The sequence below is a fragment of the Heteronotia binoei genome, chromosome 1, assembly GCF_032191835.1.
Source record: "Heteronotia binoei isolate CCM8104 ecotype False Entrance Well chromosome 1, APGP_CSIRO_Hbin_v1, whole genome shotgun sequence".
NCBI classification, from domain to species: domain Eukaryota; kingdom Metazoa; phylum Chordata; class Lepidosauria; order Squamata; family Gekkonidae; genus Heteronotia; species Heteronotia binoei.
In genome coordinates this window covers 124565278-124637366 of record NC_083223.1, presented here as the reverse complement: position 1 = coordinate 124637366, position 72089 = coordinate 124565278, and positions in this window count along the sequence as shown.

Genomic DNA, 72089 nt, shown 5'->3' with positions numbered 1-72089 from the left:
CGCAACCCCACTCCAGCCCCAGGTGGAGGTACCCCCATACCCATCAAAGGTGCGAACCTCCACTCCATCTTCTGAGCAACCAGGCCCTCTGGAAAAGGCCAACAAGGCCATCTATTCTTTCTACCTCTGGAAAAGGAGACAAGGCTAGAGAACAGAGATCATGCCCGGGGAGGGGGGGCATGCAGGAAGCAAACCACCTGTGCTGCCCTCTGCCTGACCCAAATCTGCACCTGGAGAGAAGGTTAGAGAGGATGAGCAAGCGGGGGGGGGGGTTGCAGGGAGTGGCATTCCATTCATAAAGGGTGAAAAAAAAACAGGCCTGGTAGAAGGACAAGACTGCAGATTTCATGCAGCAACATAAATGTAGTTTTATGGCATCTGGATGTGCAAATTGGGGGTGAAGCAGATGTGAATCTGTTAGCTGAAAAAGAACATAACATAAGAGAAGCCATGTTAGATCAGGCCAATGGCCCATCCAGTCCAACATTCTGTGTCACACAGCGGCCAAATATATATATATATATATATATATATATATATATATATACACACACACACACACACACACACACTGTGGCTAATAGCCACTGATGGACCTCTGCTCCATATTTTTATCTAACCCCTTCTTGAAGGTGGCTATGCTTGTGGACGCCACCACCTCCTGTGGCAGTGAATTCCACATGTTAATCACCCTTTGGTTGAAGAAGTACTTCCTTTTATCCGTTTTAACCTGTCTGCTCAGCAATTTCATCAAATGCTCACGAGTTCTTGTATTGTGAGAAAGGGAGAAAAGTACTTCTTTCTCTACTTTCTCCATCCCATGCATTATCTTGTAAACTTCTATCATGTCACCCCTCAGTCGACGTTTCTCCAAGCTAAAGAGCCCTAAGCGTTTCAACCTTTCTTCATAGGGAAGGTGTTCCAGCCCTTTAATCATTTTAGTCGCCCTTTTCTGAACTTTCTCCAATGCTATAATATCCTTTTTGAGGTGCGGCGACCAGAACTGCACACAGTACTCCAAATGAGACCGCACCATCGATTTATACAGATAAACCATGCATGTGAGAATCAGATTGGTGCTATGCAGGAAGGGAAAAGGCAGCCTACCTAGATCATAAGTAGGCTGTAGAACAAAGCAGGAATCAAGTGTACCTTTAAGACCAACCAATTTTATGTAATGTTGTTCATCTTCCAACATTATATATGCCATTAAATGCCAACAATGCCCTTCAGTTCTCTACATACGGCAAACAGGACAAACCCTACGTCAAAGGATAAATGGACACAAATCTGATATTAGGAATTACAGAACTGAGAAATCTGTGGGAGAACACTTTAACCTTCTAAAGCATTCAATGGGTGACCTCAAGGTAGCTGTTTTACTGCAAAGGAACTTCAAGAACAGAATGGAGAAAGAAATTGCTGAATTACAAATAATTATGAAACTTGGAACAAACACCTCTCCAGGACTGAACAGGGACATTGGTTTTTTCTCATTACATATGCTAAACCCACTCTCAGTGAGTATAGCTATACATCCACAGTATTCCAATGTATTTCTCTTTTATAATAGTGTATCAGAATAATGTTTTATATTGACATACTCAAATAAGGGATATTGGCTATTTATCTCATTACATATACTTAACCCATTTTCATTTTATGTATTCTTGTTTTCTAATGGCAGACTAGAATGATGTTTAATATGTATAGATTGATGTTGATAAGTTGATTGGGTGGACTACAAGTTGGATATACATATCCTTTTGTAATTCACCTAGATTTGCAGCAATACCATTTGGCAGATAATTTTATTACCTTTTATGGCTATCCAGACCAAATGGCCTAGTTACACTGTTTTATGTGACCATGTGACCAGTTAGTTTGCCAGACTGCTTGTATTTCAGCTCACAATACCTGATCCCCTCGTCTGACGAAGTGTGCTTGAGCGCACAAAAGCTTACGTTCTGAATAAAAATTGGTTGGTCTTAAAGGTGCACTTGATTCCTGCTTTGTTCTACTGCTTCAGACCAATATGGCTGCCCACTTGGATAGGTAGGCTATGTAACTAGATCAGGGTCTTGGCTTTAAAATAATATATAAAGAAGAAGAAAACTGTAAAGCATGTGAGAGATGAAATGCATCATAAAGAAAATAAAGATGGATATGAAGATGCAACCAGATATGAAATGGCAAAAAGATAATACAAGTTTTGGGAAGAATAATTGACAGAGCCTGTGATGATGCGACACTTCACCCAAATATCAGTGTGAGAATTTTCTACATAACTTTGTGGATATAGAGTTTACATGCTGTGAATGCTCAGGGATTAAGTTCATACTACCCTACAGGTAGTTTGATTTTTACAAAGCTAATTCCCTCCACATCCCTTCTCATTTACTTTTAGTTTTTAAACTGAAGAGATCATAAAACTGGCAGCAGGGCAATTAATGAAACCTGAGAACACAAAGGAGAGAAAGGACTCTGGTCTGGTTACAGAGGCAATAATGGTCATATTATCTTCTTTTCCTGTCTTGGGATATTTTCACAATGGTGATAGGGTTGCCAAGTACAATTTAAGAAATATCTGGGGACTTTGGGGGTGGAGCCAGGAGACATTGGGGGTGCAAGCATAATCGAACTCCAAGGGAGTAGCACTGGATGCTATACTAAAAATTTGGTGCCTCTACCTCAAATAACAGCCCCTCCAAAGCCCCAGATACCCACAAATCAATTCTCCATTATTTCCTATGCGAATAAGTCTCCATAGGGAATAATGAAGTGCCAAGCAGACATTTCCCTCCCCCCCATTTCCGATGACCCTGAATTGGGGGGAGGGCCTCCAAACTGGGGATCCCCTGCCCCCACCTGGGGATTTGTAAACCACAAGGGAAGAACACAGGAAGTTGCAAACCAAGAAAAATGTGTTCTTTGAAAATTAATCACAACACTTAAAGACTTTCAAATTCACTAATCTTATTTATAAAGTGAAAATTACTTAGAGAACTAAACCACTCTTTCAATAGAGCACTTAGAGTCATTCACAAAGCAAATATATTTACATAAACAAAACAACAATAAAGATTTCAGTATAAGGTAGAAAAGTCCATCACATAAGAGTCCATAAGGATGAACTACTCAAAAGTAGTTTTTTGTTGACACGCAGACTTCTCCTTGCAAAAATAGATAGGATATTCAATGATGCTATGAATGTTCTGTAGCGGGATTCAGATATTGAAGAGAAGTACTATTGATAACATGATTCCCAGGTAAAATTTCGTGTTTTCATTAATAACTTCTTCTGATCAATATACTTTGATAATCTGGAACTAAAACATATTTATGCAAAGATAATGCATTGCTGAAAAGAATCAAGAAACAAAAATAAAAGCAAAGCTAAATTTATATCAACAAATACACTCACCCAATGCTCAGAGGTAATGTACATGCAGTAAATCAATTTCTTACAGTGGCATTAGCAGTTCTCAAAGGAAGAGACACACAGCCTCAACCTTATATGCAGTCAGGTGATAATCTGAGTTGTACTGAGTTGCACCAGTACAGAATTTTACACTTGTAAGATGTCAAACATACTAAAGTATCATAGAAAAGGAGTGAAATCAAGAGCCGCATATAGTTCAAAGGGAATAACTGTGTTGAACTTCTGAATAAAGTATGTTTCCTTTTGCAACAATAATTTGTGCACATCTTTTACATCGTGTGAATCATTCTGCTGTATCTTATACACATGCCACCCCTAAGCAACTTAGGGTCATGATCAGACTCAACCATGTGACTCACTATTGGAGCCCCCATGACCTTCTTGTTGCAAAAGGAAACATACTTTGATTTGTGAATGACTCTAAGTGCTCTATTGAAAGAGTGGTTTAGTTCTCTAAGTAATTTTCACTTTATAAATAAGATTAGTGAATATGAACGCCTTCTTTAAGTGTGATTCATTTTCAAAGAACATATTTTTCTTGGTTTGCAACTTCCTGTGTTCTTCTCTTGTAGTTTACAAATCCCCAGGTGGGGACAGGCGATCCCCAGTTTGGAGGCCCTCCCCCCACTTCAGGGTCATCAGAAATGGGGGGGAGGGAAATGTCTGCTCGGCACTTCATTATTCCCTATGGAGACTTAATCCCATAGGAAATAATGGAGAATTGAAAGTGTTCTTTAAGTGTTGTGATTAATGTTCAAAGAACATATTTTTCTTGGTTTGCACCCACCTGGGGATTGGCAACCCTAACACACACTTACTTCCTCTGTGACGAAAGCAAAAACAAATGGAGGGACTCTGCTTTGACGAAGCGAACTGCTTCTGACCCTGTTAACTGTGACTGAAGAGACATGAGGACCCAGGCAGTTTAACAACAAGAAGTTAAATATAAGTGCTTTAGAACAACAAGTGGGTAGTAAAATGTTAGCACAACAGTAAAGGTTGGTGCAAATAAATAAACAGCCCTAACGTGACTATCTATACATTTTTCTAATACCGAAGACTCACCGTCCCTAAGTGAGAAAACCTTCCTGCTGCAGCTGTTCCAGACAGCTCTCCTCCTCTGTCTGCAGCATCTCTAGAGAGAACAAACTTCCTTTCAGCCAGGCCTTTTATGCTTTCCTGCCAGGTCTCACCCCCCCCCCCAGCTAGTTTTCCCTCCAAAACTCTGCCATCCAATCAGAGGGACAGAAGGAATCCTGCGGGATGCAAGCCCCTGTATCTACTCATAGGCATGCTTCTGCCTACCCTCTAGTAAAATAGAGAATAAAGAGTAAACTAGAGCCTTTGTTTTCCCTATGTTAGTCTGAAGAACATGGCTGAATATACAGCAGATGGCTACACTCAACAGCTCTTGCCCCAGTAAGATCATAAAAGTGTGGAATTGAAAACTGTTTATTTTGGCTGCTGTGTGTGTGTGTGTGTGTGTGTGAGAGAGAGAGAGAGAGAGAGAGAGAGAGAGAGGCCCTGCAGGTGCTGGAAGATGCACTGCTGTATTTTTATTTATTTATTTTAGGGAATATGAAAGTCTCCTGGCTCCACCCCAAAGTCCCCAGGTATTGTCAGAGTTAGACTTGGCAACCTAGGACCAAGGCAATGATATGCATGATTGAACTCTGAAGGGAGTTCTGGTAATCACATTTAAAGGGACCACACTTCTTTTAAAGGCCATCCCTTCATTGGAAATAAAAGAGGCTCATAGAATTGGACCCCCGGTACAATCTCTCAAGCCCCAGATACCAGTGGATGATTCTCCATTATACCCTATGGAACCACAGACTAGAATGGAATGCCCAGCAGAGACTCAACCCCCCTCCCCCATTTTCTGATAACCCTGAAGTGGGGGAAGGACCTCCAAACCAGGGGATCCTCTTCCCTATCTCTGAATATTCTCCAGGCCTCCAGTAGGGGTCAGTAGCCAAAAGTTGACGTGGCTTTCCAGGTGAAAACACATACAAAAACTACAAAACAAACAAAAAGGGTGGGAGGGAGTGGCCACTGGGGACACAGAAATGTTTTAGGGATAAATATATCAGAGATAGGAAAGATCAATCTGATATGAACAGAACCTGCACAAAAAACCTCTGGTATCAGTAAGAAATGTCTGCCTGTCACTTCAGTACCAGAGAAAAAAACTTTAGATTTAGAGAAAGGGGAGTCTGTGTGTACATTTATTTGATTTTTCTTTATGCAAATGTTGTAGTTTTTGATGTCCAACTGTATTATTGGTTGCCCACATTTGTTAAACATTTAAAAACAAAAAAACTGGAGTTGCTTGGGTTTTTGCAACCAGAAAAATGCTCTTGACACTTGCCTAAGTATAAGCAAGAACCAGGGGATGCCTGCTCAGTTGGTAAATATCTCCAAGAAATAATGTTTCAAGAATTTTTTCCCTTCCTTCATGCTGACTGAAAATTCAGTGGGGAACACTCACTGTACCAAGAACCTGCTGGCTGGCTTTCAGACTATTCTCTTAAAGGCTGGTTGGTGGCACTCGAAGAAGTCAACTCTTTGTTTGGGTCTAACAACCTAAGACCAGGGCCAGCTGAGGAAATTCTTCATTCTCTATGGTAAAAATGAAAGCTTGAGGGATCATTTTACCACAGAGCCTTTAGCTGAAAACTGGTTTTTAGTCCTTGACTAATAATGCAACTAAATTTTACATTTGATAAGTATGTGGTCTTTTTTCTGGTTTTTACTATCTTTTCCTCCTACTTTTCACTTCATCTATCTCTAATTATAAATATTGGTCAATGTTGACATATACATGGATCTTAATAGACTTATCTGAATTTTGTAACTGCTCCCAAAGAGTTCTCTTTGTAAATGAAGGTCAGACTTAGATGTATCACAGTTTTTAATAGAGCCAGGACAATGATTCGTTTGGATTCCCCTTCCACCAAATATTGGAGATTATTATTTCTACATCCTGGCATTTTGCAGTGAAAAAATATAATTTTACAAAAAATTATATGTTTCCTTGAGTATTTATATTCTACTTTTATTCCTGAAGGGACCCAAAGTGGCCAACCACAACAACAAATTACTTTATAAACAAGCCAAATCAATATATCTTTGACTGGTTAAGATGCAGTTGTTGGTTCATCCCTGTGATCAACTGCAAGCCATAGGCCAAGAATTCTTTGACTCTTGCACTTGGCTTGTGTCCAAGAGCTCAAGTCTCAGGCTTTACCCGAGGTATACTGTAGGAAGAATGCAGCAAATTTAGCCTAAATGAAACTCAGCAGGGATAAGTCTTCCTTCGTCTCCCTGCTGGTTCTTCTGCCTGTAAGTATGATCACCCATACTTCTTTCCTACCAAAGTCAAATGTCAGCCTTCCACAACTCTAAAAAAACATACATGGAGCATAGGTTGAAGTCAAGTGAATGGCACCTGTTTCCTTTGGGATCTATTGCTGTAATGCCAGCCCTTTTGGCATTAAATCTATTTTCCCCAGTTTTAACAAGTGACTAGCATGCATAGAATATCTTCCTTGCTGCAAAGCAAACATCCAGCTAGCTTTGAATAGCAGATGTCAAACTACATCTCACACATGCTGCTTAGGCTATCTGTAGCTGTCACCGGTAAAGCCAATAAGCTATATATTTGGATTCCCCTGCCTTGGATCCACTTTAGTTGAAAAAGAGAGTATTCAAAGTGGCTTATCTGTATCTTTATTCTCATAACTTGCCACATTGAACAAAATGAGAGACTGCCTATCTCACCCATTCACTTTCTTTTTCAATTTGTTTTATAAAGGGAGGGGGAGAAAGCCTACTAAATAGTGTCAAGGGAATGATGGCTGAGTTGTTGCTACACTGCACATATTCATACAGCCTTCTAAATTGTAAAATGTTAACAGCAAGACTAAATTTTGACATGTTGATAGCTAAACCCATACAGCAATATGGCACATCAATTGCCTGTTATATTTTGAGTACCAAAAATATTCTCTTGTGTACCATTAACGTAAATCAAACTGGTTAAATTACTTTAATATTCCAGGTGTGTTTTTCCCCTCTGCCTTTACTTAAAAAAAAACCCCTCTTCCTTTCATTCCTTTCTTCTCAATGTGCCACAATGGTTGATGTCAAATTTAGGGTAAAGAAAAATCAGATAGACTGTCAATTTCTAGGGCTGTTCTGCACACAACTCAAGTTCAATAAGCTTGTCATATAAATATTTCACCTTAAGTAAAATAATAACCTGTCATATGATTTTAAGCAGAAGTGCTTTGGAGGTTTTTTAAAAAACGTTTCAGAAGACCAATGCAAGTATAAAAGTGACACACCACAGCTGCATTTAAAAAAAATATACATAAGACAAATAGCTTTAAAAGATTCCAGGATCCAAGACCTTGCCATATGTAGAATCTTAACATTGTTATGCTCAAGGGAAAACAATAGGTCTTGTACAAACATCAGGACCATGGCATTTTTACAAGTGGGAGCGGAGAACTCCAAACTTGAACACAGAGGTATTAATGGAATTAAGGCAGTTTATGAGTGAGACTACATCCAAAATTTCAAATAACTGGGGCACTTGAAAAATACTCCCCCCCCCCTCGATCAATCAATTAAAGTAAACTTGAAGTAATACTGCTTTGAGATTGCAAAGTGCTTTGAGACTCTGAGTGAAAGGCAGGATATAAATCCAATTCTTCTTCTTCTTTGGGTGCTTTGCAGCTCATTTTTCATGCCTGAAGTGACCAAGGGTGGGACAGCAGTATCATTTCTACTAACCACTAGGACTATCTAAGGATGGCTGGGGCTGATCTTAACCACAAAGTATTAAGAAAAGATCCATACTTTTTGATAGCAATGTAGACCTCATTTTGTAGCCCTTCTTATATTGGAATAACTAGTCTATATTATTGAATTGCACAGTGAGTCAGAACGTTTAGGTTCCTTCTTATAACCAAGTTTGTAGGAACAGACTAGCAGTGTAGTCCTATGCATGTACATGCAGAAATTCAGTGGGACTTTCTCTGTAGTATGTGTGCTTAGAATTGCAGACTTAATTGTTTCCATTTTAAAATTGTTGATAGTAATATATCCACACTGATGAAAGATCACAAGAGATATACTTTATCCACATAAGCATTATTCATTCTTTGGTTTATCTGCAGTACAGACTGCTAGATATAAAGGTAGAGAGAAGCCCTGACTTGGAAAAAAAATTAGTCCAATTGTCTCTTAGCATTGGTTTCAGAAAAAAGGGAACTATGAACTATGAGTCTGGTTTACTAAGAATCTTGTACAGGAGAGGTATCTTGGAATTTTCTGTCCTCACTTCTACAATATTCTAGACTGCAACAATACAAGCAACAGTCAACACAACTTAGAATTCTTACAATATTGATTTGGGCCTATATCAGCTGCTTGTAGAAGGAACAGGAGGCAATACTATAGGACTTTGTGTAAGCAACTTCATGTGGCCATCATTCTTTGATGCTTCTTTACTTTCTTATAGATTAGGAGTGTGACCTAATATTTAATGCTTTCATAATAGGATAACATTCTTTTTAGAGATCTAAATACAGCAAAAGCCATCTGTGGAAGGTTACAATATCATAACCTGACATAGGAACTCCCAGTTAAGGTTCAGTAAATTCATTCTTATTGCATCACTTCCAGTACTGGGTAGCTTTTGTGCATGTGTGTTCAGTAAATTCATTCTTATTGCATCACATCCAGTACTGGGTAGCTTTTGTGCATGCGTGACAGATTTTGGGAAGTTTTCACATTGCCCTTTTGGGTAAAAATGGCAATTTTTTTTCATATTTTCAAATCAGCTGATTGGGAGTAGAAGTTTCAGGAATGAAGAGGAAAGGGATTCTTAAATTTCCTAGAAAAAACAATATCCCCTTCCCCTCCATCCATGCCAGTTTGCTTGACCTGATCCAGGGCTTTTTTTGTAGGCAAAGCCCAGCAGGAACTCATTTGCATATTAGACCGTATACCTCAACATCACCACTGCTTCACACATTGCTTTTTTTGTAGGAAAAGCCCAGCAGGAACTCATTTTTATATTAAGCCACACCCCCAGACACCAAGGCAGCTGGAACTGTGTTGCTGTGTGTTCCTGCTCAAAAAAAGCCCTGATTTTGCTCAATAATCCTTACCACCCTCATCACTTCAGTAATCATAGGAGATACTCCCTGTCCAAGGTTAACTCATTCGCAGTGGAGTCTTAACCAAAGTTACACCCTTTTAAGCTTAACAACTTCAATTAACTTGGATGTAACTCTGGTCTTAAAATCTAAAGTTGCTTTCCCCATTTAGCACTGTCCCCATGAAGGTGGAGGAGAGCAAAGGTATTAAAATGTTAAGTGCAAGCACATTTAAAGGGAGTTGATTCTGGAAAAATATAGGAGAAACTGCTTGGGGGAAACATCATTTCAGAATCTCATATTATGATCTAGATTTTAAGCATGACCTCACCTTCCTTCTGATTGGCTTTGTGAACCCCCCTATCACCTAACCATCATCAATAGTTCCACCTGTGGATACTTAAATTGGTGGATTGGGGCCATGCTGAGAGAAGGGAGCCTCCCCTGCACCTTATCCTCTGCCGCCAGTCTGACAGACCCACTGCCATGGCAGCTGCTGCCACCAGCAAACCCAAGAGTTCCACAGAACAAGATCAATAATACTAAACAAAACTGTGGAAAAATAACAAAAAAAATACTAACAAGGTTTAAATACAGAGGATAATATGAGGTTCTGTGTTCTATTTAAATACCAAGGGACCCCGGCATATACAATGATGTCCAGAAAATTCTAATTCAGGAAGAGACTTTCTGGATTTTTAAGCTGAATTCCCTAGCATCATTGGGTTTGAACTCTGTATTGGATCTTTCAAATTATCAATAGAAGAGACTTTGTTGTATATGATTTTGGCAATGTTCTGCTGGGTTATTTAAGAAATGTACCTTTAAGAAACTCCACAGCTGAGGTTGATTAGATGCATATAGATTAGATACGCTATGTTGCCTGGGAAACTTCTCAGTGAATTGTGCTTGTAAGTGGTTCATTGGAATGTGGTGAGTTTGAGATTGTATAATTATGCACTGTTATGGTTTATGTATCTTTGATAAAGAGATTACAGAGAAACAGTATCATAGGTTGGTGTTTCCGTCAGAGGCTATCTGAGATCCATATTGAGACCAAGTGAAACTTTGTACTTTGGAAATTGAGAAGGCTGGAATGATCCCCTATAAGTTTGCAATAAGAAGCCATAAGAAATGACTTCTACAAGTATTTCGGCCCCACCCAGCCGAGCGGCCGCCTTAGGCTGGGGGCCGTCCATTGCCTCCCCTGCTGGAGGAGAGACAATGGATTAGTCCAGAGCTGCGGGGGCTGGGTGGCCTTATATAGGCTGGCCCAGCCCCTTGTGTCGCAGTTCAGATTGGGAGGGTCGTCAGCCCACCCGCCCGTCATGCAGTGTAGGCATAGGCTGGGCACCTGATTACAGGGGCTAGGTAGGAATTTTTCACTTTCAAGCACATTGGCCTTGTTTGGGAGTGTTTTCGCCTACCTTGCACTGTGGATGGTGCATTGGGTATTGGCTCAGGCGGTGCTGTTGATAGTTTGGTCACTGGCGGTTTTACTGTTGGGAACATGTTCTTTTGGGGTATTGGTGAGCTCCCATGGCAACGCACCATTTGGGTGTTGGGCGTCCCTGGGGTGACCTAAGCTGTACGGCTCAAGGTTGGCTCCAGGGAGCCTCAGGATCCCGTCACTTTTGAGTTGTCCACAACCCAGGCTGCATGGCGCGGGCGAGGGTGGAGCTTTGTGAACGGGATCGAGTGCCTGGCCAGCCAGGTCTGAGCCGTTTGGACGGCTCACACCCAGGGCTTGGGGCTCGCTCAGTTTTCGGGTCAAGGAGGTGGTCTGATTATGACTCCTGGCTTGACCTGGCCCCATTTTTTCCCCATTGCCGTTAAGTTTAAATAAAGTGGCTCTTTATCCATATTGTTGTCTGTCTCGTTATTTCGGAATTGGGGGGGCAATGGAGAATTCTTTATTACAATAGGACCGGCACTAATACTATAAACCAGCTCGTCTGAGTGGTGAGATGATGTCAATGATGCCTGGAAAGTTTATAGTCTTCTAATGATGAATTTTGAAATTTCTTCTATTGATGAACTTTGAAATCAATTGGAATTAATATATTTATGCATTTTAATAATTGAGAGATATTGTAAATTGCACTTTGATAGCTGTGAATATGTATGTATGATAAATACCTCAGCGTCTTGTAATGAAATAGGAAGGGATTTTTCAGTAGTTTAAATCTTGTTAGTTTTTTTTTATTTTTCCACAGTTTTAGTTGATATTATTGACCAGTGATTGTGAGCCAACGAGTTGGCTGGGTAGGTAGAGCAGTGGAGGCATGTGGCTGGGTAGGAATTACAAAACTGAGAAACCTGTAGGAGAACACTTCAACCTTCCCGGACATTCAGTGGGTTACTTCAGAGTAGCTGTTTTACTGCAAAGGAACATCAAAAACAGAATAGAAAGGGAAAATGCTGAATTACAAGTTATTATGAAACTTGGAACAAACACTTCCCCAGGATTGAATGGGGATTTTGGTTTCTTAACTCATTACATATGCTAAACCCATTCTCTCCAAGTAGAGCTATACATCCATTGTATTTCCCTTTTAGAATAGTGTATCAGAATAATGTATTTTTTGTATAGACAAACTGGAATAAGGGATATTGGTTGTTTATCTCATTACATATGCTAAACTGATCTTCCATTGTATTCTAATGTATTATTTTTTGTATTGGCCAACGGGAATGAGGCTGTTTGTAATGCTATGCTACATGTTAAAAAGTAATTTCGGTGTACAGAATTTTTTTTGTTGCTCAGTCGCACAGTGAAGTCCAACTTTTTGCGACCCCATGGACAAAGTCACATCAGGCCCTCCTGTCTTCCACCATCCTCCGAAGTTTGCTCAAATTCGTGTTTGTTAAATAAGTAACACTGTCTAGCCATCTCATCTTTTGCCGTCTCCTCCTTCTTTTGCCTTCTGTCTTTCCCACCATCAGGATTTTCTCCAGGAAGTGATCCCTTCTCATTTGGTGGCCAAAGTATTTGAGCTTCAGCTTCAGCACCTGACCTTCCAGGGAACAGTAAGGGTTCATTTCCCTTGATTTGATCTTCTTGCAGTCCAAGAGACTCTTGAGAGTCTTCTCCAGCATCACATCTCAAAAGCATCTATTCTTCTGCGCTCGGCCTTCCTTATGGTCCAGCTCTCACAGCCATACATTACTACTGGGAATACCATCGGTTTGACTATACGGACTTTTGTTGGCAGGGTTCTGTCTCTACTTTTTATTATACTGCCCAGGTTCACCATAGCTGTCCTCCCAAGGAGCAAAAATCTTTTAATTTCCTGGCTACAGTCACCATCTGCAGTGATCTTGGATCCCAGAAATGTGAAGTCTGTCACTGCTTCCATGTCTTCCCCTTCTTTTTGCCACGGTATGATGGGGCCAGATGCCATGATCTTAGTTTTTTTCATGTTGAGTTTCAAGCCTACTTTTGTGCTCTCCTCTTTCACCCTCAACAAGAGGTTTTTTAGGTCCTCCTCACTTTCTGCCATTAGAGTGGTATCATCTGCATATCTGAGGTTGCTGATGTTTTTCCCAGCAATCTTAATTCCGGTTTGTGCTTTACCCAGGCCAGCATTCCGCATGATGTACTCTGCATATAAATTAAATAAGCAGGATGACAATATACATCCTTGTCGAACTCCTTTTCCTATTCTAAACCAGTCAGTTGTTCCATATTGTTAAGCAAATTGCCCTAAAAATAGGATTTGGGGGAATTTAGAGTGGAGGGCAATCTGCCTTTTAGCGAAATCAAAAACCTATTTATACAGAAGGTGTCTGCTTCAGAAGTTACCCGATAACAATATAATATAATATAATATAATATAATATAATATAATATAATATAATATAATATAATATAATATAATATAATATAATATAATATAATATAATATAATATAATATAATAAAAGGGGGTTATTATAAAATAAAGGCAAACATACAAGGGTATAAAGTGCCTCCATGCTTTGTGATCTGAGGCTAGGTCAGACCACTGGTGATGGTTAATCAACAGGTACCAAGGGATTTCTTCAAGGAGTCCTTGTACCTCTTCTTTGGTGCCCCTCTATTTCGATGGCCGGTGGAAAGTTCGCCATACAGGGCAATCTTGGGAAGGCGGTGGTTTTCCATCCTGGAGATATGCCCTGCCCAGCGCAGCTGCATCTTCAACAGCAATGCCTCGATGCTTGTAACCTCCGCCCGCTTGAGGACTTCAGTGTTGGTCACAAAGTCACTCCAGTGGATGTTGAGGATGGTGCGAAGGCTGCGCTGATGAAAGCGCTCAAGGAGTCGCAGGTGATGACGGTATAAAACCCACGAGTCGGAGCCGTAGATGAGGGTTATCATCACAACCGCTTTGTAAACATTGATCTTTGTGCCTTTTTTCAGATGCTTGTTGCTCCATACTCTTTTATGCAGTCGGCCGAATGCACGGTTTTCCTTTGCCAGTCTATTGTCAATCTCCTTGTCGATCTTGGCGTCTGAGGAGATGATGCACCCCAGGTAGCTGAACTGCTGGACTGTCTTCAAAACTGATTTACCCACAGTGATGCAAGGAGGGTGATAATCTTCCTGAGGTGCAGGCTGGTGGAGAACTTCTGTCTTCTTCAGACTAACTTCTAGGCCGAATAGCTTGGCAGCCTCTGCAAAGCAGGACGTCATATGCTGCAGAGCTGATACCGAGTGGGAGACAAGTGCAGCATCATCAGCAAACAGTAGCTCTCGGATAAGTTTTTCCATTGTCTTAGAGTGGGCCTTTAGTTGCCTCAGGTTGAACAGGCTGCCATCGGTGTGATAGCGAACATAGACACCATCGTGATCATCTAAATCTACTGCGGCTCTTTGAAGCATCATGCTAAAGAAGATCGTAAAGAGAGTTGGCGTGAGAACGCAGCCTTGCTTTACACCTGTGCCTACTGGGAAGGGCTCCGAGAGATCGTTGCAGTGTCTGACTTGGCCTCGCTGGTCTTCATGTAGCTGGATGACCATACTGAGGAACCTTGGGGGACATCCTAAACGTTCTAAGATTTGCCACAGGCCGTTCCTGCTAATGGTATCAAAAGCTTTGGTAAGGTCAACAAAAGTCACATATAGACCCTTGTTCTGTTCCCTGCATTTCTCTTGGAGCTGTCTGAGAACAAATGCCATGTCGGTGGTGCTCCTGTTAGCTCTGAAGCCACACTGGCTCTCTGGGAGGAGTTCTTCTGCAATGGTGGGCACCAGTCTGTTCAGGAGTATTCTAGCAAGGATTTTGCCTGCAATGGAAAGCAGGGTTATCCCCTGGTAGTTGGAGCAGTCTGACTTTTCCCCTTTGTTCTTATGTAGAGTAATGATGATTGCATCACGAAAGTCCTGTGGTAGTTTGCCTTGTTCCCAGCAAGTGACAAGTACTTTGTGAAGTATGCTATGTAGTACTATGCCCCCATGCTTCCAGATCTCTGGTGGGATTCCATCAACTCCCGCTGCCTTGCCACTTTTCAATTGCTTGATGGCTTTAACAGTCTCTTCTAGGCTGGGGATCTCATCCAACTCTGTTTTCACTGGCTGAAGTGGAGTGAGGTGGATTGCTGAATCTTGAACTACGCGATTGGCACTGAAGAGAACCTGAAAATACTCTGACCACTGGTTCAGTATGGATGCCTTGTCTATGAGGAGCACTTGGTCGTCTGCACTACGCAAGGGACTCTGAGCCTGATATGATGGATCATATACTGCCTTCAGGGCTTCGTAGAACCCTCTTAAATCACCAGTGTCTGCACACAGCTGGGTTCTCTCTGCAAGCTTGGTCGACCAAGTTGGTTTAACCCATACTTGAGGAGAAATAGAGCAATTAACAGACTCTACATTTATTGCCTTGGGATGGTGAACTCATCATTCCCCATTTCTGACATGTTTATTGTCTTTGCTGTTTTCCCACACAACTGATGCTATCCAGACCAAACTTGCTATTCTTTACATTTTTTAATTTCTCTATTTTGCCATTGGATTCGAACTTTGTGCTATTTTGCATACTTAACCACTGCCCACCAGCTTTCTGTACCCTATTTCATTGTCTGATGAAGTGTGCATGCACATGAAAGCTTACATGCTGAATAAATCTTTGTTGGTCTTAAAGGTGCCACTGGACTCCAAACAGAATTTTAGTACCTAGCCTTGTGCAATTGAGGTAACCACCCTGGGTAAAATGAGTGCTTCTGTGCGTAAGACTGGAGGCAACAATCAAGGAAATCCTGAATCAGATACAGGCAGGCTCTGTTTTTGCCCCCAGAACCAATAACAAAAGCAGCATGCATTCCTGGATCTTCAATGACACAAACAAACCAGCTTTGTTTGATCACACTTGTCCAAACCTATGCAGAACAACCACTAGTTTCATAGGCAGGTGCCTTATATGTAGAGTTGCCAACAAGCCTGGAGAGAAAAAAATGTCCTGCCCCTTTAACAGAAATTCAGTGGGACACTATTTACCAGGTTATATTTTAGATTGCCATATCATGAAAAGCTTCAGCTGTCTGTTTTCACACATTAAGCCTCTATTTAAGGGACAAGACATTTTTCTGCAGGCCTTTTGATAACCGCACTTAAAGATTTCCTTCATCCACAAAACAACCCTGCCAAATGACCAATTAAGGGATTAACACTATCTTTTTACAAATCCAGAAAGGGAGCTGACAAAATGGCTTTTCTAAAAGCCCCCCATGGTTTGTTGTTAGCAAAGGCAGGATTTTACCCAGCCCTCCCACAGAGCACTCCACACTAGAAAGGTTCACCAGTTAACACCTGCTGCAGGGGTTCCAACCCAAATATACTGCCATCTGTTTTAGAGGTTCAAGCTCCATGTCATCCCCAACATTGCATGTTTGCACACCATGTATATGACTACAATCTACCTAAATTTCTGATTTTATTTGAATTTGCCTTTTTTAAACTTCCAGAAAGCTCTTACACTTACCATTGCTGCCGTAACAGGAAGAGACTGAAGCCTCTTCCACTCATGGCAGCTCTGTGCTTAGAAAGCAACACCTCTTGAAATTCTGCCTTCCATGCAGCTCTTAAAGATTCCCAAACCCTGGCCAAAAGGAACCTGTTCTTCCATTGCTGCTCTCTGCCACATACTTGTGTAGTCAGAGAAATAAGCAACTGAAATTTCCCATATAATTAATCACATGTGACAAATGCATATAATTGCATACAGCTTCCTAGCATCATATACGCACAGAGAGCTGCATTCATCATGCATGGTTTGCATTTTTTTCTTTCCACATACAGAGTAGTTCTGTTAGTGAGGGAACACATGAAGCTGCCCACTCAGTCAGGGGTAATTAATTAAACATAGGATTATTGGAAGGAGGGGGGAACAGCCATTAAGACAAAATTATATAAAACATCAGAAACTAGAAAAGCTCTCTCTTTCCCTTCACAATTGTTTAGTTCCAAGTTTCCAACTCCAACATTTTAAATACCATGATATACATATGTACAGCAGCAAGACACAGAAGGAAGTAAAGCATGCAGGGAAAATGCCCGGTACAAGATCATTTTCCCCTCCTTACAATCCAAACTCTCTCTCTTTCCTCGGCTACACTTTCTCCACCAGCTTTAGTTTGACACCCATCTGTTCCTTGGGCTTCAAATAGGCCTCCCAACCCTCCCACCCTGGCGGGGGACCCCCAGATTTCCACCCTCTTCCCCCGCTCCCCCCCCAAAAAATGGAAGCGGGGGGAGGGGGGAAACGGCGCCAGGGAGCATGGTGAGCCGCCACATCCCGGAGCAGGCGAGGCCGCCGTGCTGCTGCCGCCCCCTCCCCGCCCACCGCAGCTGCTCCTTCGAGATGAGCCCAGGCTGAGCCCATCTCGGAGGAGCAGCCAAAAGGCAGCAGTAGCGCAGGGGAGGGCAAGGCAGGCCAGGAGCATGGCGAGCCGCGAATCCAGGCCCTTCTAGGACTGGGACTCACGGCTCGCCATGCCCCCGGCCCGCCTCCACCCCCCCTCCGATTCCACCCCAGAGGCGGAGCGGAGCGGGCGAGGCCGCCGCACCGCTGCCGCCTCTTCTCTGCTCGCTGTGGCTGCTCCTCCGAGATGGGCTCAGCCTGAGCCCATCTCGGAGGAGCAGCCACGGCGAGCGGAGAAGAGGCGGCAGGGGCGCGGCGGCCTCGCCCGCTCCAAGACGGGGCAGCTCACTACGCTCCCCGGCGCTGTTTTCCCCCTCCCCCCTAGCTCCACCCCAGTGTCTCTTGGCTCCACCCCCAAAGTCCCCAGATATTTCTGGGGTTGGACTTGGGAACCCTAGCTTCAAAAGACACCAAGGGATCAGCTGGGTCACCTCCACCCCCCTGGCTCTCATACAGTCACACACATCCCCAACAAAGCTGGCAGCGGAAAGCTCACTCATATGATCACACACACACATCCCTCCCCCCCCACTGGCTGGACAAGGTCAGAGGAGCACCGGATTGCCTTGCGAGGGAAGGAAGGGGACTCACATGACCTCCCCTGACCTCCTCCATCCTCATACATTGCACTTACTTATACAGTCACACATATGCGCACACACACATTTCCCCCACAAGACTGGCTAGGCAAGCACAGAGGAACACCAGGCTGCCTTGCAAGGGAAGGAAGCAGACCCACGCTGCCTCCCCCCAACCTCCTCCATCCCCAAACCTTGCACTCATGTGCACAGTCAAACATATGCACACATACACATTCCCCCCCCACACACAAGACTGGTCAGGAAAGCTCAGAGGAGCACTGGGTTGCCTTGTGAGGGAAGGAAGGGGACCCACGTGGCCTCCCCAACCTCCTTCACCCCAAACCTTTCACTCACGCACGCAACCACACACACACATGTGCACACATCATACCCTCACAAGGCTGGCTGAAGAAAGCTCAGAGGAGCACCAGGCTGCCTTGTGAGGGAAGGAAGCGGACCCATGTGGCCTACCTGATGTCCTCCACCCCAAACCTTGCACTCATTCATGCAATCATACATACACACACACACACAGAGACGCATCCCCCCTCAACAAAGCTGGGCAGGGAAAAGCTGTGTGCCAGTGTAGGTTGGCCCATGTTAGTGGAAAACCCTGCTCTTGCCCCCCCCTTCCAAAACAACTCACCACCACCCCCTCTCTCCTGGAGCAGCCCAGGCTGAAACCCTGTCTTTCTCTTCTGGCTCATAGCAGCAGCCACAGCACCTGCAGCCCTCTGCTCATCCTGAACTGACTGAGGGCTGCTAGGCCATGCTCCCCTGTCCACCTACCTTTGCCCCCAACCCCAGCCCTATGAGCAAGCTGGGAGGTTCCTCTGGCCCATGCCCTGGGTGGGGGCAAAGGAGCCCAAGCCACCCACCCATGGTGCAGTGGGGGGGATTGCAGGCTGCTGCTGCTGTGCAGAGTATGCTTTAGTGCTAGATGAGGAGAATCCCTTCCTGAGAATCCCCTCTGAGTTATGAGAAGAGGTGGAACACTGGAGGCCAGTGAGCAGGGCCTCCCTAGATGCCTGCCCACCTGTCCAACTCAATGACAAAAGAAAAAAATCCACCCTTGCTTTCGAAGTGGGGTGAACATGGGAAGGTCAAGAGTGTCAGAAGCTACACAAGAAAAGTCAAAGAGCCACATGCGGCTCGTGAACCACAGTTTTGCTGCCCCTGTTGCACATGGTGTTTCATTGAATTCAAAAAAAGTGAGGAAAAAACACTATATTCTATCCGTAAGGTCAGCCTTCCAGATCACATTTCAGTCAACCAGTACATAGTCTCATTTATTAACCTTTCTGATATCAGGCCTTCCCCTGATGTTGCTTCCTAACACAGGTTTGCTGCTAGGATGGACCCCTGGCACTTCCCTACACTGAGGCAAATTTCCCCATCAGAATCCTTTGGTTCCCTGCTGTGACTGAGCAGCCCTTGGTAGCAAGTAAATAATAGAGGTATGTGAAAGAATTTCTGGCTAACCCTATACCACAGAATATACTTCGGCTTTTAGCCCAGCCCAAGGAACTTGTTGCAGGACCGTAACCAGGAAATATTCAGTCAGGGGGCCCTGAGGAAAGTGGTATGACACTCCAAAAACCAAAATAAAAAGAAATTAAAATAATTGCAAACTGAAATGTATGTTCTGCCTACAACCAGAAAAGCTAAGCTGCTAAAGGAAGGTGGGGGGGGGGGGGGAATAGGGAAGCAATTTACTTGGGGCTCATTTTCTACTCTTGTCAAATCTCCCAGTTCTGGTGTCTGTATAAAGCAGACGTCAGCTTTTATTGACACTTAGACCAATTTCTCACTAGGCTTGTTCCAGTCTCAGAGCCCTTCCCCCCACCCCACCCCACCAGCACTTCTGGTCGATTTGCACAAGCTGCTGTGAAGGCTGCGACTTGTCCTGCTTCTTTCCCGTGGCAAGCAGAAACTGGTTTTCAGAGGATCTTGCTTGCTGAGTGCTGAGGTCAAAGAGGTAGGGCAAGGTGGTGCAGCCCTGCAGCAGCTTATGTGAAATCAGACAGAAGCGCTGGGGGCGGGGGGGGGAAGGGTGCTGAGACTGGAACAAGCCTAGTGAAAAATTGGTCTTAGACTTAAATTATTATAGTTAATTCTTACTCAGGTAAGGAAAACTACAGTTAAGACATGGAGTCTTAAAAAAAAAAAAAAGTAGCCCCCTGTGCAAGCACCAGTCGTTTCTGACTCTGGGGTGATGTTGCTTCCACAACGTTTTCACGGCAGACTTTTTACGGGGTGGTTTGCCATTGCCTTCCCCAGTCGTCTACACTTTTCCCCCAGCAAGCTGGGTACTCATTTTACCGACCTCAGAAGGATGGAAGGCTGAGTCAACCTAAGCTGGCTACCTGAAACCAGCTTCTGCCAGGATCGAACTCAGGTTATGAGCAGAGAGTTCAGACTGCAGTACTGCAGCTTTACCACTCTGCGCCACGGAGCTCTTAAGGAGTCTTTTACTTTCACTCTAAGTTGAAATGGTCTGACTTTTCTTGTCAGACTCATGGACTCCAAAATTCCATCAGAAGCCAGCTGACTGTCTTCAGAATTGTTCCAACTTTAAACTTTAATTCCAGACTGACAACTGACCTCAGCACTCAGCTGATCATATATTTTCCTCTGCTGGCATTGGCCAATCAGAGAAGAGGAGAATCCTGTCACTCAAGCTCTCCTTTCCAGGGAAAAATTAACTCTTTATCTCCCAGTTATCTGATTTAGCTGCACTATGAGGCTGCGTCCAGACTGGCAATTTAATCCGACACAGGGATGGCCCCTGTGGCCATCTGGATGACCAGGAAGTGCCTGGGAAGTGGCAGTAAGGTGCATGAGCACTATGGACACTCCCCCGAGGTGCCTGCAGCCCATTCCTGTTCCGGTGGTGAGCTGCATGCTGTCTGGACACCCAAGGCTGCTTCTGTTTGTGCCAGCTTACTGACCCCAAGCTGGCACTCTGGACCCTGCCTGAAACTTGCTTTTAAAGTTCAGTTCATCACAGCTACCTTTGAATATGAAGGTTCCCTTTAGTCACCATAACTAGTAGCCATTAATGAATATATCTTCCATGCATCTGTCTATCTCCCTTTGAAAGTCATCCTTGCTTGTGGTCAAATCTATATCCACCGCAGTGAATTCCACAACTTAATTATTCATTGAGTAAAGAAGCAGGATGCTGTTATGGGAGACTTAGTCAATCACAAAATCTTGAAAGATCCGAAGCCAAGTGGTGAAGCCAATTGCTCCTGAATGGTGTTCCTTACAGACAGAAACATGATGTATTTTCTAAAGAACTTTCTACTCCAATGAAGTTGATGAAAGCCAGGACTGGGTTCTTTACCTGAGGATGAGATACTTTGGGAAAGAAGCAAGTAGGTTCTAGGAAACAATGGGGATTATTGAATAAACCTTTTGTCTACTGCTCCTTCTCTAGAGGTGTTGAGTATGGGAATGACACCTGCATCTATTTTGAGCTTCTCAATACTTTCCTGTTTCACATTGAAACATAGAAAAGGTAGTATCTACATAAATTGAGGACAGCTATGGGACAGTAAATAATCTGGCACTCTCAGATTCCCCAGCCCCCCCTCCCTTACCTACCCTCAAAAATGGGGAGAGGTAATGCTATCAAATTTGTTCACCATCTGAACTATTTTAACTAGAATGTTATAATATTTTGATGTTATTTGATTTAACTGATTTTGATTGCCTATTGTTTTTAGACTGTTTTATCTTGATGTAAACCACCCTCAGCCCTGAATGCAGGGAAGGACAGCCTAGAAATCTAACAAATAAATAGATAATGTGGATGCAATGCAATGCCTCCACATAGCTGACAAAATTATCACTTATAGCCATGTTACATGTTTCTAATTAATAGTTAAATTGTGGTAAACACAGAAACCATCTCCAGTTGTTCATGTTTTCTAAATGTTTAAAATAGGAATGAATTGTAGGTTTCAATTGTGAACAGAAATCAAAACGTGAACATAAAGGGCAAGGTTTATTTAACGTCCTTGAACCCTTTTTCTCTCTTAGAATGATAATTTCACAGGGACTTTTTTATGCTGCACAAATACATAACAGCAAAAAGAAATTTTAAATATATATATATATATATTTCATATATATATATATATATATATATATATATAGGAAAAACTGCAATCACCATTCACCAATGTCACTTCACTTTCTTTGCAGAGTTAATTGTGGATGTGCCAAAAAGTTTCTTTCCTGTAGATCTCTGGAGAGGCATTTCTACTGCTGTATTTCAGATTATGTCAGCATTTTTCAATCTAACACCTTGATCCTAAACACATTATGTGAAAATAACTCCTGCTGAAATAAGGGAGTAATAATTCATTCATACATGTTCTTTTCAGGTGGAAACTATGGAAGAAGAATCAGCGTGGAATGGCTCTTCTCCCTTTGGATTATTATTATTATGAGGAGGAGCAGCAGTAACATTTGTACCCATCTTGTCCTTTATATGCTCAGGATGACCAACAATGAATCTGGATTAATTTCCTGAGGTATTTTAATTTGAGTAAAATATTTTCAGTTTGTTTGCTTTTATAACACTTACTGTCTGAAGTCCACATTCTACAAAGGACTATCCTCAAAGATATACATTTAAAAAACAAAACATGGATCTCCTTCTCTACTCATGTGAAAGGCATGAGTACTGTACATTTCACAATGTGCCTCTTTGGTAGCCAAACATACTGTGCTCAAGATTCACAATCAGACAGCAGAATAATGAAAATAGCTGAAAACCAGATCTCTAAATCAGCTGTGTTTCAACCGTGCCCAACACAAAAATTTGTGAGAGTTGGATTAGAAACCTCCTCTCATTTCTGTGAGGGAAAAGGGGTAAGATTTCTAACTTGGCTGTGCTTTAGCTGTCCACAAACAGCATTTATTCCAGGGAGAATTTCAGAAGTGACTCATGACTAAGTTATGAGTCAACTTCTGATTCCCTCATTCCAAAAAAGCATGCCTTGCTGTGTATCAGAATTATGTTGATAGGCTGCAAGGGCTTAGACTTCAGAATCTGACTCTAAGCAGATGCTTGCAATCTGGCTTCTGATTCCAACCCCTGCCTCCCCCCCCCCACACACACACACTTTGCTGGGTTGCAGTAACTCTGTGACCTAGAGAAGTTTCCCCAGTAGGAGATCAAAAGCTGACTCCCAGCAGATGGGGATTAGCTTGGAGTGAGTTTCAGAACCGCTGCTGCAACTAGCTTGTTGGTGCTGAGCTAGGGTTGCCAAGTCTAATTCAATAAATATCTGGGGACTTTGGGGGGGAGAGGGGGAGCCAGGAGACACTGGGGGTAGAGCCAGGAGCAAGGTTACAACAAGCATAATTGAATTCCAAAGGGAGTTCTGGCCATTACATTTAACAGAACCGCACACCTTTTAAATGGCTTCCCTCCATTGGAAATAATGAAGGGTCACCTTCTTTGGGGGCGCATAGAATTGGAACCTCTGGTTCAATCCTTTTGAAACTTGGGAGGTGTTTGAGGAGAGGCATCAGATGCTATGCTGCAAATTTGGTGCCTCTACCTCAAAAATAGTCCCTCCCCCTGAGCCCCAGATACCCACAGATAAATTCTCCATTATAACCTATGGGAATCGGTCTCCATAGGGAATAATGGAGTGCCCAGCAGACATTTCCCTCCCCCCTGCTTTATGATGACCCTGAAGTGAGAGGAGAGCCTCCAAACTGGGGGATCCTGTGCCCCCACCTGGGGATTGGCAACCCCATGCTGAGCAGCACAAAACTACTTGCGAACAGGGCTTTTTTTGTAGTAGTAACTTATTTGCATATTAGGCCACACACCCCTAATGTAGCCAATCCTCCTGGAGCTTACAGTAGGCCCACAATTAAGAGCGCTGTAAGCTCTTGGAGGATTGGCCACATCAGGGGTGTGTGGCCTAATATGCAGAGGAGTTCCTGCTACAAAAAAGCCCTGCTTTCAAACATTTAAACAGCCTGTCAATTAACCATCTCCTAATCAGAAGTGGTGGTGAGTACTCTATAAACCAAAATGGCAGATGAGCATTCTCAGGAAAAGGTTGTTTCAGGGTATTCCGCCTCCAGCAACCATCCCAAGATAAGTACCCAGGCATCGATCTACACAGCAATAATGTACCTTCTCAGGATGGGAGGAAGGGATAGTTTAACTATGCTACCTACATCCAACTTCAGGTCACATGACTCAGGGCTCTCTGAGTCCTCAGCTTCTCCATTAACCTTTTGGATTCCGTCACAAATGGGCTATGGTCTGTGAAAGTTCTTGGTAGAATTTCTATATGTTCTAAATTTTTTGCCATTTCTACTGTCATCCAGCATGTATCCAAGCGTGACCATTGTGGTAATTTCAATAGAATGGGTAATTTCAATAGAATTTAATTTAAATCATATTTGGATCAAAGATACAGACTGCCATCCGCAGTATACAGCCTTTTATGCACATAGCAGAGGCTCTCCCAGATTCCAAGCAACAGCTTTTTTGCACCTGAGTTACCAGGAGATTCATAGCCAGTTTGTCATTTTAAGGTAGAATGGGGCTGCTTCTGAAAAAGGAAAGTAATAAGTTCTATAGCACATGTGAAACTAACCATGTGACTTTCTGAATTGGAGTCACCTTAAGAAATTCTCATTGATTTACATAGAATGTTTCATACAACACACTTAAGATCAGGATGCCATTATTCTAGACTACAGTGGAATAGTATCTCCTTAAATTAATCCCTTCCATTTAAATAGTTTATGGATGCAATTGTTATTTGTGAAATGGCCACTTTTCAGATGAGATAAGGAACACCAGGAACTAATCTTCTGAAATATTTGCTCTGTGCTCAAATAATCTTTGGAGCTGATATTTATGTAACTTTGCAAGACTAGATGTAGTATATCTGCACTTCATGTTAGGAAGGGGCAAAGAAGAAAGGTGAAAAGGGAGAAAATATGAAATTTCCATTTAATTCCATGTTCTAGAAACCTCTAGTATTTCCTTGTGCTTTTATCTATCACATTTTAATCTTGTTTTTCCCCCATGACCACATGCATGATAACCTTGAAAGGCATGTAGGGCTGAGAGGGTGACTGACCCAAAGATCCCATTGATCTTCATTGGTCAGTGGTAATTTAAGGCTGGATTTCTACCCACTACATCATACTGGCTCTCAAATTTATATGTATCCACATACATATTTAGGAATTGGCTGTGTCTCAACAGTAGAGCATCTGATTTTCACACAGAAGGTCTCATCTGCAGTTAAAAGGATAAGATAGTAGGTCATGTGAAAGACCTCTGCTTGAGACCCCTGAAGAGCAGCTACCAGTAAGACTAGACCAGAGGTCCCCAATGGGGTGCCTGCAGGCCAGATGTGTGGGAACAGACCATGTAGGTGGCTGCCTCGAGCACCACATGGCCTTCAGGATGCCTCAAGGTGCCCCTCCTCACACGCCAGCTGGCGCAGCTCTGCCTCTTTCCCCTGCCTGAAATTCGGATGGAGGAAAGAGGCAGTTCAGCCTCGCTTCCAGGCTGCCTCTCCTACAGGGGAGCCAGCCTGAGAGTGAGGATGAGCCCCTGCGCCAGCTCTTTCCCCCGCCCAAGACTCGGGCGGAGGAAAGAGGCTTGGCTTCACTCTTGGGCTGGCTCCCCTGCAGGAGAGGCAGCCCAAGAGTGAAGAGGACATCCCGCGCCAAGCTCTTTCCCTCGCCCGATATTCAGGCAGAAGAAAGAGGCTCAGCTTCGCTCTTGGGCTGGCTCCCCTGCATGCGGGGAGGTGGAGCAGCGTAGGGCATTTGCTTGCCGGGTTCCCTGAGAGGAGCCCAGTGTGCAAATGGGGCCGGATCCAGGTGCCTTTAAAAAACTAGACTCTTTGGACTCTTTGCAGGGAGCGATATAACCGCAGAGGCGGTGCCATGGTCGGATCACTTCGCCCTCAAGGCCCGTATAGATATGCCTCCCCAAACCTGTTTAGGCGAGGAGCCTATTATGGCTCGCCCGCGGAGGCAAATGGACCCGAAACGGTTCCAAATGGCCCTACGGGACCCCTGGCCCTCTGGCAATTCTCTCGATGGCCTGGTTGAGACCTGGAATAGCCGGGTCTTTTATAAGATCGCACCTTGATGCCCTCTGCGACCTCGGACTAGGCTGGCTCCGTGGTATACCCCGGAATTACGCCAGCTGAAACAAGGTCTTAGACGGCTAGAGAGGCAATGGCGGCGTACCCGTGACGAAGCGACTAGAACATCTTATAGGAAGTTTATGAAGTCCTATGAGATGGCAATCAAGACCGCAAAGAAAACATACTTTGCGGCTAAGATTGCATCTGCAAGTTCGCGCCCGGCCCAACTATTTAGAATAATTTGGAATCTAACCACATTGCCACAGGGCAGTTCAAAGGCTAAGAAATTGGAGATAGGCTGTGAGGCCTTTGAGAAATTTTTTGCAGATAAGGTCCAATCGCTCCGCCACGACTGCCCTGCCAATTTAGATGCAGTAAGTGAACTCGAGGCCCAATGCGTGTCTTCTGATTTAACTCTGGATTGCTTCGACCCGCTCAGCTTGGAGGAAGTCGACAGAATTCTTGGCACTGCACGATCCACAACTTGCGATCTGGACCCATGCCCCTTCTGGCTAATTAAGGCTTGCCAGGAGGAACTAAGATGTCCTATACGGGACATCATAAATTGATCCCTTTCAGAGGGTGCTTTTCCAACACCCCTGAAGGAGGCAATGGTCCGCCCTCTCCTGAAAAAAGCTACATCAGACCCAGCCGAATTGGCACATTACCGACCGGTCTCAAATTTGCCCTTTTTGGGCAAAATTATTGAGAGGGCTGTGGCGTTGCAGTTACAGGACTTTTCGGAGGACGCTTCCACCCTGGACCCATGCCAGTCCGGCTTCCGCCCGGGCCATGGGACAGAAACAGTCTTGGTCGCCCTCATGGATGACCTCTGGCGGCAACTGGACCAAGGTGGCTCGGCAGTATTGCTGCTGCTTGACCTATCGGCTGCGTTTGATATGGTCGATCATCGGCTGCTGACCCGCCGCCTCGCCGACGCAGGAATTCGGGGGCTAGCCTTACAGTGGCTCTCCTCCTTCCTTGAAGGTCGGGGACAAAGGGTGGCAATTGGGGGGGAACTGTCTCAGAGACACCCACTCCATTGTGGGGTGCCTCAGGGGGCAGTTCTCTCCCCGATGTTGTTCAACATCTACATGCGCCCCCTTGCCCAGATTGCACGGAGGTACGGGCATGGCTGTCATCAGTATGCTGATGATACCCAGCTCTATCTATTGATGGACGGCCGGACTGGCGATGTCCCTATAAATCTGGACCGGGCGTTACAAGCCGTGGCTGAATGGCTCAGGCTGAGTGGGCTGAAGTTGAATCCGGCGAAGACTGAGGTCCTTTGCGTGGGACGCAGCGGACCAGGAGGGGAGATTACCCTACCGGCTTTTGACGGTGCACCACTGATACCAGTGCGCAGGGTCAAGAGCCTGGGAGTGCTACTGGAATCCTCTTTATCAATGGAGGCCCAGATAGCTGCCACTGCTAGATCCGCCTTCTTCCACCTCAAGAGGGCGAGGCAGTTGGCTCCCTTCTTGGAACGCAGCGACCTAGCAACTGTGATCCACGCAACGGTCACCTCGAGACTAGACTACTGCAATGCCCTCTACATGGGGCTGCCCTTATACCGAACACGGAAGCTTCAGGTAGTGCAGAACGCGGCGGCCAGGCTGGTGGTGGGACTACCTCGGTGGGAACACGTACAGCCTGGGCTGCGGGACCTGCATTGGCTACCGGTTGTGTACCGTGTTCGCTATAAGGTGCTGGTTATTACCTTTAAAGCCTTATATGGCCGAGGACCTGCCTACCTTAGGGACCGCCTCTCCCCATACATTCCCCAGAGAGCACTGAGATCTAGCTCTGAAAATCTTTTAAAAATCCCTGGGCCAAGAGAGGCTAGATTGAAGACAACCAGGGAGCAAGCCTTTTCAGCAATGGCCCCTCGATGGTGGAATCAACTTCCAGAGATGGTGCGAGCCCTGCGGGACCTGAATCAGTTCCTCAGGGCTTGCAAAACCTTTCTCTTTCAGCTTGCTTTTAAGACAGAACCTGGCTAAACTGACCTGTAGCCATCCAGCCATCTTATGCATGATTGTGATTTACAGCACCTTATAGCACCTGTTTTATCTATTTTAATTAACTTATGTAACTGAATTGTATTTTAAAACTGTTGTTTACATTGTATTTTATTCAAATCATGGTACTCCATGTCTGTGAGCCGCCCTGAGCCCGCCTTTGGCGGGGGAGGGCGGGATATAAAAATAAATTTACTTACTTTACTTACTTCCAAGGAAGCCTCCAAGTAGTGTAGTGGAAGGGGAAAGTGGCCTCACGATGACATCACATAGTGACATCATTGTGGTGCGTGCATAGTGTGCGCAAAAAAACATAAAAAAATGAGAGAGCTGAGAGGGTGGGGGGCGCGGTGCAGGGGTCTGACTCTAGTGGCAGAACCCTTAGCGCTGGCCCTGGGTGTCTGTGGGCTATATGATGCCTGCCAATACCTTTCCTGGTGCCCATTAAGTGCTTTTAAAAAGTGGGCAGGGTCAAACAAGGCTTCTAGGATCAGCCACTGGAGATTTGTTTGGCTTTTTAAAATACTGCTTTGGCATCAGCTGCTACCACAGCACAAGGATTGTCACTGTATAGCTTAAGGTAACCTGTGGCAGCTATTTTGTGGCAGCCATTTTTTTGGCTTTGCCCACCATGTTGCATTAGAATTCCAATGGTGCCCATAGGCTCAAAAAGGCTGGGCACCCCTGGACTAAACACTATTTTTATTTATTTTATTTTTATTTTATTGAATTTGTATTCCGCCCTTCCTGCAAGCAGATTCAGGGTGAGTTCCATTACTACTGACTCTGGATAGAACATAGCTTCATGTGTTCGTGGATTGTTGTTTTTTTTTAAAACCACTCAGAAGCATAATCAAAGCAGACTACCATGTCCCTGTTCTTAGATGGATGAGAATCTCATTCTGAACTATATACATGTACATGGTTCCCCTGGATGATCCAGCAGCCAATACTTTATGTATAAGCCCATCTTTAAAAAGCTAGAATAGTACCAGTTCATATTTCAGGAGAATATGCATAGAATATTCCTCCCTACTGCTTAATAGAATTTTAGCATTTAAAAGGGTCTCTGTGAGCACCACCGCATCTGTTCTGTACATGCTCCTTTGTATGACCTAGTTTTCTTCCTATGTGGCCATTGTCAGATATATTATTGTAAAAGGCAGCAGCCAGGGAGTCTGATGAGCCACCTTTTATAATATCTTAGTGGCAATCAACTTATTCTGTGTATATGTATATATGATTCCAAATTCAGCCCCTTGATAAAAAGGGTCTCTAGTCTAGTGCTAGCAAAGGCCTCCTTCACAGGCATAGGAAAGCTATAGGAATATACACTAGGAATACACGCTATGGACATTTGTATGATCTGTGATAAGGCCATTGAATGAGTGGTAGCCTCTGCATATCACTTAATCTGAGGGCATGGAAATGCAAAAGCAATAGTAATCACCGTCATAACCAACACCAAGGATGCTGCTGACATGTTTGCTCCAGTGCTTGTTAAATCCTCTCCAATTTCCCTAGACCACTGAATCAACATAACCATATTTTCTTCATTCAGACATTTTTATGGATATTTCTTTAGTGAAAATAAAAGGTCTGAGTTGATTTTTAAAAATTATCCAGCTTTATCCTTTACTCATTTGCATTTACATCAATACAAACGCAGAAAAATCCCATCGAAAGTGCATTTAGAACTATGCTAAAATTAGACAGAGTGTGAACTCTTTTTCCTTCCATGAAACTGTGATGGACTTAAAGCAGTCTATCTGGGTGAAAAACTGATTGGCTGAGCCACTTCCATGGAAATGAATGTATCTAGTGGAAGGAGGCTGGCAAAGGGGGTAAATCTCAGTGGTCGTTTTCGCACTCACCTTCCGCCGGCGCGACCCCCCTCTTCACCGCGCAGGATCTGCGCGGATTTCGCACTAAACGCTGCGGAGCAGCCAGAAAAGCCGGAAGCTCCCGTCGCAAAAGCCGCGCAAACGCCAAACTGCTTTTTGGCGGTTTCAGTTTGAGCGGCTTTTGCGCCGGGAGCTTCTGGCTGCTCCGCAGCGTTTAGTGTGAAATCCGCGCAGATCCTGCGCGGTGAAGAGGGGGGTCGCGCCGGCGGAAGGTGAGTGCGAAAACGACCAGTGTTTAGTTTAGTTGAAGTCTGACCGGAGATTGGAGCTGAGAGGAGACTGAACAGGCTGTTCAGAGTTTCTGAGACAAAACTGGTTATTTATAGCTTATGTCTGGAAGATAGTTATTTTTGAGAAGGGGCAAACCCAAAACTCTTTCTGAGGGGAAAAAAGCTGTGGCACAGTGTGTCACAAGGCAGAGGGAAACTTTAAGGCTCTGCTGAGGAGTTCTGTCAGTGCCAAAGGACAGACTCCTGGTTCTAACACAGAACACAAACACACTGGGAGAGGGACAAAATGGTTCTTGTGGCTGTGTGGAAATCCCAGAAGTCAGACAGGGATCCTAGCTGTGTGGGACTTAACACAAGGGGATTGAAGTGCTGGTAAGAATAGCCCTCAAGGGTATTAGTTCCTCGCTATTGCTCTGCAGTCTGGAGTGTACCTGATTGCTAGAGGAAAGGGTCTGTGAGGGGAAATATCTGTCAGAAGTTCAGTCAGTTCTCTGAGTGAATAAGATAGTGTGTGGATTTATACATGAAAAGCCTGAACATACTTTATAAACCTTTCTCTAACTAAGAGTGTTATCCAGAGTCCGGGAAACACTGTTCGATTGTTTATATATATATATATATATATATATATATATATATATATATATATATATATATATATATATATATATATATATATATATATATATATATATACACAATCGAACAGTGTATATATATATATTACAACTTCAGCCTGCCAACATCTCTAGCATTCTAAAATCATTGTTATTGAATTCCTGCCTGTCAACTGATTTTCATAAACATCCAACAGTTATTATTTCCACCCTTCCTTGCCTTCTGTACTTAATAAATTTACTATTTGGTTTTTTACTTTGAAATGCTGTCAGTGCTTCATTATTTTCTGACAAAGTTTAATTCTGGTTCCCTGAGGTACTGGGTTAAGGTTACAAAATTCAAAGTGGTCACTGTTTACCCGCTGAGTCAGCAGCGGGTAAATTGAATTGCCAGAAAGAAACAGCTGGCTAATGGCAACCCCAAGGGGTTTTCAAGGCAAGAGATGTTTAGAACTGGTTTGCCATTGCCTGCCTCTGGATCATGACACAGGATGTGGTGGTCTCCCATACAAATACTAGCCAGGCCTATTTCACCATGGTGAAATAAAATTGATGCAGAACTTCAACAAAGAGATCTCATTTCAACAATGGGAAAATTTGTGGAAGAAAGATATAACATTTACAACCAGTTAGGCACTTAGAGAAAATGGGTATAAGATTTTTTTTTATGGTCCATTACCCCAAAAGATATAGAGAGAATGGACAAAATTTATGTTGGAAAATGCTAGAAATATAAAGAGATTGATGGTACATTTTATCATATGTCCTACTAAATATTGTCCTACTAAATGTCAAGTATGATATTTCTGAGTATTAATTTAGTATGCATTCTGTGCTCGTACTTCCACCCTACTTTTTATTACCCCTCCTTTCTGAATAAAGATCTCTCTTCAAAGTTCCTCCCCACCTGTTGACTCTCAAGGATGCAGGATATGCAAGTAATCTTCCTATTGTAAAGCAGAAATGCCTCTCCCACGAGTTCCCACGAGTTCCCATACATATCAGCAAGTCAGGAATGTGTGGGAAACAAGAGATGTTATAGTATTCAAATGAGTAGTTGATAGTATGCTTTGAACCTTCTATGCAATTCACATCTGTATGTTATGTTTTGAAGTTATCTGAACTTTGCCTTTGAAGTAGCCTTTAAGATGCCATGCTATGTAACATTCTGTATCACTTCCAAGGTATCGTTCCTTGGCGCACGTATTGGATTATCAATAAAACGAGTCTTTGATTTAAACAATAGTTCGATTATTCAAAATACCAATGCTTGACACTAAATAGACTACTAAATATTGGAAGGAAATACATGCTGAAATTCAGAAAAACTTGGATACAATATTGTCCTTGATTATTCTGTTAACTAATTTTTCATAATTATATAGTTAAACTATGAATGTGTGATGATTCTCAACTGTTATATGGAATTTTATATATTTATTTCCTCATTATTATAAACTATTTTAAATGGCAATGTATTTCAAATTACATAATGTTTTGAAGAATTTGCTTATATATCCTTTTTATAATTTTTGTTTTCAGATTGGGAATTGTGAAAACATACCAAAAAGTGTTATTGGTAATTTTATAATATTATAATGATTTATACAAATATTGATTGATCTATTACAAATATTAAATAAATATTTAAAATTGGATTAATAAAACTACATAAATCACCTTTATTCCTTTTACCCCTGCCCTTTTTTCTATTTAAAAAAGTGAAATACTTTAAAAAAAAAATACTAGCCAGGCCCAACCCTGATGAGATCAGGCTGGTCCGGGCAGTTGTTTATTTACCGTATTTTTCGGACCATAAGATGCACTTCCCCCCCAAAAAAAAGTGGGGGGGAAAGTGTGTGCATCTTATAGAGCGAAGGTACCTTCCTGGGGGGGGGGGATCCATTGCCTCTGCCTTGATCCCAGTGCTTCCCCCGCGCCTGCCTGCCTGGCTCCAGCTTCTTCCAGCAAGCGCTGGGATCGCTCCACGCTGCCCCCACTGCAAACCCAGCGCTTCGCGAGCGCCGGCTGCGGAGAGGGCAGCGTGCTTCCTCCGTGCCTGTCTGCCTGACTCCAGCTCTGATGCTTACAGCAAGCGCCAGGATCGCTCCCTCCGCCCTCCGATCCCAGCGCTTGCTTTAAGCATCAGAGCTGGAGCCAGGCAGACAGGCACGGAGGAAGCACCCGCCCCCTCCGCAAACCCAGAGCTTCACGAGCGCCGGCTGTGGAGGGGGCAGTATGCTTCCTCCGTGCCTGTCTGCCTGGCTCCAGCTCTGATGCTTACAGCAAGCACCAGGATCGCTCCCTCCGCCCTCCGATCCCAACGCTTGCTTTAAGCATCAGAGCTGGAGCCAGGCAGACAGGCACGGAGGAAGCATGCTGCCCCCTCCACAGCCGGCACTCGCGAAGCGCTGGGTTTGCGGTGGGGGCAGCGTGGAGCGATCCCAGCACTTGCTGGAAGAAGCTGGAGCCAGGCAGGAAGGCGCGGGGAAAGCACCAGGATCAGAGGCAGAGGCAGCGGATCGCCCCCCAGGAGGAAGGTGCGTCCTATGGACTGGAGCGCCTTATGGTCCGAAAAATACGGTACTTGATTTATATCCTACCTTCCTCCTCAGCAGGGCCCAAAGTGGCTTACATAATTATCCTCTCCCCAGTTTTATCTTCACAACATCCCTGCGAGGTAGGCTAGGCTGAGAGTGAGTGACTGGCTCATGATCATCCAGTGGGGGGATTCAGACATGGATGTCCCAGATCCTTGTCCGACACATTAACCACTACACCACATTGGCAGGCATAACTCATCAGAGAAGAAAACTAGGAGACTTTTGAATTGGCCACCAGTTTCAGGATGACCGTGGGAATTCCAGGGCCAAAATGGACAGGAGAGAAAATTTCTGGCCCAGGTGAGACAAACAACAACCACACCATGCTATTTGCAACTGAAGCTAAGGGTCTCTGTGGCAGGCATAACTCAGAAAATAATGCTATGTTTGAAAACTGGGCACTAACCACAGAATGATGATGCCAGTGCCAAAAAAATGACGGGAGCTGGTCCCTGACTGTTCTTTCCAGGGACTTTCATTATAACTTCCCATGAATTAGTAGAAACAGTTCCTTAGAGTTGCTCAATGTCAGAACACAGAACTTGTAAATCAGTGGACTAGAGCTCAGGTTAATAGCCCCAGCTGCATTAATATGCACAAGAATTTACAAGTGGAATATGCCCTGTAATTTTTATTATTATTCCAGAGGAGGAATAGACTAGCATATTGTAACAGCTTGGAAAAATGATGCAGCAAAAGGAAAAATAGTTTGCTGTGTCCCAAGGGACAGTCAATTACAGTTTTTAAACCACAAAACTGAGATAAGAAACTGAAAGTCACTGACATATCAGAACCAGTAAGAAAATATGACAATATGCATCAAAATAATGCAATCCATATGAAGCCTTGATTACTTTCTGCAGCCATCCTGTTTGATAAAGTGGTGGGTAAACAGTGCACTGCTGGCTATTAAAATGCCTTCCCATGTTTACTTGCTGAGCTGGGTGGATGGAGTCAGGAAGAGAAAAAGAAGAAGGAGCTTTGTGTGCTGCTTTTGATGTAAATTTGAAAGCACTTTCTGTAGAAATAATGCCTTCAGAATTCAGTCAAAGTTCTCTTTTCCCAGAGAAGCTAGATATACAATCTTTTCTCCTTTGCATCATTACCGAAGTGATGTGTTCATTCATCTGAGCTTAAACCACAAGCCCTGTACTTTGACAATATTTGTCTTCACTGATACATTTTCCATGCTCTGAACAAGCAGCCACTTTGAAGTCCACCTCTTCCCACAAGCCCCTGTCAGCAAACATATCTTTCACCAGCCTGCAGTAAGGCATATTTTTTTAATTATCCACCCTGAAACCACTAACAAAATGTATAACCTTAGAGGAATTGATTGATCCACTGGATCACTGCTTCCCCACTGTGCATATCAGATGTAGACAAAACAGCAAAATCTCCATAGATATCAAATTTTAAAATGCAATTGAAACAGACAGCAACACAGAAATGTCAACATTCACTCTTCTTGACTTTATCAGTAAATGCAATCCTGTATATGTATGCTCATCATTTTCCTTTAATGGCTTTGACTGGTCTGTTATTCTTTGCCCCCACTTTCATGAACTCCAATCTCAATATCTGCTAGAATAGCTATCAGGGTTAATCTGGATGTTTATTTAAATCTTAATTAATTAATTTAGATCCCTGGGAGGAGGAAAACATCATAGAAACAGTTTTGTGATAAAAAGCAGAATAGAGATTCTTAAACCTGTAATTCTGGAAAAGAATTCTAGATCATCACATCCAATTAATACTCTTGCAAAATCTTCAGTACTTTAATTTGTATTATCCAGCGTGCATTATGTTACTAGAAAATTAAGTACAAAGTACTATAATAAGAGATGTCATACATGGCCCAAGCATGGGAATTTTTTTTTTTTTTAAGTTTAAGAAAAGTGTCAATTACAATTCAGAGCATAAAAGCAGCATCTGTATGCCAAACTTCATCAAAGTGATATTAGCAGATTGGGAGCAAAAGTTTGACTACTTATAGTCAGTAGGAATTTGGCCACTGACTACAATAAGAGTAGGCTTGCCAATCCCCAGGTCCCAGCGGGAGTTCTTCCGCTTTCCCAGTCTCCTTCCTGCCCCCAGTCAGCTGGCCGGCGGGGATAAGCCCCCCCCCCCCCAAAGCCACCATGTGATTTTTTTTTCCCCTCTGGAGGCTCCACTCTCCGATTGGAAAGGCTTCCTCTTGGGATGGGGTGTCTGTGTTACTTGGAAGAAGTTGTCAGCAACTCGAGAGTAGAGAGGCCACTTCCTCACTTCAGAGTCACCAGAAAGTGGGGGGGGGGAGGGAGGAACGTCTGCTGAGCACTTCATTTTTCCCTGTGTGAAGATTGATCCTCATAGGGTATAATGGGGAATTGATCTGGAGATTTCAGGGTCTCTGGGGGAGCTGTTTTTTGATGTAGAGCCACTGAATTTTTAGTATAGTATCTAGTGCCACTCCCCAAAGTAACCCCCAAGTTTCAAAATGATTGGACCAGGAGGTCCAATTCTATGAACCCCAAAAGAAGGTGCCCCTATCCTTCATTATTTCCTATGGAAGGAAGACATTTTAAAAGGTGTGCTGTCCCTTTAAATGTGATGGCCAGAACTCCCTTGAAGTTCAATTATGCTTGTCACACCCTTGTTCCCGGCTCCGCCCCCAATGTCTCCTGGCTCCACCCCCAAAATCCCCAGATATTTCTTGAATTGGACTTGGCAACCCTAAATAAGAGATTAATTGCACCTTCAATTAATTAATTAATTTTATAGTTCACCTTTTATAGTCCTAATTAAATGGTTTCTCATCAGGAAGAAAACTATATAACTCCAAAACTCCAAAACAAAGGAAGGAATTGGGACAAAGAAAATTTTGAAAGCATTCCTAGTTCCCATGCAGCTGGAAAACATCTGAACAGCACCTCATTTTCATCAAGAAATGCCATTCAATAGCTATTCATTGAATACAGTAGAGATACATCAAACTTCTAAAAAAAATGCTCACAGGGGTTAGATTTCAAATTCTAATATCCTTCCAGGTCTTCCCATTTGCACTTACAAGCTATAATCAAGATAACCCAGTTCTTCTATGAAATCAATCGAGCTAAACTAAAAAAAAAAAAGCCAGAAGAATCTTTTATAATTATTCCATGGTAATTCTAGTATAATTTTTGATGTGGGTATTGGTGTTCTGTGAGTGCATATTATTGCCCCAAATCTTTTTAATGTCTTTTCCAATGGTTAACAAAAATTAGCTTGGTGCACAAACTCTTGTACAAGCTAAGAAGAAGAGATGGAAGAGAAGAGGTTGACCTGGTATAAAAATGCACATTCAGATGTTGTTATTTGGCAGCGTTGCCATGGACTTGGATGTGCATTGCATAGAACACTCAAATGTAAATTGGAACTCACAGTTTATACAACTAGTCATATGTAACTATGCACAACAAGAAGTGAAGCAACATTGTAATTGTAATTAAATAGGCAAAGTGTAATGTAATTGTAATTAAATAGGCAAAGCACAATGCAAAACAAGCAATCAAAACAATTTCTGAGTTTCTAGCTGATATTTTTCAGGTACATTTGCATGCATGTGATTATAGATTCAACTCTGCTCTTATCCCCTTATTGAATTGTACCTTTGACAGAGGAAAGGAAAATGGATAAAAATAAAATGAAAATTGTGGTGTAACCACTATTATTGCACTTGCAGTTGTCTATGGTCGCATGTTGGGAGGGAAGGTGGCATGGTATATCCCTATCTCGTCAGATCTTGGAAGCTAAGCAGAGTCAATAATTGGAAGGAAGACCAGCAAGGAAGCTTCTGCAGTAAAAGGCAATGGTAGGCCATCTCAGCTTCTCACTTGCCTTGAAAGCCCCTTGCTGGTGTTGCCATAAGTTGGTTGTGACTTTACATACACACACATGGTAGCATAGGGTTTTCAAGGAAAGGTATGTTCAGAGGTGGTTTTTCATTGCCTCCCTTGGAATTGTAACCCTAGTATTCCATGGCACTCTCCAATCCAAATATTGAGCAGGGCAAATCCTACTTAGCTTCCAAGATTTAACAAGATCCGGCTAACCTGGGCTATACAGATTGGGGTGTGGGATTTACTCCTAATTTAAAAAGCTCAGGATCATTTTGCCCAAGTGAAAGAATAAAAATAGAAAAATGTGATTGATGGAGGATAAGTCTATCAGTGGCTACTACTAAGCCTGCTCTGGTGGGTAGGGCAGGATATAAATCAAAATAAATAAATAAAATACTAGATATGGTGACTGAGGGGAGCCTCCACATTCAGAGGCACTAAACCTATGTTGCCAGGAGACAACATAGGCCGTTTTCGCACTAGCGTTTACTCCGGCGTAGCACCCCATTTACCTCCGGATCTTTTCCTGGTTTTCGCACCTGTTGCTCCGGCGCTGCGTCTTGCTCCGGTGCTGCAGGGGTTTCACGCCGGAGTATCTAGATCCACCTCCTTCCAGAGTTTTTGAAAACCTCCGGATCCATACCGGATCCACTCTGCGGAGTTTGCTGTGGGAAATCCATCCACGCCGGATCGACTGCTTTGTGGGCGTCACCCTCTCCCTTTCCGTCCTCCCACCCCATCCACCCCTTGGCCAATCATCAGCCGTTCGCGGCGCTTCCCAAAAGTGCCCGCAGGGCCATTTTTTTTTTAAACTTCATCTTTCTTGCGTAATAGCGATATTTCGAAATTAACAAATAGAAAAAAAAACCCTCCTGGAATAGCCTCAATTGCCACTTCAATTGGTTTCGTTAGAATTTTTTATTATTATTATTGACTTTAGTTGCGTTATTTCGCTGTTGCGTTATCTCGCAACTACATTATACATTGTTGGGGGGGGGGGAATCTAGTGCCGGCGCGGGCCAAAGCGTTCATGTGTGTGTGTTTTAAAAAGGCAATGCCTCCCTCAGCTGTGCCACCAGGATTTCTGGACCTGCACAAAATCGCCATGTATAAAATGGGAAGTTGGAGTCCTGAATTCTTCTCCCTGGCTACATTCCGCTCGGTTAGAAAATAGACGCGAGCTCACTCTTCACACGCGCCACAGAAGGGGAAGGAGAGAATGGGGTGGGGAGGGAGCTCTGGCAGCAGGAATCAGGTCCCCGTTGCAAGTGCCAGCCGGGGAGAGGAAAGAGCGCGGAGGAAATCCCAGCTTCGCCACCCGGGAGGGAGCGAGGCTGGGAAAGGAAGAAGCTGCCACACACACACACACACACACACACACAAACCCCTCGATTTCTCTCTCTTCGTTATTGCGATATTTCGCAACTTCAGAATTTGGGGGGGGGGGGGAATCTAGTGCTAGGATTCTCCACTGTGAATGCTTCTGTTAATACATAAAGGGCTGTGGAGGATACTACAGCTGCAGCCAATCCATAAGCAGCAGCAGCACACGTGATGCGGTTTGTCCACGAAAAGAAGGGGAGGGAACAGCTGTGACTGCTCGATGTTACGTTATTATGTCCTTACGCAACCAGACTTGCGCTTAAAAAAAAAATGATTGACAGGGCATCGAACTCAAGTCGATGCCAGTGGGAAAACGATTTGAGCCGGGGCTTCATGGAAAGCGACTCCGCAAATGAGTCCATGTGCGAAAACGAGGAAAATGAGCCGGACATAATTGCGCCGTGGAATAAGGGGAGCAAACGCTAAGTGTGAAAACGACCATAGAGAAAGATCTTAGCCTCTACTTCCTGTTGTTGGCCCTCCAGAGGATGCTGGACTAGATGGACCACTAGTTTGGTCCAGCAGGGTCCCTCTTACATTCTTATGATATTTGAACATGCCAGTTTACACTGAACATTGTGAATGATCATCCTGATAGTTTGCTTGTAATTCATAATTAACAGCATTTTGAGCAGTCTTGCATTGTTTGAAATGACAGCAATCACCATGATGACTGGCCAAGTATTCACTGTTGACCCACATTCCCATTTAGTCATTTGGCTGAATTATTTATGTGCAGTAATTATGGGTAGGTCATGCACAATTTACATTCTGTGTAGTTATCTTATATGTGCTGTTTTTGTACCTGCACATTAACACAATGAAGTGACCTGCTGAACAGGCACTGAAAGGCTGATAAACAATCAAGCTGATCATCAAAAAAAATCAGCTCTCTGTTTGGGACCAGCAAACACAATGTGAACTGAACTGACAGGTGTCCGCGTATTGAATCAGCTGGACAAAATGAACAAGTCTGAAACAGTGAAATAAGCTACAGAGCTTCCCTCCCCAAGCAGGATTTATATTGATTTTTGTAACATAAACCAAAGATGGTAGATGAGGATGAGAATGGGGAAGCTTAATATGCACACCATGTATTCAATCCAGTTCTGAACATTTTTTTTTACACCAACCAGACTAGGAGTGTGCACTCGGTGTATTCCAAGCCAAATAAATACCCCAAAATACCTTACTAGTATTGAGTATTTATTCAGCCAAATACATATCAGAGAAATAGCTGCAACCAAATAAAAGCTAATATTATTCAGCTTTTATTCTGGCACAGCTAAAAGGCATTTAAAGTTTAAATGCCTTCTGAACTTGCCAAGAGACCACAGTCTCTTTAAATGTCCTTTTTTCCTCCATTGGTTTAAATGGAAAATAGGGGCACCTTCTTTGGAGGCCCGTAAAATTTGACCGTGGTCCAATCTTTTTAAAACTTGGGGGAGAGCTGAGAAACCACAGCAAATTTGGTACCTGTACCTTAAAAAAACAGCCTCCTCCCGAGTCTCAAGTACCCTAGGATTGATTCTCCATTATACCCCATGGGGACAGTCCTCATAGAGTATAATGGAACCAACTAAATTTGGGTTTCCTGAATATTTACCCAAATCCCATTACAATATCAATATTAGGATTTGGGAATATTTTGAATATTGGTATTTTCCAGGTCCAATAGACTTGAATTGGAAAAAAAAAAGCAAAAATAAAATAAAAGTAAAAGTAAATACACACCCTAAACCAGACCTTTGTCAAGGATAAAAAAACTGAAGGATGAACAGCCACCACTGGCTAAGGCTGTAGGTGTGGATCAGAAAATTTATTTATTAACATCAGAACCATCAGTGAACGGCTTGAGTGTGATTTTGGATGTCTCGCTATCTACAGAGGCCCAAATCACAAATGCTTCCAGATCAGAATTTCCCCATCATTGCAGGATCAGGCAACTGACTCCCTATCCCCCCCCCCCCCAACCTAGCCACAGTGATCCATGCAATGGTCACCTCCAGGCTGGACTACTATAACTCACTCTATGCAGGGCTACCTTTGAGACTGATCCAGAAACTCCAACTGGTCCATAATGCAGCAGTGCGTGTTCTTACCAATAAGAGGACGTATACAACCAGTGCTCCTCCATGTACAGGCTTCCAGGTCATGTTGAATACTGGGTCAAGTTTAAGGTACTGACTTTAATCTTTAAAGCCCTATGTAGTCTGAGACCAACATCCCTTCAGGACCACCTCTCCCAGTATGTCCCTTGTAAAGCACTATACTTGATAGATCAAGATCTGCTGGTGATCCCAAGCTTTAAAGATGTTTGCTTAGCATCAGCCAGAGCCTTCTCAGTTCTGGTTCTGGCTGGTGGAACACTCTCCCTACTGAGATCTGGGCCCTGTAGGACTTAATGCAGTTCCTCAGGGCCTGAAAAATGGAGATGTTCTGCCAGGCATACAGTTGTCAGCAAAGTTTTATCTGCATTGGCCTCCCCTGTATGGTTGTCATCGGCACTGTCTTTCATTCGCCTGTTCCCCCCAGTATCAGTTGCCATCCACCTGCAAGCACATGGGGAACCTATGTGGGAGCAGATGGAGATGGACTGGTTGAATGGTGTCATCTTTTATTACTGTTGATATTGTTTTATTGTAACTGGATTTTAATAATTGTTATATTTTAAATGTTGATTTATGTTATTTATTGTTGCTGTAACCCACCCTGAGCCTGGTTGTGAGAGAGGACAGGCTAGAAGCCAAATAAATATTTACTTATCTGGAAAATGTATATGCCACCTCTCCAAATATCTACTTGAAACAGCTTATGACTAAAATAATAAAACACAACCATTAAGACACAACCATTTAAAACAAATCAAAGCATAAAAACAATATAAAATGAACATCAAGCAGCAGTAACTGTTCTTTTTTCTGGTCTCTAGCTATAGTTAAGGATGCTTAAATTTACTGATATAAATTAAAATTCTCCTTAAAACACATCTAATGGAAAGATCTGCATCCTGGAAATGATCTGCGACACCATTATGCCTTATTTTTTTTCTTGATTTTTTAATTTATGTTTGATGCACACACACACATTCCTTGCATGCTTTGAAAATCTGCTTGCCTTTATGAAAATCTGCCTGTCCAATTTTTGTGGATCTAAGAGCAGCCTCTTAGCAGGACCTTCCAGGTACCAATTCAGAACAGAAAGGCATTGTTGACAACCATGCCCATAGTATTGGAGCTTCCTCATGTCTCCAAGGTCCTTTTGAAACTCAAATGCTTCATTTAAAAGTTATGCCACTGGGGCTTCCCTATGTAACTTTGCCTCATTTAAGCTGTGCACAACCTAAGCAAAACTGCTCTGTATGTTTAGTTAGTCACCAACTCAGCACATAGGGTTGCCAAGTCCCCTGTGTTCTCCAGCAATGACATCACCCAAAAGTGCAAACCATATGAGTTCTCCCTCCCAAATGGCTAGAGCATCCAGGGCAAACCATAGAGTTTTCCTGGAAACGCCTAGAGCAGCCGCCACACAATGTCACTGGCTCAATGATGGCACTTCCAAGTGATGTTATAGCACTGGCGATGTAGGGGGAGGTTCCCCCCACCGGTCCAATGTGGGCCAGCAGGTTGGGAACCTCTCAGGTGGGGAACCCCCGCCTGGACTGGGGCCTTGGCAGCCCTATAAGCACAATACCTGCAAAGATTCCAAGTCTCTTGACAAGTGCACTTACCATGCATACATTCTTTGTATGACTAGCAACCAATTTAAACAAGAAGTTGACCCCAGAAAAAATTTCATGGATAAGCTCTTTGCCTTACTAGCATGATATTCAAATCAGGCCTAAGCCCCTCTTGGTTGGGCACTCATATGTGAGCGGATGAACTTTCAGTTAGTGTCTACTTTAAAAAAATATGTTTAAAAAAAAAAGATGTTCAGGGGGATTCCAATTAATAACATCAGAAAGTAAATTCATCAATTCATGCTCACTTGGTAAATACAAGCTTACCAATACTTGTATTTTAAACTGTGGTAATAAAGCTCCATTGGGCTACCATACAAAAGTTGCTGCCAGTCACCTGAAGATTTTTTGTAGACCCATTTAATAATGACAGAAACTGTGCCTGCCTGGTATAGCCTAGAGGCCATTGTCAAAACAATTTCTAATCACTAGATTGCTCATATTAACTGATGGAGCCAACTGGATAAGAAGTTGGAGAATGTATCACTCCATCAGCCTGGAAAAAACAGGAAATACACAATTTGCCATCAAAGGAGAGCAATTTAGTCAAGTTTACATACTCAGCTACCAATGAGGAAACACTGGTTAACATTGACATTATCACTTAATGATCTTAACACCAAAGCACAGATGTATCATAACAAATTTAACATCACAGATGTATCATAACAAATTTAACATCTTTCTTCTCAACTCACTTAAAAAACAGTGTTTGAATGGAGTCAGCTGGCCAGCATCAAATGTAAACTTTTACATAGATAAAGACTTTTTTGTGCATTTGTGAATCAGGATCTGTTTTGTTTTGTTATTTGTGCATTGCCAACCATGTGGCTGGCACCTACATTAATTGATTAATTAATAATTATAATTTATTTTAATTGACAGTATCTGAAATGCAAATGTGGAAGATATGGGGTTCTGCTTTTGGTACTTGAAGTTCCTATCTCCTTAGTTATACAGTCTCTTTCAGAATGATGCTAAATACCAGAAAACTGGTAGGTGTTTTAATATTTGGATTAGGGATGGGCATGAACCTGGAAAATGCAGTTCGGTTCAGTTCATAGTTTGTGGCATGCCCAGTTTGCAAACAGACCCTAGAGTGGAATAACAGTCCCCTGGAATAAAATTAGCATTTGTGCCCTGGAACTGGAATGATAACCCCACAAGTGGAAAGATAGCCCCTAGGAGTGGTAGAAGTGTTCTGGGAGTGGAATGACAGTCCCAGAGTGATTCAGGTGGGTAGCCATGTTGGTCTGAAGCAGCAGAACAGAGTTTTGAGCACCTCTAAGGCTAACAGTTTAATTCTGAGAATAAGCTTTTGTGTGTATGCACACTTCTTCAGATACATTGAATCAGACTTCCTCAAGCATATAGATGGGGGGGATAGTTGCCAGGAAGGGCTAGTTAGAGTCACAATCCATAAGTAGCTAAGCAATGTATAGCTAAAATTGGCAATTGGTGAGACCTGTGAATAGCAGCTTATTAGCATATGAATAAAAGAGTTAACAAACAGATGTGAGAATTAAGTTTCTGGAATGATGGCCCCTGTGAGTGTCCTGGGGCTAGAATGAAAGCTCCCAGAGTGGAATGGGTGGCCCTGAGACTAGAAGTCTATTGGCCTGGAATGACAGGTCAGAGTGGAATGATAGCCCCTGGGAGTAACAAAATTGTTCTGGAACTGGAAAGACAGCACCCAGAGTAGAATGAGAGCTCCTAGGAGTAGCAGAAGTATTCTGGGACTGAAATGATAGCACCCCTCCACACACTCACACACACACACATACACACACACTGAAATGATGGCCCCTGGGAGTAGCAGAAGTGTTCTGGAGCTGGAATGACACCCTCAGGGAGTAGTACACCTTTTTTGGGACAGGAATGATGGGTTACAGATTGGAATGACAGCCACTGAGAATAGCAAGAATGTTCTGGGAAGGAAATAAGAGCCCTCAGAGTGGAATGACAGCCCCTGGAAGTAGCAAAAGTGTCTTGGGACTAGAATGAGATTTCCTAGATTGGAATGGCCCCCTTAGAATAGGAGAAGTCTACTGAAAGTGGAATGACAGGTCAAAGAATGGAATAGCAGCCCCCAAGAGTAGCAGAAGCGTTTCTGGGGTGGAATGACAGATCCTGGGAGTAATAAAGTTGTTCTGGGACTGGAATAAGAGCTCCCAGAGTGAAATGACAGCCACTGGGAGTAGCAGAACAGTTTTGGGACAGGAATTATAGGTTACAGAACGGAATGGCTGCTGCTGGGAGTAAAATAAGTGTTCTAGGATTGCCCCCCCCCCCAAGTGGAATACGACTGTCATTCTCCTCTGCAGGCTTTCATTCCATCCTTGGGGAAGCTTGGAGGCTATTTAAAACTACAGTCCTAGAAGCTCAGATAAAATATATATCAATATATATAAAAAAATCACAAGTCAGGAAAAGCACAAATTGGTATTTTTAAAAAGTCTGCATGGTTAACAAACGAAGTAATGGAAGCTGTAAAAGGTAAGAAGGATTCCTTTAAGTGGTGGAAAGCTAGTCCAAGTGAGATTAATAAAAGGGAACACAGGATGTGGCAAATCAAACACAAGTCTGTGATCAGGCAGGCAAAAAGGGACTATTTCAAAAAACATAAAGACCAACAAAAAGGGACTATTGCAAAAAACTTAAAGACCAACAATAAACATGTCTTCACATACATTAGAAGCAGGAAACCAGCCAGGGAGGCAGTGGGGTCCTTGGATGACCAAGGGGTAAAAGGATTACTGAAGGATGATAGGGAAATGGCTGAGAACCTGAATGCATTCTTTGCCTCCATCTTCACTGTGGAAGATGAGAAGTGTTTGCCCACTCCAGAACTGCTAATTTTGGGAGGGGTGTTGAAAGACCTGAGTCAGATTGGGGTGACAAGAGAGGAGGTCCTACAACTGATAGACAAATTAATAACTGATAAGTCACCAGGCCCAGATGGCAAACATCCAAGAGTTCTGAAAGAACTCAAAAGTGAAATTGTGGATCTCCTGACAAAAATATGCAATCTTTTATTGAAATCTGCCTCCGTTCCTGAGGACTGGAAGGTAGCAAATGTCACCCCCATCTTTAAAAAGGGTTTCAGAGGTGATCCGGGAAATTACAGGCCAGTCAGTCTGACTTCAATACTGGGAAAGTTGGTGGAAACCATTATCAGAGAGAATTAGGAGGCACATGGATGAACAAAAGTTATTGAGGAAGACTCAGCATGAGTTCTGTATCTTGTCTCACTAACCTGTTAGAGTTCTTTGAGGGGGTGAACAAACATGTGGACAAAGGGGACCCAATAGATGTTGTTTACTTTGACTTCCAAAAAGCTTTTGATAAAGTTCCTCATCAAAGGCTCCTTAGTAAGCTTGAGAGTCATGGAGTGAAAGGACAAGTCCTCTTGTGGATCAAAAACCGGCTAATTAATAGGAAACAGAGAGTGAGTATAAATGGGCAATTTTCTCAGCGAAGGATGGTAAGCAGTGGGGTGCCGCAGGGCTCAGTACGAGGTCCAATGCTTTTTAACTGGTTCGTTAATGATTTGGAGTTAAGAGTAAGCAGTGAAGTGGCTAAGTTTGTGGATGACACTAAATTGTTCAGGGTGGTGAGAACCAGAGAGGATTGTAAGGCACTTCAAAGGGATCTCTCGAGGCTGGTTGAGTGGGCGTCAACTTGGCAGATGAGGTTCAATATGGCCAAGTGCAAAGTAATGCACATTGGGGCCAAAAATCCCAGCTACAAATACAAGTTGATGGGGTGTGAACTGGCAGAGACTGACCAAGAAAGAGATATTGGAGTTGTGGTAGATAACTCACGGAAAATGTCGAGACAGTGTTTGATTGCAATAAAAAAGGCCAATGCCATGCTGGGAATTATTAGGAAGGGAACTGAAAACAAATCAGCCAGTATCATAATGCCCCTGTATAAATCAATTGTGGGGCTTCATGTGGAATTCTGCTCACCACACCTCAAGAAAAGTCCAGAAAAAGGCAACTATAATGGTTAAAGGGTTGGAGCACTTTCTCTATGAAGAAACGTTAAAGTGCTTGGGGCTTTTTAGCTTGGAAAAGCATCGACTGAGGGGTGACATGACAGAAGTTTACAAAATTATGTATGGGATAGAGAATGTAGAGAAAGAAGTACTTTTCTCCCTTTCTCACAGAGTGTTTTCCCACTTACCTTACCCCGGAGCGACGTCCCTCTTCACTGCGCTGCGTCTGCGCGGATTTCGCACAAACTGCTGCGCAGCACCAGGAAGAGCCGCGTAGTCCCGGGGCTTTTGCGTCGCAAATGTAAACCTGCTTTTTGGCGGTTTACATTTGCGACGCAAAAGCACCGGGACTACGCGGCTCTTCCTGGTGCTGCGCAGCAGTTTGTGCGAAATCCGCGCAGACGCAGCGCGGTGAAGAGGGACGTCGCTCCGGGGTAAGGTAAGTGGGAAAACGGCCACAATATAAGAACTTGTGGATATTCAATGAAATTGTTGAGCAGTCGGGTTACAACTGATAAAAGGAACTACTTCTTTACCCAAAGGGTGATTAACACATGAAATTCACTGCCACAGGTGGTGGTGGCAGCTACAAGCTGGCCCGTAGCCAGAAAATTTGGGGTGGAGGGGCCCCCAAGGTAAGAAATTTGGTGGTGGGGGGCCACTGGGCCAGATGGCCCCGTTTGCACAGAGGGCTTCTCTTGAGGAGCCCTTAGCACAAACTCCATGAGTTTTCCTGCCTCCTCTGCCCACCCGCCAGCCACTGTCAAACCGTTCCTTCCCTTCCCTCCTCTCCCAGTGTGCCATCCACCCACCCGCCACCACAGTCTGTGCCTCCTCCGCTGCCGCCCCACCACCGCCCACCCTTTCTCTTTCCTTTGTGCATACCCCCCCAGTGTGCCCCCTGCTCGCCTGCCACAGCCTGTGCCTCCTTTGCTGGCTTGCCGTGGCCGCTACCGCCACCCGCTCCTCCTTTCCCATTCCTTCCCTCCCCTCCCCAGGGCTCTGCTGTAATTGCGTGGGGGAGGGAGGTGATGGCTACGGGCCTGGCTACAAGCATAGTCAGCTTCAAGAGGGGATTAGATAAGCATATGGAGCAAGGTCCATCAGTGGCTATTAGCCACAGCATATTGTTGGAACTCTCTGTCTGGGGGCAGTGATGCTCTGTATTCTTGGTGCTTGGGGGGCTCAGTGGGAGGGCTTCTAGTGTCCTGGCCCCACTGGTGGTCCTCCTGATGGCACTTGGGTTTTTTTGGCCACTGTGTGACACAGAGTTTTTGACTGGATGGGCCATTGGCCTGATCCAACATGGCTTCTCTTATGTTCAAACCTGATTGTGAACACTGCACTGCTAGGGTTTGGGTGTTAGGTGGACTCAGGGTTCTAAGCCACCCCGTCTCTCTGGGGGCTTATCAATTGAGGACCCAAATCCTCCTGATTGTGAACTCCTCTCCTCTGCTGAGGTTTGGTTGTCAGTAGGACTCTAAACCACACCATGTCTCTGCTCACCTCAAGCAGAGGGGCTTAGCTACTTGGTGCTTCGTCTGAAGACCCATACCCTCCTGATTGTGAACTCCTTGTCCCCTGCTGGGGTTTGGGTGTTAATGGACTTGAGATACTGTCCAGGGCTTTTTTTGTAGCAGGAACTCCTTTCCATATCAGGCCACATACATCTGATGTAGCCAATCCTCCGAGAGCTTACAATAGGCCCTGTAATAAGAGCCTTGTAAGCTCTTGGAGGATTGGCTACATCAGGGGTGTTTGGCCTAATATGCAAAGCAGCTCCTGCTACAAAAAAGCCCTGGTTCTGTCTCTGCTCATGATGAGCTATTGGGTGCCCATATTTATACCATCCTGATTCTGACTACCTCTGTGCCATGAGGGTGAAAGTGGATGCGAAGGGTGCATGTCATGGGTGGGGTAGAACTCCCCCCTGGTACCATGGGCCCTTGTCCCCAGGCACCAAACCCATCCTGCCAGTTTACTGAAGCTTGGTCCTAGCAGGGAATCACCAGGGGCCTTGGAACCTCCTTTCCCTGATCTGTTCCTGGGGCTCTCCACAGAGGTAACAGAGTTGATAGCAATGTCCAGACTATAGCAGTTGCTAACACTCTTTGGAAAGGAGGACACTAGCAGTGTTTCAAAGGGGGGGGGGGGGAGGGGGAAGCTTCCTCACCTTCTGCATTACAACTCCCTACTGCTGCTCCTGCCTCTAGTACACTCTGCTGTGGCCCTTCCAGCCCAGTGCCAGAAAGCTGCCATTCCTCTTCCCACCTTCTCCTATCTTAGGGACCCATTTCCAGCAGTGTTCCCACTAAACTGCTCTAGAGGGCAATGGTGCACCAATTTCTAGCCCTTATTGCAGGCCATTTTAGACACAGCACAGGATGATGGTCCAAGCCAGATCTACTTGTCCCTTTCCACTATATTGGTAAACCTGTTCTCTGGAGGCCAGGTCTACCAATATAGTGGAAAGGGATGTAGACAAACCTATCATTACAGTGGAAAGGGACAGGTAGATCTGTTCTCCAGCGGCCAGGTCTACCAGTGTAGTGGACAGGGATGGGTAGATCTGTTCTCCAAAAGCCAGCTCTACCAATATAGTAGTTCATGTTTGACTACTCCTTTTGACTATCCTTTTCCATTGAATTTGTACAATTCACAACATGTGATCTTTATTGATACAATTTATTCAATGATAAATAACCAGAAATTTCACCTAGGATGGGCTGTGATCAGAGGATCTATGTGTTTGGGCCTCAGAGAGCCTGGGAGCATTATGGACATACCTCACTAGGTCTCAGTGTTTGCCAAGCTGTTGTGGGGTTTCTTTGGAGACCCCTCTTAGAACTCTGTGGATGTCTGCCTTTCTGTCATTCAAAAATTGCCTGTGGAGACTTGGGGGTGACTCAGCCAGCTCGAAATATATTTTATTTTTCTGCGGAGTAGAAGAATGTATTGCAGTTGCTGGATGTACTCTGGAGTTATGTGTGTCACTGCCAGCCCTTGAGCAGGGGCTGTGAGAGCTATGGGCATGCTTATCTTACTTGTCTTATGGGGCTAGGGTACCTGCCACGCTGTCGTGGGGTTACTTTGGTGAGTCCCTGCTGAAACTCTGGGGATGTCTTATTTTATGTCCTTCAGAATCTGCCTTTAGAGGCTGGCGGGGGTGGGCTGTGCAGGCTTTTCTTCTTTCCTGCTCAAAATTCCTTCCCCATTTATCCCCCACAGCTTCTGGTCACCTTCACCCATCTCTTCTGTTCAGATTGCTTTGCTGTGGACTAGTTGTATGGCAGAACACACAATTTAAAATAATTTCAGAACTGTGTATTCAATTATGAGTAACACAACTATACCCTAGTGAACTATAGTAAACACTCTATAGTAATATTCTATTGGGTTCCCCTGTGTAAATTGCCATGGTACTATTGCAAACTGAGAAGATTAGTCCTGCTGTCTCATGTATTCGTCTTTATTTCCAGTTTTTTTCTTCTGTATCTTCCAAAGGGAAATAAAGTTACTTGCTAGTTAAATGCTTGTCTCCCATTTTCTCAAAGATTTATTGTGCTAAACAGGAACATGTGTATTTAACAGATTAAATAATCCCTTTGTGCCCTGGATCTCATGCTCTAGATTTCCACATTTAGGGAACTCTCTTCATGTTGCAGTTTGACATGGGGACTGATATGGGTACCACTATCCTGCTAATTTTGCCAGCAAAAAAGCCATTTAAATTGATAAATCCACATAATCTGCAGAACATTAAAAGGCTGAATGAATTATTTACAAATCTTAGATCTGAGCTGTTGAGGAGCTCCGATTTATCGGGTAAGCTTACAGATTTTTGCAGGAGATCTGAGTTGTGCTTTCAGTTTGATAGAGAAAGCTCAGGTTTGGGACAGTTTTTCTGAACTGATAGCATCTTTGCATTGGAAATTCCTAACAAAGATGAAATTGATTCAAATACAGGCAAAAGTTTCACAACAAGAAGGGTAAGAGCTTTTGGTTAAAGTGGGAGAGCTAGCAGTCAAACAACCTTCTGAATTCATCCCTTCTTCCAGTGTCCGATTTACACTGCTGCCACCTATACTGTTTCCCATTCAAGGACATATGGTGGGCAAAAATTATTCTGCAATATTTGTGGCAACAGGGCTCCACCATGTCACCATTTTGTTAGTGGAGGGAAATGAGAAGCATATAACCTCACATCTCCTAGAAATGTTCAGATGGATAAGAGATCATGTTTGCTAAATTGGTTAGGGTTATCATTAGTGGGAAATCAATGTGAGTCAGGGAAAGGAAGAGGAAAACCACCTGTATCCCCAGAATTTACTTTCATGGCCATAAACCAAGTTTAGCATAACTCATCCCTCAAAGAAGCACCTCTTTTCAACTACCTGCAGCTGGAAATTTTTGTCTTGTCTTGTTTATCCACTCTGGTCTCTTGAACTTGTTTTGTTGTATTTGGAAGTGAATTGTTTGCTTTTTTCACCTAGGCATCATTGGTAAACATTTAAGCTATTTGAAGAAGGACTACCATTCATATTTTGTGTTATGGGACTATCAATATGACCCCAGTTGAGGATTACTTGTGGTATATACTGAGAGCATTAGAAGAGGAAAAAACAAGGAGGAAGAGGAGGGGAAAGCTATGTTCATGAAATAAATATTTCTCTCTGGGTAAATATTAATGCTGGACTCAAGGGGGAACAAACTTTTTAAAAATGTCAATATTCAGCATATAACAAACATAACACTCTATTGACTATTCAGTAATGAAACTTCTGGGTTTCTCAGCTTCTGGCACTGACAACTCAATGTCCACATTAACACTTTTTCCACTGTCTACCAGGAATAAACATCTTCCAAACATTGCAATAGATTGCTTCTGATATTATATAAATTCCTCCAAACTGTAAATTTCTATTTTTTGTATCTGATGAACAGTATTTATCTATTTATATATGTCCTTCAGGTTTCTTTTCTTCTAAACTAGAATGTGACATTTGCATTCTGGAATTTTCTATTTTTCTGCTAAGTATATAGATCCAAGTGGTCCAAGTATATAGATCCAAGTGCTAAGTATAGTTCATAGCTATGAGCTGCCAGCAGGCCCAATAGCTGACCTTCCTTGTTAAGTGGCACTTCAAAGAAATGAACAGTGATTTCCTCATAGCCAGCAGTTACATTTAGAAATCTCATCCCACACACTCAGATGGTGATGAGGATACCCCTTCCCTGCATATACAGGTTACATACATATATATAAACCCCCAACATGACAGCAAAGGCAAGTGGTGCAAGAATGGGTAGAAACCAGGTCCCACCCATATCCCATTCCCATAATTTCTGGTGCTCCCACCCCCAACTCATCTCCCTTTTCATTGTCATTGTCAGAGTAAAAGGCAAGTTTCATTCCAACAATTCTGATATATTTAATTGGCTGCAGTTTCCCAGTGTTTTAGAATCATAGAGTTTGAAGGGACCTCCAGGGTCATCTAGTCCAACCCCCTGCACAATTATGCAATTATAATGTACCATCAAATATTCACCAAAGTTCTCATGTTTATCTACACCTGATTTTGCTGTACATGAAGGACAAAGTAAAAAGTTCTATAATAATAATGTATTACTTATTATTTGACGTTTTGGTCTTTCTCCTACACAGGAAGGAGGTTTACATCTATTGTCTGATTCTCCCTATGGTTAACTTGCTTCATTTCATAACTTCTATGCTTTGTGACATACAATCCATGCAAAAGTGTATCTTGCTTTTCTCCCAGGTCCAATGCCAGAGTAAATGAATGAATAAAACGATATGCTTAACGCCACTGCTTTTCAGTAATTACACTACCCGTATCAATTTCTCAACTGTTTTTATATTATCTATTTTTCAATCCATAAATTTCCACATTATTTTTCAAACAGGCCTCTGCTTTTATGCTCATTTTGAATTATTTTCTCCAGCATAATCAAAGCCATTAAATTAGAATTACTTTGTATAAAGAACTTCCAAAGAGTCACATAATAATAATAACTGAACTGAGCACAGATGAAACTCCGTTTTCAATAATGCCATTCTTGAAGTAAATGAATATGTAATTCTCCAATATATTTAAATCCCCCATATTTATACGCAGATTAAACTTGGATTTTCAGTGGTCTAGGACTACCAGCATCTTACCCTTTCCCTCTTGGTCTTGTGACACCTCAAGAAAGCCGCTGCTGGGAGACACTCTTTCTCCTCCATGCCTTCTACCTGGTGGATTCAGGATGCACTATCACCTGCCAATCTGAAGAGAACAGCAACAGCCCCAGGAAGAATAATGACACTACTCTAACTCACAATTTGTCTAGCCATTGCCAACCGCACAGTCAAAGTTCAACAGCCTGTTGCCTGTTTGGATAGTTCACATATGTTTCCTTATGCAGAAAAGATGACTGTCCATGATGGAACGCATACAACTTTCACCCAGTTCACTGCTGCTGCCATCTCCTTGTTTGCCACATTCCTTGAGTGCATAGAACATTATTATTTCACAGTCGCTGATTTACAAGCTGCAAGACATCTCTCTGTATCCCTGTATAACTCAGTGATCCTTAATGGCAAAAGTAAGTTAACTGTTTAGTTTGGTCTCACATGTATAATAATGTATAAAATTTTATTATGTACATTCTCATACCGTTACATCAGAATTGTAGAGTTCTCATTCACCAGATTCTTGACTGACCAGAAATGTATTTTAGAACTTGGTTTTTCAAAGTCTTCTTAGCCCATCTTGCCCTAACCACTTTTCAGATTGGAAATCATTCATGTGCATGCATTCTCACACTGCTTCTTAGGAGTGGGGGTTATTTTTCAAGAGGTGACCTTTACTCCCTAGGCCACTGCTGGCTCTTGTGTTACAAAAACAGCTGTTCTGATATTATGCTTTCATATGTTAACATACAAAACAATGAATGCAGGAAATCCTACATAGGTACAAAGCAGCTTGATGCAAAATTAGATATAAATTTGAACAAAAACATCGAGGCTATCTGATGAGGTCAATGCATGTGTATTAAACAATTTGATCATGGAGAGAATGAATATGAATCATACTTTGAAGCCTGTGACATCTCTGGTTGTAGGAGCCTGGGCCTTAATTTTTTTTTAAAGACAGCCTAGTTGTGGCAAGGAAGAAGAAGAAGAAGATGATGATGATGATATGGATTTATACCCACCCTCCACTCTGAATCTCAGAGTCTCAGAATGGCTCACAATCTCCTTTACCTTCCTCCCCCACAACAAACACCCTATGAGGTGGGTGGGGCTGAGACAGCTCTCCCAGAATCTGCTCTTTCAAGGACGACTCTGTGAGAGCTGTGGCTGACCCAAAACCATTCCAGCAGCTGCAAGTGGAGGAGTGGAGAATCAAACTGAGTTCTCCCAGATAAGAGTCTGCACACTTAACCACTACACCAAACTGGCAATAGCCTCAGCAAAGATAATGATACCACTCTGGCAGCAACAGTTGTAGTGGTAGAGGTAGCAGGCTTGCTAGTGGGCTATGGGCAAGAGATCTGCACAGCTGGCAGCAGCACTAGCAGCAGTTGTTGCTGCTCTTCTTCCTGGTAAAGCACATGCTCATTCCATTGGCATATCTGAGACCTGATTTAGTCTACCCAGCACTCTATGCCTTCAGCAACCAAGTCATTCAGAAATTTATTTCTGTTGCAGACTGAAAACACACCAGAAACTGATGAAAAGTGTAGAGTAGTCTTCTGACCACTAGGGACACTGTCTGCCCTAGCACGACATCTGGGAACTCCAGCTGTGACTGTGAACCCCTGTAGAGTTTGGCCAACCAGTTGGCCAGCTCTGTAGACCTACACTTGCTCAGTGTTGGCTAGAGTTTGAAAATGGAAGTGAGTGTTTAATTGAATTTAGAGAATTTAAGACAATGTGTGAATCCCCTGTCCTTTGTAACAATAATAGCAGGTGATAGTCACTTTCATATGGCTGTACTTTTCAGACCTCCTCTTCTGATATTTGCTTGGAGTTGGTTTTTTCACTTGAATGGGCTTTCTGTGAAATGTCTCCAGGAAAAGTGGTGTGGAATCTTCAGCCAGGCAGTCTTATTGTATATCTTAAATGTTCCACTCTTTAGCTAGAGAAATGAATGCCTGTTGTTTTTGCATATCTTTTAAAGATATGTCATTGAGAATCAAGGAGCTTTGGCATCTTTTACAGTTTTGTAAGAAGCTCTATGATAATGTGTTATATAAAAACAGTTTCCCAGATAATATGCAACATCTACATCAAGCATGGCCTGCATAAGGTATGTTAATTTGCATATAAAGGAAATCAGCAATGATTAAAGTAAAGGTAGTCCCCTGTGCAAGCACCAGTAGTTTCCGACTCTGGGGTGACGTTGCTAATGGGCGTTTTCGCACTCACCTTCAGCCGGCGCGACCCCCCTCTTCACCGCGCAGGATCTGCACGGATTTCGCACTAAACGCCGCGGAGCAGCCGGAAGAGCCGGAAACTCCCGGTGCAAAAGCGGCGCAAACGGAAACTGCTTTTTGGCGGTTTCCGTTTGCGCTGTAAAAGCGCTGGGAGTTTCCGGCTCTTCCGGCTGCTCCGCGGCGTTTAGTGCGAAATCCGCGCAGATCCTGCGCGGTGAAGAGGGGGGTCGCGCCGGCTGAAGGTGAGTGCGAAAACGCCCTTAGTGTTTTCACGGCAGACTTTTTACGAGGTGGTTTGCCATTGCCTTCCCCAGTCATCTACACTTTCCCCCCAGTAAGCTGGGTACGCATTTCACTGACCTCGGAAGGATGGAAGGCTGAGTCAACATGAGCTGGCTACCTGAACCAGCTTCCTCTGGGATCAAACTCAGGTCGTGAGCAGAGGGCTCAGACTGCAGTACTGCAGCTTTACCACTCTGCGCCCCTGTTGTTTTTGCATACCTTTTAAAGATATGTCATTGAGAATCAAGGAGCTTTGGCATCTTTTACAGTTTTATAAGATGCTCTGTGATAGTGTGTTATATAAAAAGTTTCCCAGATAATATGCAACATCTTACATCAAGCGTGGCCTGCATGTATATTAATTTGCATATAAAGGAAATCATCAATGATTACTCCTAATCATTTACCAAATAAATTGCGCAGAAAATATTTCAGCATTGTCAGCATTTTAGAACACATGCAGAGAGCAAAGCACTAAGCACAGAAACTTTCAAAAGATACAGTTGGTGTGGCAAGGTAAGGTGAGCTGGTATCTGAATAATTACGTGATAACCTTAGAACTCTATCTGAAGTCTGTGCTAAATATGCTGTCTTTGGAAAAGGCAGGATGATTTTGGATCTAGTTCTTTTAAACTCTAAGATTCTCCATAGCATCAGCCATGGGATGGGGGGGGGGGCCTAGCCCAAAATGCAATCCTCTTGTGCCTTTTCAAGAAATTCTTTCTGTGTTTGTGTGTTTTTCATAAAAATCTCAAGAGAAATATTATTGCAGATATGATTGGAGGGAGAAGAAGCAGATTAGTCATGGAATGTATAGGCTATAGTTCTGACTACCTTTAGGACATCAACTCCCAGAGAAGGGTCTAAGGGAGATATAACTAGGTAAATTAATCAGAACACAAGAAGAGCCCTCCTGGAGTAGACCAATGGTCCATCTAATTCAGCATCCTGTCTCACACAGTGGCCAACCAATTCCTCTGGATGGCCACCAACAAGGCACAAAGGCTGAGGCATTCAACTGATGTTGCCTCCTGGGTCTGGGATTTTGATAGAAAATAGATAAAATCCAGTGTGAGTGAATCCACACTGTAAATACCTGCAGTGTCATCCTATGCAAGCCACCCATCAGACCCATTTTACCATCCAAGTGACCAAAGCTGGCTCTTGGGATGCCAAAATGCACTGAATACGCTGGTGAACAGCTGTAGCACATCTGGCTTGGGGGTAGTTCCAGAGGAGATAACAGTGTGGTTTGCATTCCTCATCAATTCCCAGTAGGGTGGCCATAATATCTGCAGGCCAGTCAGGGACACCTTGAGGGGGGAAGGAATGTGTGTGCGCGTGCGCATCGTGCGTCGCCGGAAACAAAAAGTGACATCACTTCCGGTGACGTCATGCCACCGCCGGAAAAAGAAAGTGACATCACTTCCTGTGACATCATTTTCCCCGCGCCACCTGCAGGAAGCAGGAAGTGACATCACTTCCTGTGACATCATTTCCCCCGCGCCACCTGCCGGAAGCAGGAAGTGACATCACTTCCTGTGACATCATTTCCCCCAAATGACATCATTTCCCCCAAATGCCACTGCCGGAAACCGGAAGTGACTTCACAGCACTTCCTGTGACGTCCCCAAAAATCCCCCAAATATCACCGCCGGAAACACCAAGATTATTTATAGAGAGGGAAAGGGGGAAATGAAGTTAAATAAAAATATTTTTTTACTTTTTTCAAAGTGAGAAGACTAGAGAGAACGGGTTCCACGCTGAGAAGCCAGTCAGATTCCAGTGAGATTCCAGTGAGACTGTGCTGCATAATGCAGCCTATTTATTTTGTCCTGTTTGCTCTGTTGGCTCTATCTGCGCCACCTTCATCACTTTCGGGGTGTGGATAGCAAGCTGAGATACAGAAGGAAGTAAGAGAGAGGGAGAAAGGAGCAGATAGGAGTCCTCTGGGGGCCTGATTCAGCCCCTGAGTCACATGTTTGACACCCCTGTTTTAGATGGAAATCAAGAAAGTCTGCCGCCCCAAGAGGCAATAACATTAACATCTTTCTACATGAATCACTAGTTTTTATAAATCCTCACATGAACACTAATACTTTGTACTGCCTATTCTTTGCAAAAACATACTGTTAACAGAGAAGGGCTTCTTTAAAAAAGAAAAAAAAACGTTTCTTCATTGAAACCTCAAAGCAAAAATTACACTTTCTGTTCCTGAAACATGATACCTACATATCTGACAATTATGGGCAGAATAAAGGCCAGTTCTAGATATCAAAAAGAGCTGCATGTTGGTGGTCAGCATACGTTGATTATTGTCAAGGCTGACTAAAGAATTTCCACAAAAGCAAATAAACAGATAGATAAATTTATGTTTCAATATCTCTTCCTCTTGTATTTAGGGATGGCATTAAAAAAATATTGTATTGCTTTCCCCACATGGCTGGAATCAGGAGCTACAGCCAAGGAGTGAGGACCCACCAAGAACAACTGAGACTTCAAGACATAACAAAGTATCATGCAGTTGGTCTTTGTAATGGTTTAATTATTCCTTAGGTCCACATGTATTAGATGCAAGCTAATGCAACTAATCTTCCTAGGGATGCCAGACTCCAGGTGGGACCTGGGGATCCCCCAGTATTACAGCTCATCTCCTGATGAAAGAGATCAGTTCCCCTGAAGAAAATGGATGCTTTGGAGGGTGGAAGCTATGGCATTGTACCCCACTGAGGTCCCTATCCTCCCCAGGCTCCACCCCCAAATCTCCAGGAGTTTCCCAACCTGGATCTGGCAACCTCTCCATCAGTGGCCAAGGTTACTTGACAACCCTAACTTTCACACACTAGCTTCATTTTATGTAGAGTAACTTTTCGGCTCAGGGCTTTTTTTGTAGCAGGAACTCCTTTGCATATTAGACCACACATCTCTAATGTAGCCAATCCTCCAAAAGCTTACAGGGCTTTTAGCACAGCCAACTATAAGCTCCAGGAGGACTGGCTACATCAGTGGGGTGTGGTCTAATATGCAAAGGAGTTCCTGCTATAAAAAAGCCCTGATTCTGCTTATGCCAAAGCAACAGTTACCCAGGCCATTTTCTTTCTGTTCATCTTTACCACAATGCCTCCAAGGGCATTGCATGTACAGAAGCAACTATGAGCTTACCTGCACAGTTCCTTGCTTCCACCTAAGAGCTCAGTCAGCTTGCACATACAGAAACTGCTCTGCTTTTAAAAGCTAAATGTTGCAGCTGTGCTGTTCAGGAGAGAGCATAGGTAGACACGATTCAAAACCCCACTTTCCATTACTGTTTCCCTTCTAAACCCATAATCCTTGGTGTTTTGGCAGTGGAAAGTCCTTTCAAGTCACAGCTGACCCATGGTGACCCTCAGGGTTTTTCAAGGCAAGAGACATTTGGAGGTGGTTTGCCAGTGCTTACCTATGCATCATGTCCTTGGCATTCCTTGGAGGTCTTGCATTCAAATACTAGCCAGGGCCAACCTTGCTTAGTTTTTGAGATCTGATGAGATCAGGCTAGCCTGGGCTATCCAGGTCAGGATGGACTATCCACAGGGCCAGCCCTGCCACTAGGTAAACTAGGCAATTGCCCACGGTGCTGGCCTTCTAGGGCACCAAATTGGGCACCTCCACATGACTTGGTGATATTATCAGTGTGGGGAGGTGGGGTGCCAGAAGTTTAGCCTTGCCTAGGGTGCCAGACAGTTTAGGGCTGTTCCTGGCTATCCATTTCAGAACATTTAAAGATGAATTTTAGAATGTATTTAAATAACATAAGAGGAGCCTAATATGCAGTGTCAGCTGCTCCTATGTGTTCTGTTAGCTGCTTTGAGCCACAAGGAAAGGTGGAATTTAAATGATTTAAATAAATACATTAACAAACATGAGAAGACTTATTTCATTATTCCCAAAGATTTCCATTTCCCCAAGACAGGGTAGGGTAAGGGAAGATAGGATAGGATATTAGGGGTGACTGTAGGGTGTTTAGCTGAGAACCAAATCTGACCATAAAAGTTATTTTCACAATCTTACTAAAGGCTACAAGAAAGGATAAAATTATAGGATTTGGGCTAAATGCAAATACTGGACAAGAATCCTCTTAATTGCAGACAACAGAGCTTGTAGTGTGCATGTGATTGCCTTTCTTTTTGTTCAGTGGGCTATTAGAATTAACACAAAACAGATTCTAAATTTCAAGTTGTGTTGTTATTACAGATTTCAAGGTATTTATTAAAACAGCACCTGTGCAGTACCACAACACCAAGAGTCTGTCAACCTTTCTTAAAGCAACCCCATATTTACTAGTCTGCTGCAATTAAGCTGTAAAAATGGCTTTAGATTGATATTTGGCAAGTGGACATTGCAGCTGGAAAACAGTGTTTCAACAATAAGTTATTGACCTAGTTTAGGCGATTAATTGCAAAATGGAATAAAACAAAGACTTTTGATTTTACATCGGTGTTTTTTTTCCCTCTATCATATAGTTTTGGGGGGGTTTCCCTTTGTGTATCTGTGGAGGTGTTGTTTGCAGTAGTTATTGAAGCCTACTTGCTTCCTCGTCTTCTCTTTGAACAGTGATTATGGGGAATGCGGTAAAAACAAGCAGTGTTCACATCAGGGGTACTTCAGTCTTAAACAAGGTGCAGTGAATCAGAGAGCAGTCACCGAGTTCTGTAACTTGGCACACGGACAGAAAAATTATGACATACAATTGCATTATGAGCAGAAGATAATGCAAAGAAAAAACACACACAAAGGGTTCAATGCCTCTTCAACTTTTCCATTACTTGTCTCATAAAATACTGTATTTAAGTGCAACTTTTTTAAAAGTACAAACCATGGTGGACACTTATACTGTGTTTCTACTATTTCTAACAGGCATTTTCATTTGGCATTTAAAGAAGGAAAGAGAATGTATAAATTACCTCCCTGAGTGTCTGTGGATCATCTGATTTCATAGGCCTGTCAGGGCTCCACCAGTCACTACTATTACAAAAACTGCAAAGGCCTCTAGCTATTTTTAAAGGGTCACATTAAACACATCTTTGAGATGATCAAATAAAAATGCTAATGTAAAGCAGGATCTCAGACATTTTCCCCATGCTTATTGCCTTCTTCAAGCAATCTTTTTCTTCTCCAAATTATTATCCTTCTCATGCCCATTTCTAATTTTAGCATTGTATCTCTTAATTCTTCCCTCCTAGTCCTTAATTCTTTAACTAGTTATTGCCCAAACTCTACTACACACAAGGATTGATCTCATCATTTGATATGCCAGAAAATACTGAACAAACTTCACTGGCTAGGAAGCCTGGGACTCTAGAACATAAAAAATGTAAATGGGCAGTTGCCACTAACACAGCTCAGAGGACAGGAGATGCTCATAGGCTGAGCTCAGTAGGAAACATTTACTCAGTTTTCACTTTCAAATGACAAAATGCTCCTTGCTGAACACTCACTAATACAAACAGCCCAACCTTGCTAAATTTTAACATCTCACCAGGGTCCTCAAGTAGTTCAATTCAAGCAGATTAAAGCATAGACTCTAGTCTAGTAATACTAGGCAAATAGATTATTTGATTAAAGGATAGCATAATACCCAAGAGATGAGATCCAGTAGTGGATCTTTTTTTTTTTTTGCTTGTACATATGCCTGCTCTGGTCAAAGACATTCACAGAACACAGGACATATTACATCACACTTTTGCATAATCTTTCAAATATACAAACAATGATAAAGGGACCTCATTGTCCATTGCAAATAAAATACAATGTTTCAAAGTCATTCCTGTAATCTAACAACTCAGCTTGAATTTGAACGAACAGCATATTCAGCATCACACAAAGACAAGTCCAAAATTTTTTTAAAAAGCAGCTAGAGAGAGAATAAAGTTATCCTGTCCTTTCTTAGTGTCACAGAAGTTGGTGATTTAACTCCTGAAGCAACAAAAGCGGAGCAGAAAGCATTTCGAGATAAGAGGACAGAACCTAATGGATATTTTCAGTAAGCCTAAAAGCTATGTTACCACTACAGTACAAAGATAATGGTTTCTACCTCTACAATTCCTTGCAATGATTGTTTTGCCAATATACAGTATAAAAGAAACAAAGGCTAATAATTGCTTGTCAGCATTGACAAAGCATGACAGGCATCAGAAACGGGAAGGGGGAATGCCATTTCACAGCTCCATTCGATAGTAACAGACTGAAAATACAGTGCATATTGTATACCAATGAAATCAGCTCAGGATTGAACAGGAAAGGACATTTGAAGGTCAAGTTAAACAAGCTGTTTACATCTCTCTACTTAAAATACATTTAAGGATCTGAATTGTGGAGATAATTTACAGTTGTATAGAAAGAGATGTTATAACTCACACAATAGATAGAGCTATTTGCTGTGTGACAGGTTAGGTCCAATTAGGTATAAAAATACACCAAAGCTGCATGTCTAATTCAGGAGAAGAACATACCCCACAGAAGCTTCCATTGCGTAAAGGAAGAGGGGGTTAATTTTTGCAAGTGAAATGTAACACAGGCAAAGTCAGATTATGCAATGCAGGTTTCAATGCAAGCAAAAGAGAAGCCTTAACTTGGCTATGTGAAAAGATTTGCTATTGCAAAATGGCAGGAAAATTTCTCAGAAAAACATTTGGCAGAAAAACTTCTCAGCTGTGAAAACATGAGAACATTTTCCCCATGGTTTTTGACACCTCCTTTCCCTTGTGCTAAATACTCTACAGAATAGGCCTCAAGCTGAATTGGGGCCCTGAAGTGATCTAATTGCCTGGAATTTCCCAGAAAAAAACATTAGCACATGTTCACTGCCCAGGACATCTTGGAGTTCCCTTTGAGTACAACATGGTGACTCTTCACTTATCAGAAGATCAGGGAGCAGCAGGCATTGTGACAGCTGTAGAAAAATGCAATAAGGTGAGGATAGACTTGCCAGGTCTTACCTGCTTCCTGGCAAGGGAATCCTCAGGGCATCCTGGGAAATTTTGCTGCATGCCATCCTCCCCAACACAGTCCTTGTATTGGAGCCAAGCCTTTGTTCATTCTCCTCATCTAGGGTTGCCAGCCCCCCTCCCAGTCTGAGTGGGGTCTCCTCACTTTTGGGGGCTCCTCCCTACCACCGGCCTCCCTACCACCCTTGTTCCATCCATGGCTATAAATGTAGTGACAGAAAGGTGGCTTAGTATCATGAAAAAACAGATTGAATGCTGGGAAGTAGTTATTATATGTATTGAAGTTATATTATACTCTTTGGAGAATAAAAATATGTTGATTTAATGGTGGTTTTGGATTTTTATGTACCACATCAGAACCTGTGGTTTCCTGTGTGAGTAAAATTCCCTACCATTCATGAAAATGCATGTCTGAAGAATATGTTTTTTGGTAATTTCTGGCAGCAATCTTGAAAATAAGATTACCATAGTCACTCATGAAGTCTGATGTGGAAAACTGTATGTTCAAGTTGTCCTAAACCCACCCAGATGCTTTTTAAATCATCTAATTATTCAAAATCTTCCTGTGTTTGAAGAAACTTCACTTCCGTTTAAAACTTTGCATCAGTGCGAGGTACCAGTGATTCAATGTCACCAAACTCAAGTCATGATTATTTTTAAAATGTCATAACTAAAATGTATGGACACATTTTATTAGGTGTGGGAAGAAACAAGACTTTTGGACACAATTATACTCTTTTAAAACAATAAGAAACTGAAAACTTTCCCACTAGGTTGTAAACACCTGGGTTCACCATGGTGGGATATAGAGCAAAGGCACTGGGAAGGGATCAGGGCTTTAATTAGCAGAACTAAATTCTGAGACCTTATCTGGGGAAAACTAGTTCCATTGAGAAAAGCAAGATAGTAAACACACAGAGAGAGAGAGAGAAAGAGAAAGAGAGAGAGAGAGAAAAGAGTCAGGGAAGCCTGCTGAAAGGATGGTTATATTTAGTAATAAATCCAGGAATGCAAAGCAGAGCCCCTCCAAGCCCACAAGAAGCTTGATATCTAAATTCCAGTGCAAGGCAGGCAGCAGCTAATCAGCTTGGTTCCCTTGATAGGTGCACTGCTACAGACCATGGAATTGCTCCAGAGAGGTTCACAAATCCAGAGACTGAATGGCTCATGGGAATGGTAATAAGATGCCAAGCTTTCCACCACCACCCCAGGTCACCAGCCTGAATACATCTCAAGGAAACATGAAATACCTTTTCCCACTTTTTTTTTTTTAACTGAGCAGGGTTTTTTTTAATTTTCTTAATTCATCTTTATACTTTATTAAGGCATTGTAAAGGTTATCTTTTGACTAGATGTCTGTTCAGTGCCTCATTAAATCGCAGGGTTGTCAAGGGCTCTCACTCACACACACACACATTTCTGTCACCCTCCACATGTCCCAAAATCCCCCCCACTGCATTAATTCTGATAGGCTTAGTTTAGAAACAGCGGCATTTCAGTCCCAAACATATGTACAGGCTGTTGCACCTGAACATAGGATTGCTTTATCAGACTGCATTCATCAGTTTACATGCTGCAAATATTTATCCATTGGCATAAGATTTGTTTATACATAAAGATATTTGATACCCAGTTCCCAACATCTTATCCCTTTGTCACATTTTGGCACTGTTGCCAACAAGGGCATAAGAAGTAAAACAGAAGACTCGAAAATGGCTTTAAAATGGAATTGAATGCATAGCAGGAGGGGTTGGTTGGCAATTTAGTAGCATGTGCCTTACCTCTCATTTAAGCCTTGCTTGAAGAGTAATGAGGAGGAGCAGGAAGAGGCAGTACAAGGTGCAATGGAACAGGAACAAGCAAAGAGGAATTCAGAAGGAAAGGGATGGTAAGAGTGGAAGGGATAGGAGTGGGAAACAGTAAAGGGGAAGTAGGGCTGCCAAGAAGGGAAGTAGGGGCTACAAACTGGGGACCCTCCCCGTACTTCAGGGCTATCCAAAAGCAGGACATTCAATTATACCCTATGGAAACAGATCCCCATAGGGTATAAAGGAGAATCAAGCCATGGGGCTCGAGGTGGGGCTGGTTTTTGAAGTAGAGGTACTAAATTTTCAGCATAGCTACTGGTGCCTCTCCTTTAAACACACACACACATTTCAAAAAAGATTAGACTAGGGGGTCCAATTCTATGAGCTCTAAAAGAAGATGCCCCCATCGTCCATTAATTCCAAAGGAAGGATGTCATGTAACAGGAACGAGATCCCTTTAAATGCAACAGCCAGCTCACCTGGAAATCACTTCAAAGTTCAATCACACTTCTGTCCCCACCTCCTTAAGCTTCCAGGTAAGTCCTCCACCAGCTTGTCAGACTCACTTTGCAACCATAAGAGGAAGGGAATAATCTACCCTTGAACTGAGCACTTACAAACGTAATAAGTTTTATTGCATTAGCTCACAGTCTTAGCAATTGACCCAAAAAATACCTACAACATCAAAGTTATAGTGTAACAACTTGGCAGGGGGGACACCATGATCACAAAGGTGGTTTTCCCAGGGTGAGGCTCACCCATTGCACTCTGGGTGTGCTACCCCTGAACATCACCTCCTAGGCCTCCCATTTATCCAACACCAATCTTCTGCTCATGAGGAATTGAGAAGCAGGAGGGAAAATGGCCTCCACAATAGTGACACTGTAGGTATTTCCTATGGTAAACAAAAAAAAACCCAGCGAGACTAGGGGAGGCATTCTAGATTATCATCTGGAAGTGATATTACAGCCTCCCCACAAACTCTGTTCTCCACAGGCATCCCCTGCCCAAATCTCCTGGCATTTATGTGATGTGAACCCTACCGGTAGGGTTGCCAACCTCAAAGTGGTGGCTGGAGAGTTCCTGAAAATACAACTGATCTCCAGGCAACAGAAAGCAGTTCCCCTGAAGGAAATGGCAGCTTTGGCAGATGGACTCCATGCCATTATACACCAATGAGGTCCTTTCTGTCACCAGATTCAACCTTCTCCAGGCTCTGCCTTCAAATCTCCAGGAGTTTCCCAAACCAGAGCTGGCTAGCCAACCTGTGTTTTTATGTAATCCTGATACCTATTCATTATTCATTCTCTACACAGATGTAACTGGAGGTTACACTGAACACTATCATCCACTTTTAATGGAACCCCATCACTTCATAATGCAGGTAAATTTAGATTAGCCCTTCTCGGTAATTCATGTACCTTGTACATCAATCAAATTGAGTTTCTGATCATTTACTATGAATATTTAGTTTCATTTAATTATATATTACACATAATCAATAATGTCTGATTTCATTCAGAATGACTTGTTTTATTTCAAACTCACCTGCAGCCATTTTGTGAGAAAGAAGAAGGGCTGCCATTTCTGAGTTGGAAAATACATGGAATTTATGTGGGTGGAGCCTGGGGAGGGCAGAATTTGGGGAGGAAAGGTACTCCAAAGCAGCCATTTTTTTCCTGGGAATCTGAACCTATATGACTATCTGCCCATTGGACAAAAGTCTTGGGTGTGTGCTCGATGCAAGAAGCTCCTGGTCCACAGGGAACGAGTTTGCACCCTTGAGGCCGAGGTGGCTGTCCTGGAGAAGCTGAGACAGTCAGTTAGGCACTCAGAGAAGACTCTTGGGGACTTGTTAGATGAGCCCCACTCCAAACATGGCAGCCCAGTTGCTGCCAGGGAGCATGAGAGTCAAGAGGGAACAGGTCACCGTGCTGAGGATAAGGGGAATGCGCCCTCAGAAGGGACCTTTTCTTCAGTTGGTGAGCGTGTATCCTTTTGCGCCAAGGAACCATCCCTGTGCAGGGAGGGTGTGTGTGTCTTGGTAGCTGGTTTGATCCTTAGACAAGTAGATAGCTGGGTGGCAAAACTGTGTACTGACCGTATGGTGACTTGCCTGCCTGGTGCGAAGGTAGCAGACATTATGGGTGTTGTAGATAGGCTGATAGACAGTGCTGGGAAGAGCCAGTGGCCATGGTGCATGTTGGCACCAATGATTTGAGGAAATGCAGTCATGAGATCTTGGAGGAAAAATTTAGGCTGCTAGGCAAGGGACTCAAGGCCAGGACCTCCAAGGTAGCCTTCTCAGAAGTGCTATCTGCTCCACACGCAGGGCTGGAGAGACAGGCACAAATTAGAAGTCTCAATGCACAGATAGGACGATGGTGTAGGGAGGAAGGGTTTAAGTTTGTTAGGCACTTGGATGCTTTTTGAAACAAGCGGCAGTTGTACGAAAGAGACGGTCTCCACTTGTACCCAGAAGGAACCAGGCTGCTGGTGCTTAAAATCAAAAAGCTGGTGGAGCAGTTTTTAAACTGAATCTTGGGGGAAAGCCGACAGGAGATGAAACGTCTCTGGTTCGAGATGACTCATCTCAAAAAGATGAAGGGTTAGCTGTTACTTTTCTACCAGGCAATGGATTAGAGTTGTCTGCTGAGATGGTGACAAACAGTATGGTCTGTCTGCCAAAGTCTCAAGGCAGCAGGAGGAGGGTTGCAGGCCTAACTTGCCTGGGAAATTATAGATGTTTGTATACAAATGCTAGAAGTGTCTAAGGTAAAATTAGGGAGTTGGAATGGTTAATGTTGGGGGGAAACAGACATTGTGGGTATTTCAGAAACTTGGTGGAATGAAGAGAATCTTCGGGACACAGTGATTCCTGGATATAAATTATATTGGAAGGATAGGGAGGGAAGGGTTGGAAATGGGGTGGCTCTGTATGTCAGAGAGGGTATACAGTCCAGTAAGATCGAGACCGTCAGAGAATTAGATTCCCTTCTAGAAATGTTTTGTGTCAAAATAGTGGGTGCAAAAGGAAATTTAACTATGGGAGTTTGTTATCACCCACCAGATCAAAAGATAGAAGATGATTATAATATGACGAAAGATAGTGGCTAAATGTAAAAACTGTGTCATATGTGATTTTAACTACCTGCAGATTGATTAGGTCAATATGTGTTCTCGTCAGGAGAAAGAGATTGAGTTTCTTTTTGTTGTTGTTGTTCAGTTGCACAGTCGAGTCCGACTCTTTGCAACCCTATGGACAAAGTCACGCCAGGCCCTCCTGTTTTCCACCATCCTCCGAAGTCTGCTCAAATTCGTGTTTGTTACATCAGTAACACTGTCCAGCCATCTCATCTTTTGCCATGCCCTTCTTCTTTTGCCTTCTGTCTTTCCCAGCATCAGAATCTTCTCCAGTGAGTGCTCCCTTCTCATTTGGTGGCCAAAGTATTTGAGCTTCAGCTTCAGCATCTGACCTTCCAGGGAACAGTCAGGGTTCATTTCCCTTAGGACTGACTGATTTGATCTTCTTGCAGTCCAAGGGACTCTCAAGATTCTTCTCCAGCACTACATCTCAAAAGCATCTATTCCTCTGCGCTTGGCCTTCTTTATGGTCCAACTCTCACAGCCATACATTACTACTGGGAATATGATCGCTTTGACTATACAGACTTTTGGTGGCAGGGTCCGTATAGTCAAAACGATGGTATTCCCAGTAATAATGTATGGCTATGAGAGCTGGACCATAAGGAAGGCTGAGTGCAGAAGAATAGATGCTTTTGACACTCTCAATAACTGCTATGGAGCAGATGGTCACAGAACCTACAAGGGGTGCGGCGATCCTGGATTTGGTCCTAAGTAATGCCCAAGACTTGGTGAGAGATGTAAAAGTGATTGCGCCGCTTGGGAGCAGTGACCATAATGTTATTGATTTCACTGTTTGTATAAATAGGGAGTTGCCCAAAAAGACCACCACAACCGCTTTTAACTTTAAAAGGGGTAAAGTTGAGATGAGAAGGCATGTGAAGAGGAAACTGAAAGGAAAGATAAATAGGATCAAAACCCTTGGGGAAGCTTGGAGACTATTTAAAACTGCAATCCTAGAAGCTCAGATAAAATACATACCACAAGTCAGGAAAGGCACATATAGGTATGAAAAAAGCCTGCATGGTTAGTAAACAAAGTAATGGAAGCTGTAAAAAGTAAGAAGGATTCCTTTAAGCCAGCAGTCTCCAAACACTGGGCCATGGATCAGTAACGGTCATAAGAACATAAGAGAAGCCATGTTGGATCAGGTCAATGGCCTATTCAGTCCAGCACTCTGTGTCACACAGTGGCCAAAAAAAAGTGCCATCTAGAAGTCCACCAGTGGGGCTAGAAGCCCTTCCACTGTGCCCCTCCCAAGCACCAGAATACAGAGCATCACTGTCCCAGACAGAGAGTTCCAATGATAAACTGTGGTTAATAACCACTGATGGACCTCTATTCCATATGCTTATCCATTCCCCTCTTGAAGCTGTCTATGCTTGTATCAACTGGGCCACAGAGCGAGACAGAACAGTCCCAGGCTAAAGAGGTGGCATAGCCTTGCTCCATGGCCACACCACCTCTTTTGTCTGCCTAGGTCCCAGGCTGGCAGAAGGGGCAGCACTGCTTTGACCTTTCAATACCCCTCTATCAATCAGCTGGGGGGTGGTGGGGGGTGGGCTCCCTCTGGGAATCCTACCCCCCCCCAGGGAAAGTGCATGCGCAATATATAGCCTCTCCTCTCCCGGTGTAGTGAATGCCGCGTGGTCACTGTCTGGCTATGCCTGGCAGATGGTCACTGCAATGGCCTCTCCTGCATTACTGCATCCGTAGCAACACCTTCTCGCTGGTCCCCCCCGTTTTCACAGAGTTTGCTACGTCATGGTGCGACCGAATTGTCCGGCGGTATAACCGGATGGGCAGGCTGGGCCCACCAACTTCGTCAGCCTAAGAGAAGGAAAACTCTAACATCAAACCCGGGCAGATAGAGCTCGTTAATGTAACACCTACCACCTGGAGGACTCACTGCCGGCGTCCCGGCTTACTGGGCCATGGCAGATGACCCCCAGGTGAAAGGGTGGAGCCAGTACCGCGCACACTGCGCTTCACCTAAAAAATTCCTCTGCGCAGGCCTGAAGGGCATATCCACAACGCATCAAGTCCTGCAGCGATAGGCAAGGGGCGAAACGGCAGGTGGAAGGTGCCACTGGAAGCCGCAGTCCCGATCCTGCATGTAGGCGGTTCAGGATATTGGTCGCCTGATGCTAACCCGGAGACGAAAGCATCTTTCGGCAGCACCCTGAACGACCAAGCAGCCTTATCTAGGGACAGCACTGCTTGCTCCACACGGAGAGGGGCCTAGAAAAGGTGGCCTAAACAAAGCTCGTCTCCCCCACCCCAGTTGGCTAGCTGCGGTCAACGGGCATCCTTACTTGCGGTCGAAAAATAACAACAAAGAAAAGGCATGCACCTGCCTCACAAAGTGTGCAAAGACTAAAGCTTGCGTGTTGGAACATCAGAACCATGCTTGACACAGTAGGCAGTGGTCGCCCTGAACGACGCTCTGCTCTAGTTGCCCACGAACTTCTCAGGTTGAATATCGACATAGCAGCTCTCAGTGAGGTCCGTTTCCCTGAGGAAGGTAGTCTTCAAGAACACGGTGCTGGCTATACCCTCTACTGGTCGGGTAAGTCAAAGGCTGAGAGCCGCCTTTCTGGCGTTGGCTTCATGGTCAGGAACTCCATTGCCTCCAAACTCGAAAACCTGCCAACAGGTCACTCAGATCGCATCATGTCCATGCGCCTCCCACTTCAAAACAAGCAGCATGCAACACTCTTCAGTGTGTATGCCCCAACCCTTCAAGCAGATCCTGCAGAAAAGAACAAGTTCTATGCTGATCTACGCAACCTCGTACGGAAGACCCCTACAGAGGACAAGGTGATCATCCTTGGCGACTTCAATGCCAGAGTAGGTAAAGACTCGGAAGCCTGGAAAGGAGTACTTGGCAAACACGGCATTGGCAACTGCAATGACAACGGGCGCCTCCTGCTAGAATTCTGCATGGAGCACCAGCTCACCATCACCAACACTATCTTCCAGCAGAAGAACAGTCTGAAGACAACCTGGATGCACCCACGGTCCAAGCATTGGCACCTTATCGACTACATTCTGGTGCGCCAGAGAGACCTTCGAGATGTCTTACACACCCGAGTAATGCCCAGCGCAGAATGTCATACGGATCATCGTCTTGTACGCTGCAATCTCCGTCTTCACTTTAAACCCACACCCAGGAGAGGAGGTATCCCTCGGAGGAAGTTTCAGGTTGGCAGCCTCCAGTCAGCCGAAGTTAAAGCTGCCTTCCAGGCAAAACTCCAGTCAAGAATTGAGGACCCCAGTTGCCCCACAGACCCTTCTCCAGAAGCACTCTGGGAACACCTAAAAACTACCGTCCTGCAGATCTCTGAAGAAGTCCTCGGGTTCTCCACAAGGAAGAACAAGGACTGGTTTGATGAAAACAATCAAGAGATCCAAGAATTACTGGCAAAAAAGAGATCTGCCTACCAAGCACATCTTGCTCAGCCCTCCTGTCCTGGGAAAAAAGCAACATTTCGCGCTGCATGTAGCAACCTCCAGCGCAAGCTTCGAGACATTCAGAACGAGTGGTGGACCAAGCTTGCAGAGAGAACCCAGCTGTGTGCAGACACTGGTGATTTAAGAGGGTTCTACGAAGCCCTGAAGGCAGTATATGGTCCATCTTATCAGGCTCAGAGTCCCTTGCATAGTGCAGACGGCCAAGTGCTCCTCACAGACAAGGCATCCATACTGAACCGGTGGTCGGAGTATTTTCAGGTTCTCTTCAGTGCCAACCGCGTAGTTCAAGATTCAGCAATCCACCTCACCCCACTTCAACCGGTGAAAACAGAGTTGGATGAGATCCCCACCCTAGAAGAGACTGTTAAAGCCATCAAGCAACTGAAAAGTGGCAAGGCAGCGGGAGTTGATGGAATTCCACCAGAGATCTGGAAGCATGGGGGCACAGTACTACATAGCTCACTTCACAAAGTACTTGTCACCTGCTGGGAACAAGGCAAATTACCACAGGACTTTCGCGATGCAATCATCATCACCCTATACAAGAACAAAGGGGAAAAGTCAGACTGCTCCAACTACCGGGGGATAACCCTGCTCTCCATCGCAGGCAAAATCCTTGCCAGAATACTCCTGAACAGACTGGTGCCCACCATTGCAGAAGAACTCCTCCCAGAGAGCCAGTGCGGCTTCAGAGCTAACAGGAGCACCACCGACATGGTATTTGTTCTCAGGCAGCTCCAAGAGAAATGCAGGGAACAGAACAAGGGTCTGTATGTGACTTTTGTCGACCTTACCAAAGCTTTCGATACCGTTAGCAGGAAAGGCCTGTGGCAAATCTTGGAACGTTTAGGATGTCCCCCAAGGTTCCTCAGCATGATCATCCAGCTACACGAAGACCAGCGAGGCCAAGTCAGACACTGCAACGACCTCTCGGAGCCCTTCCCAATAGGCACAGGTGTAAAGCAAGGCTGCGTTCTTGCGCCAACTCTCTTTACGATCTTCTTTAGCATGATGCTTCAAAGAGCCGCAGTAGATCTAGATGAGGACGATGGTGTCTACATCCGCTATCGCACCGATGGCAGCCTGTCCAACCTGAGGCGACTAAAGGCACACTCCAAGACAATGGAAAAACTCATCCGAGAGCTACTGTTTGCTGATGATGCTGCACTCGTCTCCCACTCGGTATCAGCTCTGCAGCATATGACGTCCTGCTTTGCAGAGGCTGCCAAGCTATTCGGCCTAGAAGTTAGTCTGAAGAAGACAGAAGTTCTCCACCAGCCTGCACCCCAGGAAGATTATCACCCTCCCTGCATCACTGTGGGTGAATCAGTTCTGAAGACAGTC